Source organism: Carex rostrata, chromosome 8 (genome assembly GCF_964058835.1).
Source record: "Carex rostrata chromosome 8, lpCarRost1.2, whole genome shotgun sequence".
NCBI classification, from domain to species: domain Eukaryota; kingdom Viridiplantae; phylum Streptophyta; class Magnoliopsida; order Poales; family Cyperaceae; genus Carex; species Carex rostrata.
This window is the reverse complement of record NC_135925.1, coordinates 2,754,317-2,826,405: the sequence shown is the minus strand read 5'-3', so window position 1 is coordinate 2,826,405 and position 72,089 is coordinate 2,754,317. Positions and strand designations below refer to the sequence as shown.

Genomic DNA, 72,089 nt, shown 5'->3' with positions numbered 1-72,089 from the left:
TGCACTTCGGATTTCAAGAATGCTTGTGGAAGTACCCCTTATTTTCACTGTCAGTGTTTAGATGAACTGAACTCTATTATACGTGTTTCTCATATTTGCATCCTTTGGGAGGTAGAAGCAAATTTTAAGCCTTTCGTAGTTCAATATGACATTTTTTCATTATATATTTGTGAGATGAGGGGGGTTTCAGTGCTAATAGATGCTGGTGCTACAAGTTGCCACAACTTCTCATCTGTGTGCACATTTCAAAAATCCAAAACTGCAAACAATTAATCTGAACTGGTGAACATGTTCATCTCAGGAGGATGCATCCATGTAAAATTAGCATTATCTGAGTTCATATTATACAAGAGCAAGAGACTAGAGGCCGAAAGATAAATGCACTAAAATTTGTTGGTTACAATTAATTTGATCCTCTCATTTTATGAAATGTTGATTTTGTGTGAATTGAACTCAAAATTACTACATTTTATGAGGATTTGTTGCTCGTAATGAAGAAGAACTCACAATCATCTGGGTTTTAGTTTCTGATATATTAAGCAAAAAGACCTGTGGCACTAGAAGTCTACACTGCTGAGATTGTCTAGTCTTACGAGCAATTATGCCATAGTAAATTCTACTTGTGGTTTTTCACTATAGACATTTTTCATTGAACATTCTGAATCTTTGATACTTGAAGAGTGACTTTATCTACTGTGATTTTTCTGTGAATATGGAGAGAGATGATGTGGATGAAAATCATTCAAATTTCTATTTGCATCATTTTAGTCCTTATTCACACGTTGATGGGCTATATTTATACAAATTTTACCATGCCATATTTGTTAATATACAGATTAGTATAAAAAGCTTTGTCTACAATTGTCCACGAAGACAATTATGTTCAAATTGATTTAAATCACTGGATTCGCTTTAGACAGATACATATCTGTATTATGAATAGAGATATCTATTTGGTTAAATAAACAAGTAAGTTACTTAATTCACTCTTGCTGATATAATATATTGTTATGGAAAAGGTAATTACTGTAGAGGAGCAAAAATAAGAAACCACCAGTTTCCAATAATACTAGCTTTGCTTATAAGATACCATTCGCAAAGCTTTGAAATGTTGATTCTAATTTAAGTCTAACAGTTGCATTTGTATGTTGAGAAAATATATGAGCTGTTATGTATTTAAAAGTAAGAACAACAGTTTGAATATATATGGAGTAGAACTAATGTGCTTTTTTATATAGTTTAAATGCTTTTGTCTTACTGCTCCTATCTTTGACCTATTTTGTTGTATATGTTTTCAATATTTGATATTGTTGAAGTGAGGGAGACATGAAAAGATCACTGTCCAAGTCAATATCCTACAATTTTTTTTACCTACCTCTGACGAACTGAAAACTACAGGCAAGTCCTTTGTTAAAAACACCTAAGGCTATCCTATTTAATCAAAGATTATTCTTTTTCAGATGATGAAGACAATAAGAAACCATGGCAGTGGTCAGATGAGTATGACGTGCAGACTGTATATGTGGACCTCGACCGCTACAAAAACTCCAAAGCAAAGGCAGAGGAAGAAGATGAAGGTGAAGAGGATGTAATCTATGAGAAGATAGGCGAAGGAGAAGAGGGGGAGGATGGAGAGGAAGAATATTACCTTGTTGAGGAGGAGGAGATTATAGAGGAGGGGATTGAGGATGCACACAGCGAAGGTATGACAAATATCGACGACGAAGACTTGAGAGAGGAGCATCTCCAGGCGATCAAGGTGCACAGGAAGAGGAAAGACTATGAAGTGTTTGTTGGAGGTCTTGATTGGTAATATTCTATTTATTGTTATTACAATTTTGTATGAATGACACTCAGTACTATTTTGTATGTAATCCTTGTTGAGTTTTTCCAATTTTAGCAAACGATGCCACCTTTTAGACTATTGTGAGGAAATGAATTTTATTCCTCGGATAAAGCTTATCTTTTCCAAAAGCCCTGATTGAAGCAAGTCTAGCCAGGTGTAGTTAATAGATGGGCCCATATTAAATGTCAGGGAACACTTTGCTGTTTGTTAATAGTTTGCCTTAACCTTGGTTTTTAGGTGGTGTGTGGTTGGGGGGGGGGGGGGGGGGGCTTACTGTTATTTAGCCTAAGAATTGCCGACCCAAAATGGGTAAAATGTTCATAATTTGTTCATTGTTATTGACTTACTATAGTTTGCATAAAATTCTTCCAATATGCGACCATAGAATCCTTTTGCCATATTTCCTAATAATAGTATTTTTCTACTGGTGCTTACTTCTCATTTTAAGGTTGTGTTTTGTTTTCTTTGATCTGGTGGGAGTGAGGCTTTTGTTTGTTTGATGGTGTGTTTTGTAACAAAAACTTGTGTATGGCGTTTGTGTGTTTGTAATGGAACCGGTGGTACCTTGAGATTCAAAACATAAAAAGATTAATTTTCTAGTGAATTGGCATGTTGTATGATGAGGTTTTTCACTATGAGTTTGGCTTAGTTGAAACTTATTTGAGTGGTTAAGAGGGGCAATTCAGGCCACTTACACTTAAAAGAAAAAAAAAATTTATAAATAATAAGTGTTGGCTAGAACAGTCCAGCTTGCAACTGTTAGAAGATCTTCTTGAGATGATCGGAGAAATCACCAAGAGTTCAAATAATACTAAATTAGGGTTTTCCAACATCACAGGTATGCTACTCAGGAAGATTTAAAGGAAGTGTTCTCTAAAGTAGGGGAGGTAAGAGAGATTCGTTTGACAACCAATGCCATGACTAAGAGGAACGAGGGATTTGCATTTGTACGGTATGGTACAGTTGAGGAAGCTAGACGGGCTTTGGATTTAAAGGGCTCAGTGGTTTGTTGTCCTTCTAAAGTTTATTTAAACAGATGTGGTCTTGGCCTATTCTCATGAACTAATTTGTAATGGTAGGTTTTGGCATTTTTGTTATTAGGTGAGGGGAAAAAGGTGCCGTGTTTTTCCCAGCGAGGAAAATGACACCCTCTTTGTGAGTAACATCTGTCGAACATGGACAAAGGAACAAGTAAGATTCTTTTTGGTTTCTAGTTACGTTGTTTGCTCATTATTTGCTTGTTAAATGCTTGCCTTTTCAGTTTGTTACGAGCAGTAAGATCATGGGTAGTGTTCGGCAACCATGGCTTAGAGCTCCTTAGTGCTCTAAGGAATCTTAAGCTCACCGAACGGGTGCTCCTTTACCAAGCTTAATTCCACCTCCTTAGTGCTCCTTTTGTCCACCTTTCTTAAGCTTGCCCAAGTTTTTAAGCCATAGTTTCACATGGCTTAAGCATTTTGCCAAGCGTAAAGGTTTCTTAAGAAGTTACTTTTCAACTTTATTGCCGAATGGGTGCTCCTTAGTGCAGCTTAAAATTTAAGCTTCATATAGTTGCCGAACACTACCATGGTGCTTTTAGATGTTTAGTGAACACAAATTCATTAATTTTTGCACTTATTTACCGTCCTTGTCCATTACTCCATCTTGCATCCCTTTCAAGGCAGTCTGTAATATAGTTTTATCAGTGAAATTTTAAGTTGAAATATCTTATTGGAGAAGACAAGCATGACACTCAAACAAAAATCCAAAGAAAAAATATTGAAATGAAAGATCTACAGAGGAACACCCAAATAAGAAACAAAAGAGAAAAAAGTGCAATGGTCCCAAACTAAAGTGCATTGCACTGTTTTTTTTTTTTTTTTTTACCTTTTTGAAAGTTGGTGATCTCCAACTAATATTTTGCAAAAAGAAGAAAAGGTTGAAGTTACAGTACAGTACAAAATAAAATGGCTTCTTAATGCTTATAGGCGTCAGCAATTCTCCTCCTGTCGCTATTTTCATCGTTGCTTAAAAGTAGGAGTGCATTGCACTATTACAGTCATTTCCTTTCCTTGTTGTGGAAACGTATTTCATGTCAAAATTTTGCAGTTTGAAGAGAAATTGAAGGAATATGGGGTAGATCATTATAAGGAGCTTACTCTAGTAGAGGACAGGAGGAATGAAGGGTTGAACCGCGGGTTTGCTTTCTTGGAGTTTTTCTCCCGTCTAGATGCGAAACTTGCATGTAGGCGGCTGAAGAATCATGAGGCTGCTTTTGGCCTTGATAGGAAAGCCAATGTGACTTTTGCTGTTTCATATCTTGAACCTGATGGAAAAACAATGTCCGAGGTTGGTCTTTGTTTGATCTTGTGTTAATTCAGGAATTTTATAGTTCATCACTTTTAGTCCAGGTGAGTAGCTAGTAGTGCATACCATCTGGGTAGGTTACAATGTTTACATTTGTTTTGATCAGTTTGTACAGAAAAAAAAACCGTTCATATAGTTCTTGATAGGAAATTCAAAAGAAGATAAGGTTTACAAAGTCTAAAGGGTATCAATGTGGTTCTGGTACACTCTTACTACCCTTATGTATACTGGATAGATGTTACGCGTTGTACAGTGCACTGCTTTCTGACCAGCTATTCATAGAAATATATATCTGGTTTCTTCGCTTCGTATGCACTGGGGTTCTAATTCAGTTCTGCATATCTTTCGTCTTTTGGGTATGCTAACCTACCTACCATTAGAGATCTTGAGTGCTGAGAATTCCAAAGGAGATTAGAAAACAGGTCATGAAAAGTATCAGTGTGGAATTCTTTCATTCTGAATTACCCTTGTTGTGAACTGAAAAGACAACACGTGTTGCATACTGGGTGACTTGCTTATGAACTATTCCTAGAGTTAATATATTTCCTGTTCTTCGCTTTGGATTATCTGGTGTTCTCTAATTGCTCCCGTGTATCTTTCTTCTTTGGATATGTTAATCTAAAGTATGAGATCATGACCACTACCAGATTGTACCAATTGGTAATCGCAATTACATAAACAGTTCGCAGTGGATCTTTGACGCCATTGAAATAACAAGAGCTAATCCAGACTCCCAAGTGGCTTGTGGTTGAGCATTTCTCATCTAATATATATACATTACATTAGTCTGTTTCCTTTTTTCCTGTGGAAATTTCAGATTAGAACCGTCTTTATTAATGGGATGCCACCTGAATATGACGAGCATCAAGTTACCAGGTTGCTTGAGAGATTTGGTTGTATCAAGAACGTCCAGCTTGCTCGAAACCTACGTTCTGCTAAGCGACTTGATTTTGCATTTGTTATTTATGAACATCATAGAGATGCTGTTGCCTGTGTAAAAGGTAGTTTTTGTATGATTCAATTATTTGTCATATATCTTTATGATGCTCGTGGGTCAGATCCCTATGAACAATATAAAAACTTAATTCATATAAGTAAAAGTTTAGATAGTGTGCTCAGGTTCACTATCCTATCGTGTTGTTTCTTGAACCCTGTTATTTAAATCATACTTGGAAAACTGGATGAAGTAGCATTCCTTTTTGTTTCTAATTATATTTGGACACTTGTATACATATATATTTTTTATTTATTTAGTATTTGAATTCACATTTTTTATGGAAGTTAGAGATATAAGTATGCAGTTGTCTGTTACTGGTTTCATTTAAAGCTGTCAGTGTTGACATGATAGTCTAGTAATAGGTGGCAATGCGTGTGGTCTGATCTGGTTGTTGTTTTCTTATTGTGGCCTGAATAATAGAAAACAATGTACGCCATGCGATGTTGTTCGTAAATTGGGGTTGGGCTGTGGTTGGTTATTTGTATAACATGCCTATCCTGGAAGTGGGTTGGATCAGGTGGACCTATTGGGTTAGAATTGCAAAATGGTCAAACCTGTATTTTTGGACCTTCTGGTTTTAGGCTTTCATCCTTTCTTGGGTGATTGGGTTGAGTCTGACTCTTCCTGATCTACTTGCATGAATTATGAGCAGACCCACATAATTTACCGTCCAAGTTTGTCTCAGCCAGGTTGGTTGTCAAAAATTGCCGTTCCTAATATTACAGATTAGTTGAAACCTAAATAAGTGCTACAACATTAATATTTGGTTATCTATTTTTCCATGGACAATTCAGGAGTAATAAATATAGAAACCTAATATTGCCTTCTTTGGCTGCAAATATTTCAGCCATCAACAACAGTTACATAGGTGAAGGTGAGAGCAAGCGAAAAGTTGGTGCTACTCTCTACTGGCCACGTAGATGGAGGCAGAGGCTGAGACAAAAGCGGGGCATGCGTCAAAACCACCATTTAAGCCCAGGCCTGCAGCGACCTCATGGTAGGCATCTGTCTGAATCTCTCTCTCCTAATCGATCTCGGTCCCCACGGTTGTCTAGGTCTCCTGTAGGCAGGTCCCGTGGGCGTGTTTCGATGCGTGATGATATTAGCCGTTCAGATCATGAATCGAGGAGTCGTACAGGCTTGAGGGATAGGCTGGCTCTGGTGCCTGTGCCGAGGAGATCAAGAGTCTCTTCCCCTTCACCTGAGAGGCCATATGAGAGAAGGCTATCAGGTATGTATTGTGCCAAAAAAATTCAGTTTTCTTTCAAATATCTTTTATCATCTAAATAGATAACTATCAGATAGGTGTGTTTAATCATAGGTGTGATGTAATTAGCATTTCTAATTTGACAATTCTGAATAGGCCTGTTGAGTTAAGTAGAATGGTGGAATTGAGTTGTAGCTGCTGAATGGGGTTAGAAACATATGGAATCGTGGAATTGAGCTGTAATTCTGCAGACAGAGCTCTCATTGAGCCTCAATTAATAACCGTTAATTATGTAATGAGTTCTTATTATAATTCATGCATAATATAAACAGTATTTTTAGACAATGATTAAAGTGCAAGTATTTATTTTTAGAAAATATAAGAATCTACAAATACTAAAAATAGGAACGTGCAATTTCTGATAATTAAATAATGCAAGTTTACTGAGAAATTAGCGCTTGCAAGAGAGAAAAATGGTAGGGCGCAAAGCAGAGAAAACTAACTTTACAGGGTGCAAATGCAATTTTTTGCCTTAGTTCCTGACCTCATCCAGCACATACCGACTCCCAATGAATTTTGCTAAATAACATCCTAATATCCGAGCGTGGAACAATTGGAACAGCTGGGAGCCTAATGTGAAGTTGTGCAAACTGATCTTATGTGGTTGATAACTTGATATGCATTTCTATGTGTGCCAGCCTGCCAGTTAATTGTGTCTTCAAAATAGAAATTTAATTGATATGACATGCCAGCTTTTGTATCTGATGCATTTATTTGCATATTGCAGGCCATCTGCATCAGATGCATTTACTTGGACTGCATAAATAAGTATCATATAATTTTATTTTATGAGGGGGGACTAATGGTATAAACTTCTTATAAAAAATAGAAATTTGAAAGGATAAAAATGGGAAGTTTTTAAATTATAGGGGGTGCTTAGCACCCCTTGGTCTCTACCTCCATCCGCCTCTGCTCCCTCCCTCTATATAACTCATTGCTGCTGCCTGAACAGGCCATGATCACGATTACAACTACCCAAGGAGCAACTCTAGAAGGCAGGAAGGAAGAAAACCAGACTATGGCTCTCGTGTCATAGTAGAGAAGCGTGCATCCTACAGAGATGACTACTACTATTCCTCATCAGAGCGTGTCTATTCAAGCAAGCGTGCACAGGCAAGCGCAAATGATTACAAGGAAGATCTTCGCAGCTCTCTCTCCTACCGAGAGGGCCATGTTCGCGAGTACGACAGGGGTAGCAGCAGATCTTCAAAGCGCCCATATCTAGAGATTGTGAGTATTTTGTTTTCTTGCAATTGCTATTTGGAAGAACATATGTTCTTATGATAACTTGAATATGGATTACAGATATGCCAAGAATCTACTGTTGATAATTAGAAAATTAATAATCCCTTATTTTTCTAAGAATCTGCTGTTAATAATTAGAAAATTAATGGAGTCCCTTTCTGGCAGTAGTATGAAAAAGAGTGTTAATTATGCTCAATAAATATTTAGCTTGCTAACATTGCACTAATGGAAAACTCTATGAAATTATCTAAATTCTAGGATGATGACGGGTATGATGAAAGGTCAAAACCGCGGTATGTTTATGGTTCCAGTAGTAGTAACTGCACCTGTTCTCGGTGTCTTGATATGTGCAGCAGCAGGTACATTTTTGAACTTTATGCATAGAAGTACAATTTTGATGAGTTGGATTGCCTTATCTAGTACCCAATTGCTATATTGGAAAGAATGTTTTGTCCGGATTTGTGACGCTAAAACTTTAACTTTGGTGGTTTCCAGCTAGGATTTTGTATGACCAGAGATTGTATTTGCATTTAGGTTTTTCTATTCTGTATTTTTTTTATTCAAACTGCCAGTATAATACTCATTTCACATAGCTGCTTTCAATAAAGGATAAATGCATCATTGCTATTTATTGTGAATTAGTTTATTTTTATTTAATTATGTATTTATCTCTACTAGGCTTGCTAGACCACATGTAGATTACTGTAATGGTAACTGTGGTGGTCGGTGCATGTATCCCCGGGAAGAGATGTATGACCGCCGTGGCACCAGCTATGCGCATGGACGAGGTACATATTCCTCTTCTCATGATGTTAAAAGGGGTGCTTATTGAAGATGATTGTAATAATTAAGCGTTACTGGAAATGCACGAGGCAGACTTATTTGTTCTCAGGGGCATTTGTCTCTCAAGCTGTTTGTTTCAAGCTTGTAAATATGAATGATAAGCAGACGGACTTCGTCTTTGTTGTTGTAACGCTTCTCTGTGTTCATTTTCCCGACTTGGTTCTTCATTTTGTATTATTTTTTTCGAATTTGGAGGAAGCATGTACTCCTTTTGAAGGATTAATAACTTTTACAGCCTTAGAAGTCTGGCACTAATTTCTAGAATTTTTAAATATATCCATTGGGGGTTTTTTGGTGATTAGTTTTGTTCAATAGGAATGATCAAAACAAATTTGAATTTTGACCATTCCAGACTTGATTCCTTCAAAATGCTCCCGTCTTTGTTTCCCTCGAGCACTGGAGCTGTTTTGATCTGTGTGGTTTTGAGTTTCAGGACACAAGTTGGAATCTGGGAATTGAGCTGCGTTACATTCATTACATTTCGCTTGCCAATTTAGAAAAATATAATAAATCTCTATCATCGTTTGTGGAAAATATTGAAATGTAACAAAGACGGTACGAATTACAATGACCAGAGAAACTGCGAAAATAAGATCGGAATGAGTCATGTCGGGTGTTGGGAATTTAAATGAGATTTGCATCTCCGTAAGCAGATTCTATAATCCAAATAAGCACCGGGATGATTTTTTTTGGGCTCGGCAGGAAGGAAACAACCCAGCCCAAAACGTTATAAAAAGGGGCGCGTTTAGCGTGGTTTCAGATTTAAGTTCTCTGCCCCCCTTGAACCTTTTATTCAGCTTTTATTTCGAATCACTTAAAGGAGTTGCAACAATTTTATAAGATAAAATATAATCTTAATCTTTACACTTATGCATATTTTATGTATCTCGTAACTCGTAAGTGTAACCTAACACATCATAGGTTTGTTTTGTTCAGCATTAAGAAAATGACCTGTATATTTTATTTTTTTAATATATTCTGATGATTGAAAAACAGTAATTTATTTTAATTAGTTTCTTATAATTAGCAAGCTCTTTTTTATATTATTTGGTTTATTTGCCGGTTGATAAATGGAGTAGGCATTGGTGTGGGATAGTAAAAAAGGATCTGCACCCACACCAAGCAAATGAAGAACTTTTTCATAGATCTTAATTATTTAATATTTTAATGATATTAAAAGTTCTATTTATAAAATATTCTTCATTCATGTCGTACTCGAGCAAGACAAAGTCTCCCGTCCAGATAGGATGAGCACCTAAGTCCTCAGAATGCCTGCATTGTAGTATCAATGGAGTAGGCATAAAATTAAAATAGAGAAAAATCTCTATCCCAAATTTATAGAACACAGAGAAAAAAAAAGCTTCTTTTTGAACCCATTCAATTGGAATTGGTGCCCTTTCTTTCACGACAATAGTTGGGAAGAGACATTTCTTTCGAAATGGATCAAAATATACATACAGTATCGTTACCGCAGTAGAGTTTCACCACCAAATTCGGAATGGATTGGTGTGGTTTAGTTTATTTTAATTAGTTTTTTTTAATATATTCTGATGATTGAAAAACAGTAATTTCTTTTAATTAGTTTCTTATAATTAGCAAACTCTTTTTTATATTATTTGGTATATTTGCCGGTTGATTTATAGGTAAATTTTATTAGTTTCATTTGCGTTATGTTATATATCGGGGGTGAAACCTGATACAGCCCAAAATAAGTTTAGTACAACATTAGATCTCCATTTTCATGTCTGTGTCAGGGGTGGACCTACATGGTTCTGGGGGGCAGCCGTTTGGATTTTGAGTTTTAGTGGTGATCTATCGGTTCTTATTGATTTTGTTTCCCTTGAAATCTCCCTCTCCTTGGATGTTTGATTTGTAATTCAGATTAAATTTAGTGTTAAAATCAAAATAATTTTTTTGAATTATGATTGGTAATTAATTAGAATTGTAAGTTAGAGCATCAGAAATTACAAGTCAGAGCATTGGAAAGTCAACACATTATTTTTTTATCGAGTACCCAATTAATTAATGAGTTTAAATTTGATTAACTATTTAAATTCGATTCGATATTTTTTTGTCTTTTCTGACGAAAATTCTAGATCCGTCCCTGTGTCGTGTAACTGATGAACAAGACTGTGACGATAGGAAAGCTGTGATTTACCGTCGACTTTAATATTCTGAAAGTAATTTTATGAGTTGGTATCAATCCGGTGTACAAACATCCGGTTTAAAATATTTTAGTATTTTTCAATCATCAAATCTTATTAAAAAATCTAAATTATAATACTGAGATTATTTTGATTGTCCACTCATTTTCTTAACTGTTGGATAAATGAAATTAACTAAGGAAGAAGAGAAATTTGAACTGGTTTCTATTCATTTGTTTCTGTTTCTAATTTTTTATAATTACAAAGATGATTGCTTTATGCTGCTTGTATTTACACAGAATGGTTGAAAATTTAATTTGCGTTGCTTCTGAATAAAATACAAATGAAGCCAGTAGCCTATGACGTGTCCAGACAGCCGAAATTTTTATTTATACAATATTTAAAAAAAAACACACCTCAAATTCATGGGATTCCAAAAACTAATGAGGGCCTCTAAATAGAAATGATTTGAATGTCCGTCAAAAGCCTAAATATATTTAATAGCACATTGTATTTTTGAAGTTTGAGGGGGCCTCGAAATCAATCCGCGACCTCTCAAGAATGAAATCATCAAACCATTATGTGGTATGGGTATATCTGAAAATCTCCACAAATTATGGTTTTAAAATTTTTTTTTTAATATGGTCTAAAACTCTAAATAAAAATTTCGGTCCAGACATATGTTCTGCTGGTGAAGACTGAAGAGACGGTAAAATAGCAGATGATGATGCTCTCCATTTTGTGTCACAATGGATATGTCCCTTTATATTCTATCAATAAGAGTGAGGCTATGTAACCATGCATAGCGCTAATTGATCGGAACTACATATTAATATTTTTATTTTCAAAATTCTAACCGTTTCACACAGTCTCAATATGAATATGTATTTTTAAACTAAATTTTACATTTATTTGTAAAATTATTGTACTTCAAAAAAAATTTAGATGGGTAGTTTATGATCTAGAATTTTCGGATCAAGTGATTTTCTATCGATCTAAAAAATTATTTTTTCTTAAAAAATATAAAATTTAGTTTACAAATACATATTCATATTAATATCATATTGAACGGTTTGGATCAATTGTTAGAACTTTCAAACCGAAAATTTGAATCTATAGCCTGAGCCAATATGCTATATGCGTATGCATAGTACCATGGCCTCACTCCTATCAATAAAACATAATTCTGACATGTAATGCATATTACATTTAATAAAGCAAATAGGCAAATTATTTATGTTAGGTAACACTTCCGAGATACATAAAAGATGCAAAAGAGTAAAGATTAAGATTATACTGTACATTATAAAATTGTTGTAACTCTTTTCAGTAATTTCAAATTTTATCATATATAGCTTGATAGTGTTTACGTGAAGAAATGAAAGCAGAATAAAGCTTCCAGATTATTCACACCAGTGTTATAAAATGCAGTTTTTATGAGGTATGCGGAAGGCCACCGCATACTGCATATACGGTATACGGCTGCATATGCAGATTTTTATGCGGATTTTAAAATAAGAATTCATATATATTTGGAAACATAATCTCATAACAGGAATAAGAATACACATATTTGTAGAACTATTTTATATTAATTATTCTCTAATATAAAAACAACATACATATATAAGAATACACAACAGCAAGATAATAAAAACATATATATTTTAAAACAGGAGGGTTCAAATGCCTCCATTTTTTGTGCCTCCGTCATGCCTCCATTTTTAAAAACTTTAATAATTCAAAATTTAAAACTTAAAAGTCAAAATAAAACCGTTGGATATGATCTACGTAATTTTATCTATGCACGTGTAAAAAATTATGACATTTCAATTTTATTTTTATTGTCATCAAGAGCTTGTAAAAAACACACTAATTTGGAAGATTTCTAGACGTTGATTTTTGAACTTAATGATTTACATAAAAATAAAATTGAAATGTGATATTTTTTTATGAGCACATAGATAAAATAACATAGATCACATCTAACGGTTTTATTTTGACTTTTAAGTTTTAAATTTTGAGTTATTAAAGTTTTAAAAGATGGAGGCATAGTGGAGGCACAAAAAATGGAGGCATTTGAACCCTCCTCATTTTAAAATTCACTGATTCAAAAATCTCACAACAAGAATTTATGCAGTATATACGGTTCATATGCGGATCATATGTAGTATGCGGTTAAAAATATGCTGCCGCATATGCGGAACTGCATATTAGACCACATATTAATTTTCTATGCAGTTCCGGCCGCATTTTGTTACGCTGATTCACACAAGATAAACACGTAACAGTTTGTTCAAATTTTATATTCCTATCTATACTAAATATATGCGATAACTCACATTAATTAATATGGGGAAGTTTCATATATATATATCTCGAAAATTTTGAAATTACGTACATTTTTCTTCTAAAATTCATAATATTATATTTGTCCTTCTAAATTTCAAAAACTAATAGATTTATCCAACGTATTGCCTTTTCTAATAAAACTCACTATAAATTTATAAAATTCTCATTTTCATTTATTAAAAGTATAAAATTATGTCGTTCGTGTAAAAAGAAATGTGTAGTCTTCTAAGTGATCAGTTTTCGAGGACGAATGGTTTATTTCTCTGGTTGTGATATATACACAATGGTATTTTGGCATGGAAACAAATATGCTGGAATCCACTGGGATTTTAGGGACCCTGAAATTCTCAATTCAACCATCTATATATTTCGTGATTTGTGCATAAAAATCTGTCTACTTTGAGATTCGTGTATAGAAAAACTTAGATGGTTGGATTTGAAATTTCAGGGTCTCTGAAATCCTCAAGGATTTTAGCAGATTTCATTCCTTTTGGCATACCATTATACTCTCACTGTGGACCATGTACTATTACAATCGGCCAATTAGATCACTAAACACTTCTTTAATTCTTTTAAATATATTACATATTTTTTATTTTTCTTAATAAATGGTAAAATGAATATTTTATAAGTGTGTGAGTTTTTAAATTTAGAAAGATAAATATGATATTATATATGAATTTTAGAGGGATAAATATGTAATTTCAAAATATTTGAGAAATAAACATGAAATATTCCCAATTAATATTGTTTAAATTACACATGAACATCTTCAAACAACAAAGGTCGTTGATTTTTACCTTACAAAATTTGAGAGAAAATGTCAGGCGCTTTTTTAGTGTATGAAACCTTAATTTCATGTAATGATCATTTTTTAAATTGTATTGATGGATTTAAATTTATGCAGAATCGTATTGCATATATAAACTCTAAATTGTCATGATCCTCTAGTGAACTATAATATGAAATTATAGATTACCTTGATCCGTAGCTATAGTCTTCTAGAGATGCATAATCACCGTTGATCACCGGAAGCCTTTAGATTTCTAAGCAATCCCTCTCAAGTCCGATGGAGAGAGCGAGAGAGGCGACAGCGACAACACTCTGATCTTCACAAAGAGAGATATCCGAATCACAAGTTCTTTATTAAAAGTCCCCTTCTCAGTTACAAGATATCAATTTCTATTCTCTTTTATTTTCAGTAGAGAGAGAATCAGAGAAACTGAGATATCAAAAATTGGTACAGAGCACCTTTTAATTAATGATGATGTATATTGCCATATCTTTTACAGAGGATACAGACCCTATATATACATCATTGTCCATTTTGAATAGGCGCCTTTAGGCTTTAGTTTTAATTAATTAATTAATTAATTAATCAATCTTATTTTTTTTATTGGATCTGTAGCCTATTTTCTTAATGGATTCCTAGCGAGTTTGAATTCAGAACTTGCATTATTGGATATTTTCTTATTTACAGAACATTACCATATTTGATTGTGTTATCCAGAGACCAATAACATAATTGTATTATTTCCACTTTATATAATTTAGACCATCACTAAATCATAAAGGTGCTGTTCAGCTCGGAGGATTAAGGGGTTGAGGATTAACACCTTAAGGTGTTCGGCAATTGAAAGATTAACAAAGAAAAAGCATTATGAACAAAGAAAATATATTTTATTATGTAACAAGGGTAAAAGACCAATATATCCTTATTTAATTGTTATGTAATAAAAATATAAAATTGATGACGTTTATATATTTCATTCATAGGTTTAAAGTCAAATTAATTTAAAAAGGAAAAGAAAAATGAATTTAAACAAAAATGAAATCCGGTGAAAAAAAAAATCAAAATATTATCAACATTTTCTTCCTTGTATTCAGATATCAACCAAAAAGTAAAAAAAGAATAGACAGAGTTCAAAAGTGTAAATCGTGGTTCATCATAGAATCCTTCCTGGCTTCATACTCTCCATTGATGTCTTTCTTCTCTCACCCTCCCCGCTACCACCACCAATCCTTGCCCCTTGATGGCCCCTCGCAGCACCTTTTCTCTTTCTCTTCCCTTCCGTCACTATATCCAACCTTTTCAGGCGAACTCATCTTTGTCCCCTCGCACCCTCTCGGCTGCTGAACGACTTAGAAAGGGTATCTGCTGGACACTACGAGCGACGTTCAGTGGCAGTGATAAAGGATGGGGCGGAGATGGAGGTGGTGTATTCCACACACAAAAGATAGGGCAATCCGGATCTCTAACGACTTCTCGTGGTGTGGAGAGGGCAACACTTTCATCGGCTAACGTCGATTTCGATTCGATCTCGCCAAAAGGGAGGAAGATGCTTTTATTTTTGTTTTAGGTTTATGTGTCTGCATATGGGGAGATGAAATAAAAAAACTATAAAGAAAATAATCTTTCTTAAGGAGCAGTATGGAAAGAAGGGTGAAATAGTCCAAAAAGTGACTAAAAATGCTCTTAAGGAGATGCTAAAGAGGCTGATATCTTAAGGAAGTGGGAGGGAGGATTAAGAATGAACACTAAGGAGCATGTCTAAATCTCACCTAAAGAATCACCGTTCGGACGGATTTAGACAGATTAAGAGCTTAAGGATCCTTAAAGACCCTTAAGGAACCTAAGCTGAATAGCCCCAAAGTTATTAATATGTATTCTACACATTAAATACCTCACTTCTCATGACACATATTGAACCCGATAAATAATACTTAATTTGATCACTTCATAACGGGTCTAATTTTGACAATCTATTATTTAATATATATTTATATTATATATAAGTCCACATATGTTGTAATTAATTGAAATTAATTCCAACATGTATTTCATGCAAAAACGTCAGATGCGACATTTAATTCAATACAAAAGGTGTATGACGCTAAATACAACAATATCAAATTAAAATTGTACATAAATATTTAACACTAAGTTTCAGCAATGAAATGGGCATATCTTGCCTCTTTTTTTTAAAAAAAAAATTTGTACATAAACCTGTAATAAAAAATAATATAAAGAGAAGTGCTAATTGTGCTTGCGTTTTTTTTTTTAATGTACAAAGAAAAATAGAAAAATGCCAACACAATTTAACATTTGTGTTAAGACTCAAGATTTCACTGAATGCATGTTAATTTTTTCTTTTTATAAATAAAAAAAATAAAAAATTGGCTATAAAAGGAATACAGGTGTAGGCATGATAATAGCAGTCAATTGCAACTAATCGTCATTTCCCACAAATGACGCACTAAATTTCTATGGTAAAATGACTCATATGCCCATTTTGGCGCCAAAAGCTTAATAGTCGGCGATCACTGTTCTTCCATTTCGGAACCTCTCCAGTTCTCCTCCAGCATTTTGCCAAATCGCAAACTTAGTTCGGTTATCTCAGGAAATATGTAAACACAATCTATTTTAGTTGCATGAGATGGGAACTTAATGCAAAACGATGGAACACAAATTAAATGTGCGCGCGCGCGCGCGTGTTTTTTTTTTTTTTTTTTTGCCAACCATGGCTAAGAAAAAAATAAAGCCCATGGATAGGGGACGTCTCCATTGATTTATAACAGGAGAAGTATAATCCCCCCTTAGTGTCCGGATCCCTACAGTAACTCCAAATTTGAGTTAGATCCGGACAGTCCGATCAAAATTCGGAATATAATTTTCTTGAATATTTTGCAGATTCTGATCGGACGGTCCGGATACAAAGTCAAATTTGGAGTTACTGTAGGGATCCGAATCGCAGAAGAGAATACAGAGGGACGCGATCTTTTTTAGCTTTCCCAAATCGCAAACCGGTACAATAAACCGCCTTTCCAATAAACCAAACTCTCTAGTATTGCGAAATTGCTCTCTTCCTTTTCTTGATCGCTAGAGAGATAAAACGATGAATCGAAATATCGCCTAGCGAGATGATCAAGGACGAGGAGGTTTTGGGGCCAGCTATGAAGCAAGTGGCACAGGAACAGGCTGCAGCAGTGATTGCCACAGAAGATCTCGTTGTAAATTTGGAGAATATTGGTAGCGACGATGGGCGAATTGGGGTGGTAGAACGCGAGACCCAGCCATCTAACAAAATAATTGCACTTCGTATGATCCTTTTTTGACATTATCTTCATGTGATTCTTTTTAAATATTGATTTTTGTAGTTTACAGGGCCTGAATAGGTTGCAGCGTTGTAATTTCTTCTCCTCTATTTTAGCATCTATTTATTCCATGTTTGGCTGCAGAAACGAGCTTTATTCTATGATATAAAACCGATTTAAGTAGGTAATTTTTCCATATTTTTGTTTCACCAAGATCAATTGGGCCTGTTTGCGGCGTGATGCGACTCCATTGTGATTCATTAGTATGAATGCATTTGAGTAATCACAGAAAAAGTTTTATCGTTTGGTTTGAGTTTCAGACTTTTTTTTGGAACAAACGAATTTCCTTTTGTCTTTCTTCTGATTTTTGTTTCCGTACGTCGTAGCTTCATATGATTTTTTTTTTAGGAAGGTGCAATCTGAACATTTTTGTTGCATCTTGATCTTTGATATTAGTGTTTAATTTTTGTTTAGCAAAAGTGGGGTATCGCGGATACCCACCGATTTTCATTAGAAACCAGAAGAGTTTAAGTAGAATATGGTACCCAACAGCTGGTACATAATATAAAAAGAAACATATTATTACTAATTCAGATATTTGTCTCCAAGGGATCCTGTCCCACACATACTTTGAGATGCCACATCTTGTGCCATACACCTATTCCCTTAAAATCATTGGGCAAAACTAGAGTGCGTTTAAAGTAGTTGGAATCACCTTTACACCAGAAAGTTGTAAGAGCAAGTATCTTAGCAGCTAAGTGTTGTATTGGCCTTTTATTTTTCTAACCAAATTACCCACAATACAGCTCCCCTTATCATTTCTAGTAACAGTTTGTCTTTGAAAGGTATAGATGCATCTAATATCCATAAATCATAAATAGATTGACAATTGAAATGATGTACTGTTTCAACATCCCCACAAAAAGTCAAGCACATGAGCCTTACCAACCTCTTTTTGTTAGATTCTTTTTTTTTTTTTTTTTTTTTTTTGTAACTACCCATATAATTTTTTTTTATTTTCAAAGACAATTTAGATTTCCATGTTATATCAAACTCAAGATTGGGGATACCCCCCATATTCTAACCAGCTATAGTAAGATTTTAAAGCACCATCATTAGACCATCTACATTTTATTTGACCTGCACCATCATCAGTCAAAAGAAAATAATTAATTTGTAATCTTAGATTATTCCATTCTATCAAGTAAATACCTACTAGTTGTCTAGTTGTAGCTATATGAATTCCATCATCTCTAAAAATTGTAGCAACTAATGATATAGTATCGTCTTTCTTTTCAGATATTAATGGCAGAGTATCATCTTTTTTTTTTCAGATGATGAAGATTTGAGAAATATATGCTCATGGTTAGGTGAATATGACACGAAAACCCTTTGGATAGAATCTGGAGATGATTGCTTTGCTGAATCTATGGATCAGATGGAAATTCCTTTTTTATGTTGTGCAAAGGACATAAGCCATATTAAAGATAATAAAACAGACTCTCTGAACAACACCTCAGTCCAAATTAAACCAGAAAATGGTAGGTATCGAGAGCCTCATTTGGCAGAGAAGGTGATGGAACATCACGGAGAGATTGTTGAGAGCAGTCAACTTGAAACTGTTGGGGAGGATGGAGGCGAAGCAACTGGAGATATCCCGAACCTTGCATTGGGAAGAGTAAATGACACTGAATCTATATCTGATGAGAAGGAAGGGAAAGCAAAACTATTAGAAGAAGGAAAAGAAGACCTTGAAGAAGTAGGAGATGATGAAGAAGAGTATTATCTAATAGAAGAGATCATAGAAGAAGGTGAAGAGGAGGAAGCTGACATTGGAGAGAGTGAGTGTGTACCAACTGGAGAGGATCTGAAAGAAGATGAGGAGCACCGTCAAGTGGTAAAGAAGCAATGCAAAAGGAAGGAGTATGAGGTTTTTGTTGGGGGTTTGCATCGGTGTGCTAGTAAAGATGACATTCATGAGGTTTTCTCTCAAGTTGGTGAGGTCAAATCGATACGCATGGCCATGGATCGATGTTCGAATAAAAATAGAGGGTATGCTTTTGTGCGGTACAGGACAGTGGAACAGGCTAGGCGTGCCCTGACAGAGTTGAAGAATCCTCGGGTTTGTTCTATATGTACATTGATCTACGTTTAACATTTATGTTGTACCATCTAGTGGCATACTGTCCTGTACTGATGTACTGGTATTTGACCATATGTCTTTTATGTATCATTGATAAACCTTCTTAACACATCTTGATGCAAAGCAAATAGGAAATTTGAATCGAGAACCAGCTATGTACCTACTTTTATTGTTTTAACTGAGTAATTTGATGTAGGTTGTGCATCCTGATCGAAGTAAAATCCTTCTATGTTTGTTGTTTCGGTGTTTCTAATATGAAGCCTCTCAATCAGGTACACGGTAAAAGATGCGATGTTACAGCTAGCAGGGAAAATGACACTCTTTTTGTTGGTAACATCTGCAAGACATGGTCCCAAGAACTTGTAATTTACTCGTCTATGATATATCCCTTCTTTCTTTCTCTCTTTGAAGAATTCGGTATCAGATTGTGCTGTGGTTTAGTCTGGCAATGACTAGCTCTGTTCACTGAAGAAATATTGATTGTTCTGAAAATATTTCCCTCTTGTTTAAGACGCACGACATATTTGACAGCTAAATTATTGCTTGAAAAAAAAATTCATTCAGTACCGTGAAAAAACATACCCAGAAAAAAGTATATTTCTTTGCTGATACACACCGGTATAGTTCGATACCTGTATTTAGTTATGAAATTCTTCAGCTGGGATTATAACCTTCTTTGTGTTAAGTGTATGAGTGCTAACTTTTATTTCTCGGTCAATTACAGTTTAAAGACAAGCTAAAGAGTTATGGTGTCGTAAACTACAAGGAGGTAGTGCTGATACAGGATAATAGATACCGAGGGGGAAACAAAGGATTTGCTTTCTTAGAGTTTTGGTCTCTTGCCCAAGCAACTTGGGCATATGTTCGCCTACATAAGAGCAATGTGGTTTTTGGCACTGACCATGCTGCAAAAGTTTCTTTTGCAGTGTTTGATAAGTCCGAGCGGGAAATCACCTTTCAGGTACACTTTCCCCAAAAAAGAGAGGATAAACAGAAAATAAGATAAAAGAATAAAATAAGTGGTTTATGAAGCTGGGTGCTTTTGCTTTTGTACATCTACCTTCTTACATATAACATACTCAGTACTAGTTCAGCTAGAGCAGAATTAGCTGTGCTGGAATTGTGTATTGAAATGAGGTCTGGAGTGTGTCTGTTACTCTGTTCAGAGCATTTTATTTCTTGAACTTCGTTTAAAGTACATTAAAAATGAAGAATACTTAATGTTAGTGGAAAATATGCTGTGAAGAAGCAAACAACATGATTTTTTATGCCTACACATCAGATCAGATTCCAATCTGAACTTCGGATATGTTTTTGGCAGTTGGATTAATCTTACTGTTTCTCTCTTGAAACTTGCCTAACCTTTTACTGGCCTAACAATGACCGATTCATATATTTTATTTTTGTAATTAGGCAAAAACAGTATTTCTAAATGGAGTGCCACCTACATGGGATGAAGATCAGATTAGGTCATGCCTTCAGAGATATGGGTTCATCGAGAGCGTGAAGCTTGCACGGGACATGAACACTGCTAAGAGACATGATTTTGCCTATGTCACTTTTGATACACACAATAGTGCATGTAGATGCATTCGAGGTATCAATGCTGGGGGTCTCAGAAAAGGTCATCATAAGGTAAAAACAAAGAAGGAAATCTGTGTTGATCAAAGACTCAAAGTTGATGTTGTGGTATGTGTGGATGCATGGACTTGGTCTGAATTTCATATTTGCCTTCTATCTTATATTTGTCCTTACATGAGTTGACCTGAACAAATAATACTTAATATCCAAAAACTAAGCATTATTTTATTTTATTAGTCTAGAGAAAGTTCAGATTTCTCTTGATTTAGAAACAATTAGGTATGAGCATCTTAGAATTACTATGAATATTGGTTTTGTATAATTCAATGTCTCAAGTAATTTTCAATACATACTAAAAATTGGCATCGCTGCCTAAAAATGGACACCATTGGAGAAGCTTTACCAAACTCAGGCACAACTGACCATTTTTTATTTTTCTTGATCATCTCCTTGACCTTCATATTGTCTGATTTTGAACTTGCTCTATCAGGTAAGGGTGGAAGCCCAATTTTGTCGGCCACGTAATCCTAGATCTAATTGGAATGTGAAGGGTAATCGTGACTTTTGCTCCAAAGCAAAGTCAACTCATGATTTGCACTTCTCTCCTTCACCGCAAAACCGAACACCTGCACGTATACCCAAGCGCATTGCAGAGATTAGGGTACTGCCAACAAGTGATTGTGGATTGAAGAGACCTTTCGGGTTAAGTGACAGGAACCAGGTCTCAGTTTCAAAGAAACCTAGGCGTATGGTTTCCATTCATCGGTCCCCCAGGAGAATGCTGCAAGGTTATCTTTTTCTATATCCGCTTGATATCTTTACATGTATTGGAATTTGGAGGAAAGAAAAAAAAAAGGAAGTTGAATTGTACAAGATGGCCAATTGTTTCACTTGAATAATCACCAAGTTAAATTGAAGCAGCAACATTAAATTGATACACTACCTTTCTTAAAATAAGGTTTGTGCTGTGTACCTATAGTGGTTGGTGCAGTGCTAATATGTGGTGATGAAATCATTACTCAATAATTTTATTGTGTCAACTATTCTAGGAGTTTCATTATATTTTTGTCTGGATTCTATTTGTTACTTATTTTCATTTCGTTGTTAAGTAGGAAACCCTGATGATCAAATTGCACTCAAATGTGTATTGAAGTACCTGCATGGTTCTCTGATATTCATACTTTTATTTTGAACAGACCAGGGCTGCTGTGTGAAGAGAAATGCAAGAGAACACATAGATGCTGAATACAACTCGCATGTCATAGTAGAGCGGCGTCATTCTTTATGCAGAAATAAGTACTGTTATACTTGTGAGCATGTCTACTCTGACCGGCATTCACATTCTTATAACGAGTATTTCAGAAGTGACCCCCATGATTTAAAACATGATATAGACGATTGTTACTGTGAATTCCCCAAGAGAATGGTAAGGTTGCAGTTTGCTGCTGCATTTTTTATTTTCAGTATCTGGTCATTTCTGAGTTGATTGTCGGTAAATAAAAGGAAATGCTAATTAGATTTTTAGCACTTGATTGTATTTTGTTGAAGAACTGAAAGAAATGAGGGTCGTATGGGTGGGTTGGGTTTGGTGTAACCAACCTGCTTGCTGTACTGTTCTGCTGTTGCTTCTCTTCATTGCTTACTAAACTTTGAGGTTTTTCCAATGGTGTAATTTGGTTTAGCATCTTAATTTCAATAGAAGGTTAAAAGTCAAGCACAAATGAGTTGGTTTTGGACCCAATATAGTGGTGGGTCAAAGGAGCCCACAGGTGGATCAAGCCACTAAACTTGACCAGTTCTGTGTTAGACTGGTTGGATAAGTCAAAGTTTGCCCCTCTACTCATTTGAAATTGATCCTCATTTGAAAAATAATAAAATAACAAGTTTGAAGAAACCATAAAAAAAGGGAATAAATTTAAGATCAATCAATTTTCTAACAGAAGTCCGTCAAGAGCTGTTATGGCAAAACCAAAGATATCTTTGTTTTTTTTGCTAATATCTCTCTCTCATTGTCATTTTAGGATTGTAGTCCTGATATAAATGAAGATTTGAGCATCCGCCAGTCGAAATTATGGTTTGATTATGCTGCAAGTAGCAGCAGGTGTGCTCCCTGTGACACGTCTTCAAGTCGAAACAGGTAAGCATAACTTGCAAAGTAAGTTATTTCATGCATAGCCCTGCAACTCTATCTTTGCTTTGTATACCACCTTGCAGAGATGGTCTTTCTTTATTCACATTTGAAACACTTATATGCAAGTGTCCAAACAATGGCAGTCTTAGGAGCGAATTGCATAGAAAGGCTATTTTTTGAGGTCATTAATTCTTCCTCTACATTTCACTCTATTAGGCTGGAGCTATCCAATGTGACATCTGGAACTGGCAGTAGCATTTATTTTAGGGACAAGATGTATAGAGGCAGTGATGATCTGAGCTACTATAGAGGTACTATCTTCTTGCGTAATTATGTTTTCTTTGATGGAATTTCAAACCTTGTACTCACTAGCTAACTACTTGTTTAGGGTCTGATGGCGCTGGTGATTTTCACGGTGCATACATTTCCAGTTCTAGCCGCAACAACAAATATTATTCTCAGAGATCAGATGTGAGCCCTGTTTCATTTTGTATTCACTCTGAACTTAAATTGTTTTTCTTCTTCTTAAATTACGCATTAATATTATTTTTCTTTCCTCTTTCCAGGGTGGTGCTAACTCCTATTTGTCCTTCCATGAGCATAGCAGCTGCTGTAACAGTACATCACGAGGGTAAGAAAGCCAAGAATTTCTGTAGAACCTAGTATAAATTAATGACTTGCAACAGTATCAAAGCATTGCAGTACCAATATTGTATATTTCCATGCATGAGGTTGTGTTATTCTCTAAGAATCATACCAGCACTCGTATAAGAATTGAAATGACAAAAAAAGGAGAGAAAAAAAATATAAAGTTAAACTTGTAAGATTGCTTATATAGCTATCATTTTAAATTTCGCAATCAAATTGGTGTATTATTGCATTTTGTTTTTCATTTCTTCTGTCATTTTGATGATTTCCTTTGTATTTATTCCGATACTCATCCAGATGCAGGGATTGTTTTAAGAGAGAGAGCTACAGAAACTTCTAGTATATATGCACTTTGGACTTAATAGAAGAAAGTTGTGGACCCAGCCATACAAGTTTGCTAATGAGCCTCCTTGTACATTGAGCACAAATTTTGTAAATGAGAAACAGCCTGAACATCAAACGGGTCGCTGGTTGACTAGTTAACGACCTTTGTCTCGTAGATGGATGGATAACTGCAGTTGGGGACTTAAAATTGTGAGCTTTGGTTTTTGGTGAATTGTTAAGGCCTTGTTTATTAATTATTATGGCTATATATTTAAGTCACTTCTGTAATGCACAAAAATCTTGAATTTGATTATCACTTAGAAAAAGAAAAGGGAAGGTTTGAAATGAATTTATTTGGCAATTGTGTATTGATAAGTTAAGGCGGATGTTTTGGTTGAAATAGTTGTGCAAGTCCTTGTTTAATTTTCAACCTTTCTTACAAGGACTAGAGTTACAGTCTTGTTAATAATAGGTAGGCAATCAAAGGTTTCGACTATATTAAATGTTGAGAAATCTACATTTCATTCTTTTGTTTTTTCGCCAAAGATGAATACAGTAACAAAGAAGAAATGTTGATGCGTAACATTCCGGAGTTTTTTAAACATACCCATTTTTTAAAATATTTTATTAAAAATAACTAGGATTTAGCTGGAATTTTAAAAATATCCAACTCGTGAAAAAAATTCACGGTCCGGATATATATATATATTTGAACTATAAATAGGGGTTGGAGAAAGAAATATCCACGGTTTGTTTTTTTTTTATTTTTTTGTAAACTCATTTTTTTTATAATATATGTATATATATATATATATATAGTCACTTTACTTCCGAACTCACCATAGTCCATTTATATATATATATATATATATATATATATAGAGGTTGGCTAAGATCAAAGTGGTAGTTCCTGAGCTTTGGTGCTACCAATTCGTTTTTTAATTTTCAAAGTTCAAAACGTCGATCCGAACCGTTCAAGTTGTTCTCCGTATTAAATTGTGTTTGGAGACCAAATTTTATATTTTTCTGAATTTTTTTACTATTTATTAAGCCACTTTGAAAACAGTTGATCCAACGGTGGCTTAACAAAACAGTAAAATCAGAAGCCACCGTTGGATCAGCTGTTTTCAAAGTGGCTTAATAAATAGTAAAAAAATTCAGAAAAATATAAAATTTGGTCTCCAAACACAATTTAATATGGAGAACAACTTGAACGGTTCGGATCGACGTTTTGAACTTTGAAAATTAAAAAACGAATTGGTAGCACCAAAGCTCAGGAACTACCACTTTGATCTTAGCCAACCTCTATATATATATATATAGGATTTGGCTAATATGTTATGGGTAGCTAAGAGGCCTCCCGTGCTACGGCTCAATATTTGACTTTTCAAAATCCTAACGGTCGATCCAAACCGTTCATCTTGTTCTCCATATTAATATGTGTTTGGAGACCAAATTTTACATTTTTTGGAAATTTTTACTATTTTTTTAGATTTATTGAATATCGCTGTTTTTTATGGTCCAGATTTGTCTGAAAAACAGCGATTTTCAATAAATCTAAAAAAATAGTAAAAAATTTCCAAAAAATGTAAAATTTGGTCTCCAAGCACATATTAATATGGAGAACAAAATAAACGGTTCGGATCGACCGTTAGAATTTTGAAAAGTTGAATATTGAGCCGTAGTACGGGAGGTCTCTTAGCTACCCATAGCACCGTAGCCAAGTCCTCTATATATATATATATAGAGGAGGGATCAAGTTACAACATTTTTTGAGTTACAACAAGTTACAACAAGCATTTTCTACATTTTAAAAGTCCAAATCGTCAATCCAAACCGTTAGATGTGATCTCTACAATAAAATGTGCTTGGAGACCAAATTTTACATTTTTTTGGAATTTTTTTACTATTTATTAAGATGGGTACAAAATTCAATGGTTTGAATTTGACTAGTTTTTGTACCCATCTTAATAAATAGTAAAAAAATTCCAAAAAATGTAAAATTTGGTCTCTATTTATTAAGCTGGTTTGAAAACCGCTGTTTTTAGCAAATTTCTGCAGCATTGAAAAACAACGGTTTTCAAACCAGCTTAATAAATAGTAAAAAAATTCCAAAAAATGTAAAATTTGGTCTCCAATTATATTTTAATATATATTGAACATTTAACAGTTTGTATTTGTTGTTTGAACATCACATAATAAAATATAGCCTCGTAAGCACCTCAGTCGAAGTGCTTCCGGTAGCAAATTAGCCAGACTCGATATATAGTTTATACTAACCAAATATTGAGAACATGGAACAACCCAAGAATAAAATTATTCATGGTTGACACTGAAGTTTATATGTATTTTAGAGTTATATAAGGATAAATACATGAGTTATTACAATTTTAGAGGATAAATGTGCAATTAATAATTTTACAAAGGGAAATACATAATATTGTAACCTTTGGGGTACACAAGATTAATTTATGTAATAATTAAAAGTCTTTCAACTTATTTTCTACGAAATAATGAATTTTGAACATATTTGCTCTTTTATAATATTTAGATGCATGGTTGAGATTAATATATTTTTTACCTTTTTTGGTCCAGCTTTTTTTTTATAATATTTAGATGCATGGTTTAGATGCATGGTTGAGATTAATATATTTTTTATAATATTTAGATGCATGGTTGAGATTAATGTATTTTAAAAGTCTTTCAACTCATTTATGATTTTTTTTTCTGTTACAATATGCTTCTGTTGCAATGTACAGACACAATACTAGTATATAATTATGTCTGCCTAATAACTCCTACAATGCTGCTAGCTTTATATGGATAAGTGGTACATCCGGCCATCTGATCAGGATTGGAGCCAATCCGGCCCACATCTATGATGCACAGGACCCTTTGATATTAGTGCAGGTCTTAATGGGACGACCCAAATCTATTAATGCACGTTCCGTTAATGCAGAGGATAGGAGTTTGATCACTACTGCCTCTCCGTCCTTTTGGAAAGTATTAATTAATTGTAACTATATATAGTTAATTATGAAAACATTAATTATTACCCACATGACCACATCTAAATTAATGCTACTATTCTCTAATCTTCAATAAGTTAATAATAGGGGAGTGTTATACTGAAGGCATTTTTTCTAATTTTGAGAGCTAAAAGAATCTTTTTTTTTTTCAAAATACCGATTGTATCCTTCCATTCTCTCTAATTCAATTCATAAGAACTAATTAAGGAAATAAAGAAAAGTTCCCTTTTCTTCCCAAGTGATTGGCGCATGGAACGGATTCCACTTCCTTCTTGATACATAATATTCTTATTATTTATGTTGCCAAGATATCTTATGAATCTTTAAGCGTGAAACTAAACCAAACCAAAGTTCACGTTATTATTAATCCACAATATTGCATACTACAAAACTACAAGTTAACATAAAGTAGTGTTGAACAGTCAAATTAAAATATGCTAAGATGAAAAGCAACCAATTTATGTGCTTTTTTTTCCTTTCTGGCAAATTGGACAGTAGGCATTCATTCAACAAGAATACAGATACAATACATCAAGTTTGAGGCCCTTTAATTCACAAATCACAAAAACCATAATATCATATGCATAGTATTGAACTATTGATAATGTTATTCTGCTGACTGCTTGCCTCTAGAAAACTCAGAAAAAATAAATAGGACCATATGAATAATATTGATAATGCCAGCTGATGGTGCCGCTGAAACACGAAGAAAAGTGCAAGTGTGGATGCTTTGAAAAACCCGTACCAATAATCTGATCCCGGACCTTTACAGCAATGTAGAAGTTTCTCCATTTAGTAGGAGGTGTTGCGCATTATACCAGCAGGTGTACCGCAAAGAACCCGTTCCTATCCCAAAGAACCAGTAGTTGAAATAGCCCTGTACCAGAATTGTATCAACCATACCAGAAAGTGTACCAGCCATATACCAAAAGTTGTACCAGCCATCCGTAAACTTTAAATAACACTCCCTCCAAGCAAAACCAAAAGACTAGACAGCTCCCCGGCAATTACAATGAAGATTGTTTTGGAGGAGAAGATATCACACATATCTATACGAGTGTAGTCGCATGGATAGCTATTTTTTCTGCTCATGTACAATTAGTTAGAGAATTGGCTAGTGTAACTAATAGTTAGTTAGCCTAAGTGGCTTGATGTAATAATCCTTTTTCTATATATAGTTAGCCTAAGTGGCTTGATGTAATAATCTATATTCATGTCCTATTTTATCATTTAATTTCCTATTTAATCAAATTAACCATACACAACTGGAGTAGGCGAAGGAGTTTAGACTTTAAATATAGATATGAAGAAAATGAAGTCTCTCTTTTCTTTTTTCTTCTCTTTTATTCAATTTTGCCCATTCAAAGGGAGATCTCCATTTAAAATGAAGAGGTATATTTGTCTAAATTACAAATTTAGTGAATTAAAGGGGATAAAAGAAAGGATATTAAATTTTTATGGGGATATTGGATATTAAGATGTTTTCATGAAAAAATTGGCTATTTCAAAAATTTACATGGGTACATTAGAAATTTTTTTCAAAGAAATATTTTAATTTTTCTTACAGTTGAAAAAAATTTGGCCTAAAAAAAATGTTAATATGAGTTATTTGTCGCGGTCTTTCTAATAAATTCAATTGTATAATATTTTATCTATTATTAAAGAAATATGAAAATATTTCTAATATGTTAATAAAAAATAAAAAAATCATAACATCTTCTATTTAATTAAAATAAAAAATCAGAAAATTCTATTTTTGATCAATTGTTTACCAGAAACAGGATTTTAATTTGTTGAATAATGTACCGTACATAGGACTTATTTTCGGTAAATTATTTACCGGAATTGGCAGATTTGAAATTTTATTCAAAACGTGTGTAGATTTGAATTTTTTATATTTTTGTATTAAATAAAAATTTCGAACCAAACTGCCTTTTTTTTTCTTGGGATAAGAATTTGAGGAATATCTAAAAATGGCCATTTTGTAATTTATTAATGGACTAGAATTTGTAGGGATATTTAAGTAATTTTATTTTTAGTAGATAAATATTTGTTCAAACTCACAATAATTTTTGAATTAACAGAGCAAAGCAAGCAATTACAATGAAGATTATTTTTCTACTTGTTCTCATTTTGATTTTTTCCAATACGTAATTAATTAATTTCATTTCATATATATGTTGTTAATTAATTATTACAGCTAACTAGCTAGAACTATATACTAATTATTCTTTTTTGTTTTCCAATGAAATAAATTTAATTAGGTCTCACACCAACAGTAAGTAAGTCTTGTGATGCGGTGGAAGCTTTCCTAGGGTTTCGTTGCACTCCCCAATTGTGCAAACGAAGATGTGTTAAATATTTATTTATTTATTTATCGTAGTTTTATAGGCAATGACATTTGTTGTCTTGACATTGACTGCTGCTTCTGAAATATTTTATATCTTCGTTTGCACAATTGGAGAGTGCAACGAAACCCTGGGAAAGCTTCCACCGCATCACAAGACTTACTTACTGTTGGTGTGAGACCTAATTAAATTTATTTCATTGGAAAACAAAAAAGAATAATTAGTATATAGTTCCAGCTAGTTAGCTGTAATAATTAATTAACAATATATATATGAAATGAAATTAATTAATTACGTATCGGAAAAAAATCAAAACGAGAACAAGTAGTAAAACAATCTTCATTGTAATTGCTTGCTTTGCTCTATTAATTCAAAAATTATTGTGAGTTTGAACAAATATTTATCTACTAAAAATAAAATTACTTAAATAACTCTGCAAATTCTAGTCCATTAATAAATTACAAAATGGTCGTTTTCAGATATTCCTCAAATTCTTATCCCAACAAAAAAGGCAGTTTGGTTCAAAATTTTTATTTAATATAAAAAATATAAAATTTTCAAATCTACACACGTTTTGAATAAAATTTCAAATCTACCAATTCCGATAAATAATTTACCGAAAATAAGCCCTATGTATGGTAAATTATTCAACAAATTAAAATCCTATTTCTGGTAAACAATTGATGAAAAATATAATTTTCTGATTTTTTATTTTAATTAAATAGAAGATGTTATGATTTTTTTATTAAAATATTAGAAATATTTTCATATTTCTCTAATAATAGATAAAATACTATACAATTGAATTTATTAGAAAGACCGCGACAAATAACCCATATCAACATTTTTTTCAGGCCGAATTTTTTTCAACTGTAAAAAAAATTAAAATATTTATTTGGAAAAATTTCTAATGTACCCATGTAAACTTTTGAAATAGCCAATTTTCCCATGAAAACATCTTAATATCCAATATCCCCATAAAAATTTAATATCCTTTCTTTTATCCCCTTTAATTCACTAAATTTATAATTTAGACAAATATACCTCTTCATTTTAAATGGAGACCTCCCTTTGAGTGAGCAAAATTGAATAAAAGAGAAGAAAAAAGAAAAGAGAGACTTCATCTTCTTCATCTCTATATTTAAAGTCTAAACTCCTCCTCCGTCTACTCCAGTTGTGTATGGTTAATTTGATTAAATAGGAAAAATAGGACATGAATATAGATTATTACATCAAGCCACTTAGGCGAACTATATATTGAGAAAGAATTATTACATCAAGCCACTTAGGCTAACTAACTATTAGGCTACCTAACTATTAGGCTACCTAACTATTAGTTACACTAGCCAATTCTCTAACTAATTGTACATGAGCAGAAAAAATAGCTATCCATGCGACTACACTCATATAGATATGTGTGATATCTTCTCCTTCAAAATAATCTTCATTGTAATTGCTTGCTTTGCTCTATTAATTCAAAATTGTTATGAGTTTGAACAAATATTTATAGTGTTATCTTGTTTTTTTTTTTTTAAATAAAGTTTTCCTGCTTTGTCACCTTTAATTTTTATATACCCGCGTCCATTGATATTTATAGAGACAATATCACTAATTAAGTTCTGTTTTGAATTGGAAAGATGATTGAATTAGAATACTATTCATTTGAATAGTATGAATTATATATTAATTCACTTGTTCAAATTATATATCAAATTAAGTTCAACTATATATACAGGGTTGCAAGGACACCAATTAATAGACAAAATTAAATCAAGTTATATATATATATATATATATATATATATATATATATATATATATATATATATATATATAGGCTGTGGCTAATTTGCTGCCGGCAGCATTTCTGCCGGCGGTGCTGCCACTGTTTTTTCTATTTTTTGTTGATCAAATGACAAATCTAAACCGTTAGATGTTTAATCTATGTTATAATCTACTTGGAGACCAAATTTTACATTTTTTGGAATTTTTTTACTATATATTAAGCTGGTTTGAAAACCGCTGATTTCAATGCTGCATAAATTTACTGAAATCAGCAGTTTTCAAACCAGCTTAATATATAGTAAAAAAATTCCAAAAAATGTAAAATTTGGTCTCCAAGTAGGTTATAATATAGATTAAACATCTAACGGTTTGGATTTGTTGTTTGGACATCACACGGCTAAATATAGCCCCGGCAGCACCTCTGCTGAAATGCTGCCAGCAGCAATTTAGACAGACCCTATATATATATATATATATATATATATATATCTTGTTCTCCATATTGAAATGTGCTTGGAGACCAAATTTTACATTTTTTGGAATTTTTTTACTATTTATTAAGCAATTTTGAAAGTCGCTGATCTGATGGTCCAGAAAATTTTACTGTTTTTACTGTTCACAGCAATTTTCAAAAATGCTTAATAAATAGTAAAAAAGTTCCAAAAAAATGTAAAATTTGGTCTCCAAGCACATTTCAATATGGATTAAACATCTAACGGTTCGGATCGGTCGTTTGGACTTTCAAAATAAAAATACGGCGTGAAGTAGAAACGCATTTTACTTCGCAACTCACCGTAGCCCACCTCATATATATATATATAGAGTTAGGCTGGGGTGCTATGGATAGCATAGTGGCCTCTATGCTACGGCTCAATATTCGAGTTTTCAAAATCCAAACGGTCGATCCGAACCGTTCATCTTATTCTCCATATTAATATCTGCTTGGAGACCAAATTTTATAATTTTCTGAATTTTTTTACTATTTATTAAGTATTTTACAAAATTGTTGATCCAACGGTGGCTGCACAAAACAGTAAAACCGTTGGATTAGCGATTTTCAAAGTGGCTTAATAAATAGTAAAAAAATTCAGAAAATTATAAAATATATATATATATATATGAGTTAGGCTGGGGTGCTATGGATAGCATAGTGGTCTCTATGCTACGGCTCAATATTCGAGTTTTCAAAATCCAAACGGTCGATCCGAACCGTTCATCTTATTCTCCATATTAATATCTGCTTGGAGACCAAATTTTATAATTTTCTGAATTTTTTTACTATTTATTAAGCCACTTTGAAAATCGCTAATCCAACGGTTTTACTGTTTTGTGCAGCCACCGTTGGATCAACAATTTTGTAAAATACTTAATAAATAGTAAAAAAATTCAGAAAAATGTAAAATTTGGTCTCCAAGCAGATATTAATATGGAGAATAAGATGAACGGTTCGGATCGACCGTTTGGATTTTGAAAACTTGAATATTGAGCCGTAGCATAGAGGCCTCTATGCTATCCATAGCACCCCAGCCTAACTCATATATATATATATAGGCTGTGGCTAATTTGCTGCCGGCAGCATTTCTGCCGGCGGTGCTGCCACTGTTTTTTCTATTTTTTGATCTTCAAACGACAAATCTAAACCGTTAGATGTTTAATCTATATTATAATATACTTGGAGACCGAATTTTACATTTTTTGGAATTTTTTTACTATATATTAAGCTGGTTTGAAAACCGCTGATTTCAATGCTGCAGAAATTTACTGAAATCAGCGGTTTTCAAACCAGCTTAATATATAGTAAAAAAATTTCAAAAAATGTAAAATTTGGTCTCCAAGTAGATTATAATATAGATTAAACATCTAACGGTTTGGATTTGTTGTTTGGACATCACACGGCTAAATATAGCCCCGGCAGCACCTCTGCCGAAATGCTGCCAGCAGCAATTTAGACAGACCCTATATATATATATATATATATATTTAAGAGATATTATATATTCATTTGATATTGGACATTGACATAGTGACATTTTTTTCTTATAATTAGAGGATTCATATATACACATGACAGAATCTTATTAATAAACTAACACTATAATTAATGCTCGTACATTGTGAGCTTGTATGATCTCTGATCAATTTTGTTTTATTACTATTACATCTTAATTTATTTTATTTATTGACACTTGCCGATTTCTTACAAGTGTGAATCAGTGGATAGAAGAGATGTTGAGAATTGGTCATTTGTGGATGAAAGAATGGGAATTCGCATTCTCTGAGATATTTCAAACTTTTTTTTTTGTTGGAAAATCTCAACCGTTCATACTTTGAGCACATCTGCCATATCCAAAAAAAAAAGAAAAGAAAAAAAAGAGGTCATATTGCAATTACTGTTACTGTACCATAAGATATAAAAATACTAAACCATACAATAAAATTGCTGAGGCTGAGCTACTGGATGTCGTGCTCAGGCAGCTCAGCTATTATTATAGCACCGTAATATAATATTTACTATTATGGTCTTGAAACTGCACATTATTGGTATCAACATCCCTGAAAGTGTGGAATTCACATCCTCTTCAATACCTAATAAGGGAATCTTTTACAATTACTAGGTGTGAACCGTTCTTTTTAACTTGGCACCAATCTCAAAGCCCAAAAATACTGCCCTCTATTGCATTCCGAATATCAAACCGGTTGAAATTTAATCTCAAACCGTAAAGTGAGGATAATCCTCTGCAATATCGGAGAGGATACGGATTCGAAAGTGTGACAGATATTAATAATTATACATTTTTTGGAATTTTTTTACCAAATTTTTTTTTAATAAAAACATCGGTTTTCAAACTAGCTTAATAAATAGTAAAAAAAATTCAAAAAAAATGTAAAATTTGGTCTCCAAGTAGATTTTAATGTAGATTGAACATTTAACGGTTTGGATTTGTTATTTGAACATCAAATACGCTAATATGACCCCGTAAGCACCTCGCCGAAGTGCTACAGCAGCAAATTAGACAGTCCCTACATATATTATATTATATATACATATATTATACATATATTATAAAAAAATGAGTTTATAAAAAAAAAACCAAACCGTGAATATTTCTTTCTCCAAACCCTATTTATAGTGCAAAAAAAAAAAAATGTCCAGACAGCGAATTTTTTCCACTGGTCCAAATTTAAATTCCAGACCGTGAATTTTTTCCATGGGTTGGGCATTTTTAAAATTCCAGCTGAACCTTGGTTATTTTTAATAAAATATTTAAAAAAATGAGTATTTTTAAAATAACTCGGCGTAACATTGCAGGAAGAACAGGAATAATGAAAAACGGGGTATATCATTATATTCTAGAAGCAATAAAGTTTAAAAATGAAATAAAGTTTAATATATTTTAATATAACGTCTTAAAAATACAAATTCTAATATAAGATAAAATCTAATCTATACTAAATCAATTGGAGAGCCACAAAGAGGTGGTGAAACAGGGGCGATTTAGAAACTCAGCTTTTGCTGATCTGGCACGTAGACTCTTGGAATCCATATCCTCGCCGCTACCGTAAAAAAGAATTTTTTACAATTACTAAAAGAACAGTCCAGATTTACTTCCAACTGGTGCCTATTCGGGATAATGCGGGGGCCAATATTATTTGTTTTTTGAGATTTGTACAAAGTAAAAAAAAAAATGTTCGGATCCACTAATTCTAAAAGATTCTCTTTTACGGTACCGAGGAGGATTCGAATTCTATAAGCAGCATCTTACTTCGACCACATACTACATAAAAGCAATTCTGCATATGAACAACCTATATATTTAGGCCAAAATAATAATCATGAAATACCGTAAGTGTAGTTATTTTCATTGCAATGTACCAATTCAGAGGAATCAGAAACTGAGATTGAAGAACTGAATAAGTATTATGTAATTTTATTTTATAAGAAAGACTAATAGTATTAATTTTATAAATAATAAAAATGGAAAATTTCAATTTAAAGGGGATGCTGAGATCCACCCCTGCATTTAAAGGTCTGTATGTTGATACTTGGAAGTATGGACCATGTCAATTTACGGCCGAATCATGTATATATATATATTTGGGAAAATTTCTGGTGTACCCATTCAAACTTTCAAAATAGCCAATTTACACATAAATATCTCATAATAACCAATATCTCCATATAAATTAAATTTTCTTTATTTTATCTTCTTTCTTTTATTTTATCTTTTATTTAATTATTTTGAAAATTACATTGACCAAATTACCCTTCTATTAAAATAAAGATCAATTAAATATTTAATCTTTTCATCAATCAAACTAGTTTACTCCATCCCATCTCTCTCACCTCGATCCCACTCTACTCCTCTCTTCTTCTCTGTTGGAGTGGTACCTCACCTGATAGCACCATAGTTCTCTAGATCTCCTTCTAATATTCTCATCCTTGGCAAGCGAGTTCACAAAGACCGATCTGTTTCCTTTCTTCTCTATTCTCTGCTCCCAATTGGCACACCTCGTCAGAGCTTCCTCATTTCTCTTTGCTATCACTTCTCTTGGAACTTTCTTAACAAATAAGTTCTGAATTGACAGTTCCAAATTCGTTTAAATCATGAGCCTTGTCTATAACAATCTTACCTGCATTACAAAAATCCATTATCACAATATTAATTGAAGTACGGCATTGATTAAAGAATCTAATTGAACCAACAACAACTGTTCATTTTACTGATTGAATGAAAAAGTTTATGGTTGTCTAATAGAATCAAGTGCAACAATGTAGTGATTCTTCTCATAATTAAATGAAATAACTCTTGCCAAGTTCTTTTAGACACCAAGGTAGATAGTTGTGGGAGAGAGAGATATCCTAGGCAGATGGCTTTATGAATCACCAAGAGAAATTGAAAAATGGGTGTAGATGTAGGATGTGTCAGCAATTATCCAATAAATCGGCTCCACATCTCATATTTCTATGGCCTGATGCTACTTAAGTTTGGTGTGAAAATGCGATCAAGATTGGATATAATATAGATTGATGGTACTGGCCTCGACAATATTGAGAATGTTTGGCTCAAATTTAGGCAAATAATGGCAAGTCTATGAGGGAAATGCCGTTACAGGGAATGGAGCTCCTTATTCCTATGTGCTTGCTGGCATATATGGAAGAGATGAACTAAAAGAATTTTCTCAGGACAGATAACCCAATCGCAAGTTTTAGCGGACAAGATTGTAGAGAAGGAAGTTTATGTCTCAAATACTGTAACACTGGCATGAGATGGTTGATGGGAGATAACTTTAGACCTGATCCTGATTAGAAATCTCAGAATTAGCCGATTCGGGTTAATTTGCCAGGTAGTGGATCTTACTGGTAAACTGATTCGGTACCGAACTGACACAATGTGAACTGAACGAACTGGTTGGTGTTTCAAAATTTCAGTTCGGATAGAGTATGGTAACTTGACGTTATAATTCTCAAGTAGGTTTGTGTATATGTGTGTCCCTTTGTGTTGGTTAAATTTCGACAGTCCAACTGAATTTGTTAGCAAGAATTATACAATTAAACTTTTTAATTTGAATTTGTTTGTGTTAAAATTTTCAGAGGAATTAACTATCTTTCATTACAACTAGAGGTATGTAAAAATTAGGGAAAATTTCCTTTGTGCCAATTGGGAACTGAGAAAGCTGAGGAAGCTCTGACGAGGTGTGCCAATTGGGAGCAAAAGAATAGAGAAGAAAGGAAACAGATCCGGTCTTTGTGAACTCGCTTGCCAGGGATGAGAATATTAGAAGGAGATCTAGAGAACTACGGTGCTATCAGGTGAGGTACCGCTCCAACAGAGAAGAAGAGAGAGATGGGATGCAGTAAACTGTAAACTAGTTTGATTGATGAAAAGATTAAATATTTAATTGATCTTTATTTTAATAGAAGGGTAAATTGGTCAATATAATTTTCAAAATAATTAAATAAAAGATAAAATAAAAGATATGGGATAAAAGAAAGAAAATTTAATTTATATGGGGATATTGGCTATTATGAGATATTTATGGGGAAATTGGCTATTTTAAAAGTTTGAATGAGTACACCAGAAATTTTCCCTATATATTTTTATTAGAAGGTAAATGCATCTCGAAGACGGGGACTCATAATAGTGATACCACTGACTAAACCCGTGAATAAATGAAGTGTTTACTTTTTTGAATCAATGTATAATTAGTACCAACTCTGCTGATTGAAGTGCCAATCCAGGATAAATGAAGTGTTTACTTGGATATATTTAAGTTCTAATTTAGTACCTAACATTATCTTTAAAATGTTACATATATGTAGATAGTTATGATCTTTAGTTATATAAAAGTGCATCAATTTTATCTAAATAGATTGTATGAGCTTCAAAGAACCTATAAAAGATTGGTTAGAACCTTTTTTTTTTCTTGAAAGAAAAGTGAAGGTCTAGCCTTCAAGTTTCATAAGATTGGTTAGAACTTAATTTGACATAAACTCTCATTGGGGGTCACCTCAGCCACCAATAATTGCATTAAAAGCCTCTCTCAATGAATAATTACAATTTTTATCTAACTTGCGTGGAAAATAAAGTCAAAATAATAAACACAAAATGAGTCATGTCACGTCGCAATATCATCCACCTCTGAGTTGAATACAAAACTTGGAAATGTAGTTGTGATCTCCCTGTTTCACGATTGATGCTGACTGCCATTAGTATATTCTAAATCCAAGATAAAAGAATATATATATATATATATTTTTTTTTTTAAGCTACAGCAATTCCTATGTAAGAGGAAAAGTATGACCCGATGATAGGCAGAGGAAAGATTATTAGGAAGAGTCATTATTTGGTTCAGATAATATAGCATAAAAATGTGCTTACTTGAGATAAGGAAGAGTCATTATTTTCATGAGAGAAGGTCTCTTCGAGACAAAATGATTCCATTCATCCTTGTCTATTTTCCCGTCTTCATTCCCATCTATATCTTGAAATGTCTTTTCCCAAATTTAGAAAGAAAAATGGAAGCAATTAGCACATGGCGTGGAAGAATTAATACTCAATAAACATATATTATATTTGTAACCGAGATCGGATGTTCAATGGGGTCATACCTTGTCCAGAATCGCCTCAATAGTTGCATCAGACAATCTAATTTCCGATTCCTTTTGCAGTGCATCTAACATTTCCTTCACCTAAGAAATAATACAATATTAATTATTTACAATCTGATATTTTAACAATAATCATGGGAAAAGAAAATTGCTTCTACCTCTGTTCGTTCAATGAAGCCAGTATCATCCAAATCATATAGCTTGAATTCAACTGTATTGCCAAACAACAGTTGTTAATTAATGTGAAAACATGATGATTATCCCGGATGAAATTCATACATGTATATACTTATGGCACTAGAAGCACTTTTGATTACAACATCAGGAATAAATAATCATTATTAAATTACTTCAATTACAATTAAAAAACATGCATAAGTTGGGTTCCATAAGATTGAAAATTGCAAAAGAGGAATAAAAAGAGTAATATTTTTTAGGTCGGAATAGTAACTGAAAAGAGAGAACTGGAAGACTTACAATTGACTTTTTCTTCAAGTGAAGTGTGCGGATGGAATACATTAAGAGATTTAACAAAGTCACTGAAATCAAGTGCACCTCTGTGCTTTAGATCAAACAATTGAAAAATCTGCAATTTTTGGAAAAACAAATCACCCTATATTTTTTATGGAATTGAAAGAATTTATGAGGTCCATAGTTTGTGCATCGGTACTTTGTTATGTTTGTCCAATTTTAATTTATATTTAACATTTGCTTGATTTCTGCATTTCTCTAGATACAAATTGATATTAACAATTTTTTTCAGTTGATCCATCATGCCTGGCTATTACAGGTATGGTAATATAAAGTGCATAATGTGACTGACACGATTTCGCCATCAGGAATTCTATTCCATGATCCAAAGATTTTATCTATTAGAAAATCATATACCTTGACTTCAAAATATTGCCCACCCATAAGAAACAAGGAAAAATAATAATAAAAGGAAAGTTTAGATTCAGGGATTCTACCCGGTTGGCAAAAAGATTTTCCTTTTTACTGTTCTTGAACAATGCAAGTTGAAACTCTTCCTGCATAGAAAGAAGAAACAATCAATTTTAACATAATATTTACCAGAACTGCTGAGATATTCTTGAACTGACTCTGTCATCAATTGCTTGTATTAAAATTGAAGGTCTACTAGATTTATTACTGGAGAGTAATATCATAATTAAAAAAGGAAAAAACTCAGTCCATCATCATATGAATAGAGACAGAGGCACAATTGCACAAAGTATAATATTGAATCACTATGCATTTAACTTTGATTGTTACCTTGCTTATGAGACCATCATCAGCCACGGAGCCACTAATATCTTTAAACATTTCAAATAGTGCCTCGACTTCACTGACAGTGACTACAGAATTCACAAAAAAGCAGAATGTCTCAAGTCCTGTTTTTTCAAATCATAAATTACAATTTAATACCAATAGATAGTCAATATTTGACCAACTTTGGTTTTTCCAGTAACATCAACAGCGAGAACCATTTTCTAAGAAATGACATTAATCCAATATGAAATCATTAATCAACTACATGCACGAAAATTGTAAAAATACAAAGAAAAAAAGGAGGAGAGACAGATCAACAGAGATGAAAACTTACAAGATGTTTGCGAAGCAAGCTCTTTGGGACCATCGTACCCTGGAAAACGCTGCTTAAATCTTGAGGGATAGCAGCCCATTGAATCAATCAAAACCCTAGCTCCTCAAATTCAAACCACCAAACCAATCCTCTTTTCACGATCCAAAGATCTGAACAATCACGAATTCACAATGTTTCTTAAAATGTACTATAAGATAGAACTATAATAAGCAAAACAGTCATCACGGATCCAGGAGAGAAATTCTGAAAAACCCTAACCTTAGAAAAGAGGAGAGGGATATGGAGGCGACCTCGATACAACAGGTGGAAAAGGAGGAAACACGAGAGGGGAGGTGATATGATAATGAGGAAAGTTGAGTTGGGGGGAAAGAAATGACTTAGGGGGTGGGACCCGTAGATCGGACCGTTGGTATTAGATCTATTTGTTTCAACGGCAGAGATAGTCTCGGATTAATGGGAATGACTGTGGTGGTCGGTGGGGTTGCATAGGCCGTTATATTTTGGTAATGGGTTCCATAGACTTGGAGCACGTATAAAGCCGCATGATCTGATGGAAGTTATTAACCTGTTGAGAAAGTGGGTCCTGTTTTATGATTCTTATTATTCGTGAACGAAAATGATCCGGGTGCATCGGTTCCTTACTATGGTAATCGCATGGAAATTAACACGTGGCGGGAAACTAGTGAGATACGCGTATCGTTTGGCGCGGCGCCTGGTGTACAGGTTGAAGTTTGACTGTAATCAATTCGTTGACTGAAAATTTGAAAGCATTATTTACTGGGATAAATAAAAAGTAAAATGAAATTGGGCTGGAGGATGTGTAGCCAAGCTGCATTTTGCACAGTTCAAACATAAAATCTCAAATGTCAAACAAATATTATTAATAAAGTGTTTTTTGACGTTATCAAATGTTCAAGAAAAAAAAAAACTTCTTTAAACTTTGAAGGATTGCTCATCATTATCTTGAAATTTTAATAGGTTTTGGAGATAACTTTCACTTTTTGCAGTATGAATTAATGTGGATTGTTAATCTCAGATTGAATTGACGTCATTTTAAGGGAAAAACCAATATTTATTAACGTCATTACTTTTTTTAATGGCTATGAGAACATCTACATTCCTGAAACTCTTTGAGTTTCTAATCTGATGTGGCAGTTTCTAAACCAGTTTCAGGGATGCAGATGAGTTTCTTATTTAGCAACTTTGCTCCAAAGTTTCTTAATAAGAAACCGTTTATAAACTCTGACGTGGCCAAATAATTTGCTGAAATTCTTTTCTCTTGTAATTTATTTGCTGATGTGGCAATTAAGAAACTCTAATTTTGAGTTTCAGGGATGTGAGGGTTTATAAACTTTCAGAGAAAAAGTTTCTAAAAATTAGTTAACAGTTATTTAGAAATTCTAAGAGTTTCAGAGATGTAGATGCTCTGAGATCCCCTTGCAAATAAGCTCAGTATTACATCCGAATTTGTCAATTTCTTGGATTTTTAACCTTATTCGTACGTAATGCCACCCTTGAAAGCAAAATTTCAGAAGAAAGACCTTGGTAGCCCCTTGTCAAGCAATTTGATATTACAAATAATGGTAAAGTTTGTTGTTGCAAAAAGTTGGTTAATTAACTCTGATTGATCCATCGTAAGTCGTGGAGATTTGGTTTTATTCTAATTGGTATCGCTGTTAACCTCTCCCTACATAAAACCCGAATTCGTATCACCTCACCTAAGGTAACATAATATTTATGTTTGGATCTCGACCATCCAATCAGAATCTACAAGATTATTAAAGTTGTCCCGTGTGTTCCATCTCAAATCGAATTGATCTGGATTTTGATTAGATAGTCATGATTCAAACAGAAATACTATGTGGATTCCATAAAACCCAACGGAGTGCACTAGTCCAATTGTATAAAAGGACATTAAAATAAATCAATGACAGAGCGACATGAGTTTAAGATGAACCATTTGCTTACTCCTTGAGTCCTTGTTTAAATTTTTTTCAAAATACTTTTTTTTTTTATCTTTTAAGAAGAAAATAAAAATATGCTTATTTTTAAAATAATTAAAGAATTATATCTTACTCTGAAAATTTTGACATATTATATTCTATATTCTGGCTTCTCTCCCGAAACAAATTGAGCTGGAAGACAAAATGAAAAAGAATAAATGCCAACAACAGAGATGAAATTTCTAGACTATAATTAGCATCTCTCAATTTTAATAGTATTCTATTTATATTTTTTTTTATTAAAGATTTTGGTACATCTCATTATTTTTTAGATGTTATTTTTGAGAATTCAACTTGTATCTCTCCCATAAAGAAGAGAGACATAAACTCATACCACTGTACTAAATATGTAGTTTTAAAATTGAAAACCAACATCTAAGCAATTTTAATCAACATATAAGCTATCAAACTTTCACAAATGCCAAAACATCAATGAGGTAACCACAGAAAAACTACCCAACGAGTGCAGAACTCATATTCACATAAGATTAAAATTATATATATATATATATATATATATATATATATATATATATATATAGAGAGAGAGAGAGAGAGAGAGAGAGAGAGAGAGTTAGGCTGGGTGCTATGGATAGCATAGTGGCCTCTATGCTACGGCTCAATATTCGAGTTTTCAAAATTCAAACGGTCGATCCGAACCGTTCATCTTATTCTCCATATTAATATTTGCTTGGAGACCAAATTTTACATTTTTCTGAATTTTTTTACTATTTATTAAGTATTTTACAAAATTGTTGATCCAACGGTGGCTGCACAAAACAGTAAAACCGTTGGATTAGCGATTTTCAAAGTGGCTTAATAAATAGTAAAAAAATTCAGAAAATTATAAAATTTGGTCTCCAAGCAAATATTAATATGGAGAATAAGATGAACGGTTCGGATCGACCGTTTGGATTTTGAAAACTCGAATATTGAGCCGTAGCATAGAGGCCACTATGCTATCCATAGCACCCCAGCCTAACTCTATATATATATATTCACATAAGATGAAAACTTTTTTAATGATTAAAAATAACCATTGCCATATTTCACCTTCCTTAATCACGTTAATACTAAATAAAATAACTTAATTTATAACTAATTTGTTTAATTTGAAATAACTATTTGATATCCCTCCATTCGAAATGAAAACTCGAGGGAAAAAATGGCAAGAAAAATGATGCCTGAGCCTTTTCACCATCCCATCTGAACCAGTTCACCAAACCAATCCATCCATTTGCTTTGTTTTATTCTAAAACTTTTTTTGGATCGAATCTAATTAAAATCTAGTTAACATTAGTTTAATTATCACATAAGTATTTTATGGCGCAATTTTGTAATTTTAAGTTGCATTGTAATGAAACGGGCCCAAGTGCCTTATTAAAAAAATATATATATATGGTGCAATTAAGGCCCAAAAAACCCAGTTAAGCTGTCAGTTATGCGAGCCTAATAAAAGCCTATTATTTACCTCTTCTTCGGTAAGTTGAAACAGGGGTTTCTCTGTTTTGGGAAGACACAAAAGTGACTACTGGGGTCGAGAAGAAACGCAGGTTTTTTAAATTGATTTTTTATTCAACAGCAATGGATAGATGAAAAGAAGGCGAGTATCAAATGCCACGTTTTGATATGACAATCTAATTCAAATTATTTCAATTGTTCATAATACCCAATGAATCAAATTTCTTACCAAACAATCTCCTCGGCAAATAGTAAAAATCAACCATAATTACATGAACAATTCATATTATTAGTCTGCAAAAAAAAAGAATCCACAAAGCAAGACTACAAGCAATTATTCAGAAGAAACAAACTGGGAGTATCTATCATATTAAAATAAATTACCAAATGAAAAATTGAAATTGAGCAAAGGGAAAAAAAAAAAACTAGTCTGGAATTGTAGCCAGAGAAGGCACAAACCAAGAACCTCTGGTCTCCAAGCAATGGGGCAGAGCTACAGTATCGCCACTTGCTATGTCATACCTGCACAAAATTCCTCTCCAACCGTAAATACCATCTAGTCTATACTTCGTGAAATAGATGCAGTTCCCTCTCATCCTCCCCACACCATCTGTACTCGCACAAATTCCGTTGAACTTATCAAGAAACACTATCGAATCATCGATATTCCCCACCTTGACCCACCGGAAAGAGCCATCCTTATTGACCAGCTGATGGATATCAAAATTACAATTCTTGAAAGATTCAAACACATCATACGGTCGAAAAATTCTTAAAAGACCCATACGTGATTCTACCAGGTAATCAAACCCTTTTGAATTTTTCCAACTGTTGAGATGTGGAATTCTCTCCTCAGGAGCTGAAATTGTAAACAAGACATCAGAGGTGGCAGGGTCGATCACCATTGTGGGCCCCTCCGCTGAATCATTTACGTAGTATATTCCTTGATAGTAAACATTACCTCCACCATTTGCACCTACTTTGCACGACACAAAGCTCCATTCTTGGTCACCAACCTTGCAGCAACCTAACTTCAGAACCCTTTGATCAAGGTGTGAGATCACTACCATCTCTCGATTTTGAAGCAAATACGGTCGGAAAGATGACAACTTGAACGGCTCAATTGCCAAAGGTGGGAGGGATATGCTGTGCCACGTGAAGGGGTTAAAGAGAGATAAAGAAAAATCAACTTTGTCGAATGCAATGAGGTAACCTTGTGACAGCCCTGCGACCCACTTAGTACCCACTTGTGGGATGCGGATAGAGCGACTTTCGATTGAGAAGGGGGAGTAGAAATGGAGACGACGAGTGTCGTGGAAGACGTGTTGATCGAGGAGTAAAGGCAGCAAAGAAGAACCATCGGATTGGCGAGCGGCGGAGCGCCACCCCTTGCACACGCAGTGGAAGGAAACGAAATCGGTCGGAGAGGGGAGGTTCTTTAAGATTAGGAGGAGGAGATCGGGAGGGAAGGAGGCCCAATCGGGATTCGCCATGGTCAGGGAGAAACCGAGATGACGAGGGTTTGGATAGATTTATTAATTTATGACCAAATAAGGAAGGTATTTAGACGAAGGTTTAGCGATGAGAACTTGGAAATGGGAGGAGAATAAATCGCGAATCGCGATTGGGACTTTGGAGCCGAAATGATTTTGTATCACCTAAGGTAACATAATACTTCTGTTTGGATCTGGACCGTCCAATCATTATCCGCACAATTATTAAAGCGTTTTCGTGCGTTCTATCTAGGGGTGATTAATGAGCGAGCATGAGCGAGTTAGGGTATGCTCATGCTCGCTCATTAAGTAAATGAGCGAGTTTAAATGAGCGGATAAATGAGCGAGTTGTAAATGAGCGAGCTTTTAATGAGCGAGTTATGAGCGGCTCACGAGTTATGACTTATGACTCAAAACAAAATTATATAGTGTGCCCACGCATAACAAAATTTGTTAAAAGTTATCATAACAAAATCCAACAAATTGCCATAATTCATTTAAATGAGTTGTTATGACTATTACTTGTTTTGGGCTTTAGGCGGAGGTTTTGGTTCTGCCGATTTACAAAAAAAAATGAATATGAAACTATGAATATTAGTATATTACACAAGATTAAATGTTATATTGTGCTCACTATATTACACAGGATTAAATATGAAACTATGCTCACTATCTATCAATCTTAATGATGCAAGGTTGATGTTACACATAATTACATAGGATTAAATGTGACAGGGATTAGATGTGACAAATTCTTAATGAGCGAGTTATGAGCGAGTTGGGTCATGCTCATGCTCGCTCATTAAGTAAATGAGCGTGTTGTTAATGAGCGAGTTTAAATGAGCGAGTTTAGGCGAGCTTTTAATGAGCGAGTTATGAGCGGCTCACGAGTTATGAGCGATTTACTCACCCCTAGTTCTATCTCTGACCAGATTGGTTCAGATTCCGATCGGACGGCAATAATCTAAACATAAATATTTTGTTAGCTCAAAGGATATGGATTCAAGCGGAATAGTCTTGGATATTCTGTTGCAGTCTAGTGCGTATTGTGAGAGACTTAACTATTAAACTCGGTTCATTTGGATACTCAAACTATTTTTAGTTTAATCAAGATCCTCTACTATTTCATTAGGTTCAATTTGCCCTTTGTGTTGATGAGTTGTTAATTCTATTGTTAGATTTGCTGATGTGGCAATATTACCGATGACTAATTCAGTGGGCATCTGAACTTCTCTAATTACATAGAACACAAAGTCTTCCTTTTTATTTTTATTTTATTTATTAAAAATAAAATAAAATAATACATATTGGTATAACTCCTAAAATTGTGATGATCTACATAATTAGTATTTATTCGAATCAATTGATGTTATTTTGTATCTCTCATATATATTTTTTTTTGGCTCATTTAAATGCCCCCCTTTACCTTCAATTATAGGTTGAAGGATTTCATTTTTGAGGTCTTAGGCACGGAGATCGAGAGAGAGACAGAATAATTATTAGTAAGAGGAGAAACCAGACAGTTTGGCAAATAAATCAACTGTTATTTTAAGAGAATAACATGAGCTTGTTATTCTGTTCTCAACTGTTTAAAATTTTCATACAACGAAAAAAAAAAATTAAATTTCAACAAAGAATAAACAAACAACTCAACTTAACATATACTTTTCAGGTTAACCTATATCTCAGGGGTTTATTTTTTCCTCTTAACTTAAATATCTCGGGGCTTTCCAGATGATGAGTTCTATTGGACTTTTGATGTTCATGAGCTGAGTCCTAATCCAGTCCTACATGTGCTGAAATTTGTAGTGCAAATTTTGATAGTAGACCTGATAAAGATTGAGTTCAGATCTAGTGAAACTCAAAAGTTGGATTTTAGATCGGGACCGTCCGATTCGAATCTGTGATAATCCATCCGTAGTGGAGTGCATATATTCCGAGAAACGAATTCGAATCCCGAGCGACGGATTCGAATCGGATGATCTCGATCTAAAACCCAAAAGTTGGGTTGCTTTAGGGGATCCGGACCCACAAATATTGCAGTGCAAAAGTCTTTTCAGTAGAAAGAAAATTCTAAACCTTCATCCGTTTGCTTAATATACTAGTGGGCAAGTGATAACAATATGATTCGTCCACACTATTAGTCAATGCGAAAAAAAAGATTTGGTAGAACTGTGATAAACATAACAATGGAATTATTGTTTTATAAAAAAAGTTAACAAAACAGACCATAGTTCAAAATCCAATAAAACATGGCTTGTAAATTTTTAAATAGTTGAATAAATTGACCTCCAACTTTACTTTAAAAAAAGAAAGAAATAAAGCAACACAACTACCAAACTAGATTAGCATAACCTTCTATTAACAGATATTGGGCACTATCCAGGGGCCATCTAGCGATATCTCACAAAATGGGAATGCATATGTTGTGCCGTCGTTTATATCATACCTACAGAGAAATTTAGACAAACCATTTGCGAAGGGTTTGATGAAATAGATGTTATTTCCTTGCGTACCAGGAACGTCCTTGCTTACCAAAGAAAGTCCATGCACTGCATCAAGAAATAACACGCGGTCACCAATGCCGGCGACATTAACCCATCGGGGGCATCCTCCAGCGTAATCCAACCGATAAATTTCAAAGTAATCATTCCCCAAAATATTGTAGTCCTTCCTAACCCGAAAAATTCTTAGAAGCTCTTCGTTCGACACAACCAAATATTCGTAGTCCAATAGCTCCATCCAGGAACCTTTCGGATTGACAAACCGACGATCCGGGGTTGGAACAGAAAATAGAAATCCACCTGTCCTAGCATCAATTGCTATTGTTTTGCCCATCTTGGACTCATTGATGAAATACATGCCTTTGTAGTATGATATCCCTGCAATCTTAGTATGAACTTGGAGTTCCACTGTCACCCATTTGCTGTCTCCTGATCGACAAGATGATAGTAGAAGGATCCCTTGTGATGTGAACCATGAGATTGCCACAACCTTGCCAGCACAGATAAGTTCGTATGAATAAAGAGGGCTCCATTTAAGTTCTAGAGGTGGCAGAGGGAATTCCTTGTATGTGAATGGGTTAAGGAGTGATAGCGTGAAGTGCCTGGTGTCAAAGGCCAGCAAATAGCCATGTGAAGGCCCTGCAAGAAACTTGTCAGATGCTCCTGGTACATGTATAGTATGAAACTTTCCGGTGGCGAGCGAGTAGAATTCGAGATATGCGCCCAAAGTAATAACATGGTGATTGAACATCCATGGCACACGAGGAAAATCAGAGAGGGAAATCAAGGAACGCCACCGCTTGCATGTGGCTCGTATACGGATGAAATCAGATATGTCTACGAGCTTCCCTATTACGAGAAGGAACAAATCATGAGGAAGGTCGATCAAACTGGTTTTCGCCAAGGTGATGGTGCAATCAGAGTCGAGCTCATGCATAGATTTCTCCATTAATTATTTAATTGGGAAGAGACTGAATTAAGAAAATGATGAAAGATTATTATGAAATACAAAAAATTTGCAGGTATTAATTTGCAAGGCGCTTACTCTTGCATTATTTAGGCCTATTTTTTATCATTCTAATCTATTTTAAATTATTCTAATATTGTAAATTTATTTTGACAAACATATTATTTTGAGACATTTTAGTTACAAGTAAAAAAAGAATATTTCTCAAATAACAAATGTATAAGGAAAGAGAATACCAGGCATCGAGATTTTCTTAAATATAAGAAAACAATATAGAGTGTACAAATATATTTCATATCAGATTGTATCTTTGTGTTCGTTCAACAAAACATAATCTAGTACTAACTAAATTTTTGAAAGTTAGAAGTGATTTCTGTATGAGAAGAGTGCAAATGCTATTATTTTTTGTGGTTTCATTATACCTTTATTTGTAGAACTACAACAATTTAAAATTTAAAACTTAAATGTTAAAATAAAACCATTAAATATGATCAATATCATTTTCTTTCTGTGCCTGCAAAAGATAATAACATTTAGATTTTGTTTTGAATAGTATAAGACTTGCAAACATACGCCGATGTGAATTTATTTTGGACATTGAATTTTCAACTTACTGATTTATATAGATTAAACTTGAAAGGTGATATATTTTCTGTAAGTGTAGAGAAAATAATATAAATCACATCGAAATATTTTATTTTATTGTGTTATTAGAATATTAAAAATGTAGCATGATGATAGCAAAAAAAGAATGCATTTCAAGCCTCATATGTATATAAGTATAATGCACTTAATGTTCTAGCAGAAAATAATAAAATCCAATTTGTTTTTCTGATTTATTAAAATAAAAATAACAATAGATTTTTCTAACATTATTGTTCACACAAAAGCGTATGCATAAAATTTCAATATAACAAGCTATACCTTTTAAACCTTGGTTACACCTTTCGATTCAGATTGCAAGTGTACAATCCTATCGAGCAGTATATTCAGGTATTGATCCAAGGGACAGTTCAAGTATTAACCAGACTATACTTAAATTAATAAACGACTAGAAGTGAGAAAATTGGTTTTTGGTATTTAAGTTTCTAATCAGTTCAATGACAATAATTAAAAGTCAAAAGTAAATTAACTTGGTTTTAATCAATAATAAAAAGGCGTTTCCAGGGTTAAGACTTCATCTCAGTTCTGCTTCGAGACACCCCGTCTGTGTAGTTTCTTACACGGGCCGTGTCAAGTTACACGGGCCGGCTACTGTCGTACACGGTCCGTGTGGGCCTCGAGTTAATGCACTAGTTACTATTTCTTTGTGTTGTTCCTTTTTTGTAGGGTTCTTGACCAGACCTAATGTTCCTAAACCTCAACTCTCGTATGTTGGTTCATTAACTTGGTATGGAATTGTAATATTTGCCTTTGTCGAGTTCTAGATCTCAACTTTTCTATATTGGTCCGAATAACCTAGTTGCTACTTTGGTATTCTAAAGGTAACATCTTATCCGTCGATAAGATGAAATGTTCACCTTTTGGCTACTATTTGGTTTCACCTTTCGGATCACTAAACCTACCTCATGTACTTAGTTTGGTTGAAAGATTATAAGGGTTGAAATGCCTTGTAGATGTGATCATGCATCTAGTGGCAAACTAATAAAAATTAAACAATTTAATCTAAGCAATTAAAATCAAACACAATTAAGCAAATACAAATTTCTATTATACTAAATGCACCTCTAATTGCTCAAAAACTGAAATTAAATTACAATTGAAAGTAAATAGATGCGTTTAGAGAAATTTGACACGCGGGATGTTAACGGAGTTCGGCAAAACAAAGGCCTATGTCTCCGGGGCTTCGCAACCTCTTGTGGGTGCGCCTTTCGAAAGGATTACAACTTGTGAATCGTTGAGCCCTACACACCAAGCGGGAAATCAAATGACCAACTCAAAGAGATGAGAACAAGGTCTCGATTGTCTAGAAAGTCAAGAGAAACACTCAATAGATCACTCTAACCTAATCTAGATCAAGATTAGTGAAGTGGGTTTGAGGTTGTTTCAGGAATTTTGAAGTTTTAAGCTCTCACAATAATGAAGTAATTAAAGCGTTCAAAAAATCACGTTTTAGAAGTTTAGGGTCGGCTGAAATACTTTGGGAAGAAAGCCCAAAGCCCTATATATAGAAATAGCTCAAAATGCGATCTAGGGTTTCAATTTTCTGACAGCTCAGCTAATCGATCAAAACGTTATCAATGATTGTATAACGTTTCTATAACATTTTGCACTGTAAAATCTTGATCAAAAAATAGGAATTTCTGAAGCTCAGATTTAATTAAAACATTACAACGCTGATAAATAAATCATTGTAACTATTGACAAACGTTACATCGTTTGTAACTATTGACAAACATTACATCGTTTGTAACTTGAATTTTGAATTTGATACAGCTGTACTTAACGTTCTGACATTCCTAAAACGTTATAACGTTTCGAGTTTATTTTGTACAGCTGTGCTTCAGCAGTTCTGACAATCCTAAAACGTTACAACGTTTATAAAAATGTTATAACGTTTTAAGTTGTTTCTGAGTTTGATCAATCTATTACATTAGCGTTTCTGACAGGCCTAAAACGTTACAACGTTTGATCCCTTTTTAAACAGTCTTAGACTTACTTTACCAAGCTTCTAATTTTACAATTTGTATTCTTGATAAATGTCTTCATGATTGCTTCAGTCCAAGTATTTCATAATGCAATTCCATTTGACTTGAACCTATATATCTTTCAAAAATAGAAGAAATCGTAAAATTCAATAATTGTATGTTTTTGCACATTAGTCAAATAGACGAAAGAGATTATTACTCGAATAACAATTTCAACACAAAAATCCAATAACTAATATGCAAAACAAAACATTCGATTACATCAAAATCCTAGAAACTAAAGAATCTACTCAAACATAGTTCTAAAGCAAATAAAACAAGTGAGATAATAAGAAATCATGATAAAACCCAAAGAAGAAGAAGATCCACAACAAAACTCACGTCTTTTGCTTCTCAACTTCGCCTCCAAGCAATAGCCGCCAATTCCAAAACCCTAGAAATGCTTCTCTGCTCTAGAATTGTCCAAGATGCCTCTCTGGTGCAAGAAATCCCGCTTATAAGCTTTTCTGGCCGACCTTCCTTCAATTACCCTTATTTCCAAATTCTGGATTTGTTTCCGGAAATGCTTGACATGACACACTACTCCAGTGTTTAGGGTTTAGAACTCCAGTGCTCCAAACACCTTCAATTGGAGTGTTGTATTAGGATTAAAAATGCTCTATTAGCTTGCCATATAGAGTTAACTTGTAAATGCCCTATTATCTTGTCATATAGAGACACAACTAGAGTGCTCTCAACGTCTTCAGTTGGAGTGTGGTATTTGGGTTGTACATGCCCTATTATCTTGTCGTATGGAGACACTACTGGAGTGCTCCAAACATCTTCAATTGGAGCGCTGTATTAGGATTGTAAATGCCCTATTATCTTGCCATCTGGAGACACTACTTGAGTGCTCGAAACACCTTCAATTGGAGTGTCGTATTAGGAGGGTAAATACACTATTATCTTCTCATCTGGAGACACTACTCGAGTGCTCCAATACCTTCAATTGGAGTGTTGTATCAAGGTTGCTAATGCCCAATTATCTTTCCATATAGACACACTACTAGAGTGCACCAAACACCTTCAATTGGAGTGTTGTATTCGGGTTATAAATGCCCTATTATCTTGCCATCTCGAGACACAACTTGAATGCTCCAAACACCTTCAATTGGAGTGTTATTTGTGGGTTGTAAATGCCCTATTGTCTTCCCATACAGAGACACTACTAAAGGGCTCCAAACACCTTCAATTGGAGTGTTGTATCAGGGTCGTTAATGCCCTCTTATCTTGCCAAATTAAGACACTACTCGACTGCTCCAAACATCTTCAATTGGAGTTTTCTATTAAGTTTGTAAATGCCCTATTATCTTGCCATATAGAGACACTACTCCAGTGCTCCAAACACCTTCAACTGGAGTGTTGTATTATTATGGTTGTAAATACCCAATTATCTTGCCATATAGACAAACTACTCCAGTGCTCCAAACACCTTCAATTGGGGTGTTGTATTAGAGTTGTAAATGCCCTATTAGCTTGCCACATAGAGTCACTACTAGAGCGCTCCAAAAAACTTCAGTTGGAGTATTGTATTAGGGTTGTAAATGCCCTATCATCTTGTCGTATGGAGACACTACTCGAGTGCTCCAAACACCTTCAATTAGAGTGTTGTATTAAGGTTGTAAATACCCTATTATCTTGTCATATAAAGAATCAACTAGAGTGCTCTCACTGTCTTCAGTTGGAGTGTGGTATTTGGGTTGTACATGCCCTATTATCTTGTCGTATGGAGACACTACTCGAGTGCTCCAAACATCTTCAATTGGAGCGTTGTATTAGGATTGTAAATGCCCTATTATCTTGCCATCTGGAGACACTACTTGAGTGCTCGAAACACCTTCAATTGGAGTGTCGTATTAGGATTGTAAATACACTATTATCTTCTCATTTGGAGACACTACTCGAGTACTCCAATACCTTCAATTGGAGTGTTGTATCAAGGTTGCTAATGCCCAATTATCTTCCCATATAGACACACTACTAGAGTGCACCAATTAGAGTATTGTTTTAGGGTTGTAAATGCCTAATTATCTTGCCATATAGAGGCGCTACAAGAGTGCTCCAAACACCTTCAATTCGAGTATTTTATTAGGGTTGGAAATGCCCTTTTATCTTGCCATACAGATACACTACTAGAGTGCTCCTAACACCTTCAATTGGAGAGTGGTATTGGGGTTGTAAATGCCTAATTATCTTGCCATATAGGGACACTACTAGAGTACTCCAAACACGTTCAATTGGAGTGTTTTATTAGGGTTGTAAATGCTCTATTATCTTGCCATCTGGAGACTCTACGAGAGTGCTCCAAGCACCTTTAATTGGAGTGCTGTATTAGGGTTATAAATGCCCTAGTCTTGCCATATAGAGACATTACTAGAGTGCCCTGAACACCTTCAACTGGAGTGTTGCATTAGGGTTGTAATTGCCTTATGATCTTGCCATATAGATACACTACTAGAGTGCTCCAATTACCTTCAATTGGAGAGTTGTATTAGGGTTGTAAATTCCTTATTATTTTTACAATATGGAGAAACTACTAAAGTGCTCCAAACAACTTCAATTAGTGTTGTATTATGATTATAAATGGCCAATTATCTTACCATACAGGTACACTACTAGAGTGATCGAAACACCTTCAATTGGAGTGTTGTATTAGGGTTGTAAATGACCTATTATCTTGCCATATAGGAACACTACTAGAGTGCTCCACACACGATCAAACGAGGGTTGTATTAGGGTTGTAACTGCCCCATTATCTTGCAATCTGGGGACACTACCAGAGTAGTCCAAACACCTTCAATTAGAGTGTTGTATTTATGAATGCCCATTTATATCACCATATAGAGACGCTATTAGAGTGCTCCAAGCACCTTCAATTGTAGTGTTGTATTAGGGTTGTAAATTCCCTATTATCTTGCAATATAAGAACACTACTACAGTATCCCTAACACCTTCAATTGGATAATTGTATTGGGGTTGTGAATGCCCAATTATCTTGCTATCTAGGGACACTACTAGAGTACTCCAAACACGTTCAATTGGAGTGTTTTATTAGGATTGTAAATGCTGTATTATCTTGCTATCTGGAGACTCTACGAGAGTGCTCCAAGCACCATTAATCGGAGTGCTGTATTAGGGTTATAAATGACCAATTATCTTACCATATAGAAATGTTATTAGAGTGCTCCAAACACCTTCAACTCAAGCATTGTATTAGGGTTGTAAATGCCCTTTTATCTTGCCTTATAGGGATACTTCTAGAGTGATCCAAACACCATCAATTTGAGGGTTGTATTATGTTTGTAAATGCGGCATTATCGTGCCATATGGAGACACTGCAAGAGTGCTCTAAATACCTTCAATTGGAGAGTTATATTAGGGTTGTAAATTCCTTATTATTTTACAATCTAGAGACACTACAAAAGTGCTCCAAACAACTTCAATTAGAGTGTTGCATTAGGATTGTAAATATCCAATTATCTTGCCACGCAGGGACACTTCTAAAGTGATCCAAACACCTTCAATTGGAGTGTTGTATTCGGGTTGTAAATGCCCTAATATCTTGCCATATAGGGACACTACCAGAGTGCTATAAACTCCTTCAATTGGAGGGTTGTATTAGGGTTTTAACAGCCCCATTATCTCGCAATGTGGAGACACTACTAGAGTACTCCAAACACCTTCAATTAGAGTGTTGTATTAGGGTTATAAATGACCAATTATCTTACCATATAGAAATGTTATTAGAGTGCTCCAAACACCTTCAATTCAAGCATTGTGTTAGGGTTGTAAATGCCCTTTTTATCTTGCCATATAGGGATACTTCTAGAGTGATCCAAACACCATCAAATTGAGGGTTGTATTATGTTTGTTAATGCCGTATTATCGTGCTATCTGGAGACACTACTAGAGTGCTCCAAACTCCTTCAATTGCAGGGTTATATTAGAGTTGTAAATGCCCTATTATCTTGCCATATAGAGACACTACTAGAGTACTCCAAACACCTTCAATTGGAGGGTGGTATTAGAGTTGTAAATGACCAATTATCTTACCATATAGAAATGTTATTAGAGTGCTCCAAACACCTTCAATTCAAACATTGTATTAGGGTTGTAAATGCCCTTTTATCTTGCCATATAGGGATACTTCTAGAGTGATCCAAACACCATCAATTTGAGGGTTGTATTATGTTTGTAAATGCCGTATTATCGTGCCATCTGGAGACACTACTAGAGTGCTCCAACCTCCTTCAATTGGAGGGTTGTATTAGAGTTATAAATGCCCTATTATCTTGCCATATGGAGACACTACTAGAGTGCTCCAAACACCTTCCATTAGAGTGTTGTATTAGGGTTATGAGTGCTCAATTATCATGCCATATAGAGACGTTGCTAGAGTGCTTCAAACACCTTCAATTGGAGTGTTGTATTCGGGTTGTAAATTCCCTATTATCTTGCAATATAGGGACACTACCAGAGTGCTATAGACTTCTTCAATTGGAGGGTTGTATTAGGGTTTTTACAGCCCCATTATCTCGCAATGTGGAGACACTACTAGAGTACTCCAAACACCTTCAATTAGAGTGTTGTATTAGGGTTACAAATGACCAATTATCTTATCATTTAGAAATGTTATTACAGTGCTCCAAACACCTTCAATTCAAGCATTGTGTTAGGGTTGTAAATGCCCTTTTATATTGCCATATAGATACACTACTAGTGTGCTCCTAACACCTTCAATTGGAGAGTTGTATTGGGGTAGTTAATGCCCAATTATCCTTTCCATAAAGGGACACTACTAGAGTACTCCAAACACGTTCAAATTGGAGTGTTTTATTAGGGTTGTAAATGCTCTATTATCATGCCATCTGGACACTCTACGAGAGTGCTCCAAGCACCTTTAATTGGAGTGCTGTATTAGGGTTATAAATGCCCTATTGTCTTGCCATAAAGAGACATTACAAGAGTGCCCTGAACACCTTCAATTGGAAGGTTGTATTAGAGTATGCCCTATTATCTTGCAATATAGGGACACTACTAGAGTTCTCCAAATACCATCAATTGGAGGGTTGTATTGTGTTTGTAAATGTCGCATTATCGTGCCATCTGGAGACATTACTAGAGTGCTCGATACTCCTTCAATTGGAGGGTGGTATTAGAGTTGAAAATGCCCTATTATCTAGCCATATAGAGACACTACTAGAGTACTCCAAACACCATCAATTAAAGTGTTGTATTAGGGTTATAAATCACCAATTATCTTACGATATAGAAATGTTATTAGAGTGCTCCAAACACTTTCAATGTAAGCATTGTATTAGGGTTGTAAATGCCCTTTTATCTTGCCATATAGGGATACTTCTAGAGTTATCCAAACACCATCAATTTGAGGGTTGTATTATGTTTGTAAATGCCGTATTATCGTGCCATCTGGAGACACTACTAGAGTGCTCCAACCTCCTTCAATTGGAGGGTTGTATTAGACTAGTAAATGCCCTATTATCTTGCCATATAGAGAAACTACTAGAGTGCTCCAAACACCATCCATTAGAGTGTTGTATTAGGGTTATGAATGCTCAATTATCATGCCATATAGAGACGCTGCTAGAGTGCTCCAAACACCTTCAATTGGTGTGTTGTATTCGGGTTGTAAATGCCCTACTGTCTTGCAATATAGGGACACTACCAGAGTGCTATAGACTCCTTCAATTGGAGGGTTATATTAAGGTTGTAACAGCCCCATTATCTCGCAATGTGGAGACACTAGTAGAGTATTCCAAACACCTTCAATTAGAGTGTTGTATTAGGGTTATAAATGACCAATTATCTTACCATATAGAAATGTTATTAGAGTGCTCCAAACACCTTCAATTCAAGCATTGTATTAGGGTTGTAAATGCCCTTTTATCTTGCCATATAGGGATACTTCTAGAGTGATCCAAACACCATCAATTTGAAGGTTGTATTATGTTTGTAAATGCCATATTATCGTGCCATCTGGAGACACTACTAGAGTGCTCCAACCTCCATCAATTGGAGGGTTGTATTAGACTTGTAAATGCCCTATTATCTTGCCATATAGAGACACTAATAGAGTGCTCCAAATACCTTCCATTAGAGTGTTGTATTAGGGTTATGAATGCTCAATTATCATGCCATATAGAGACGCTACTATAGTGCTCCAAACACCTTCAATTGGTGTGTTGTATTCGGGTTGTAAATGCCCTTTTATCTTGCAATATAGGGACACTACCAGAGTGCTATAGACTCCTTCAACTGGAGGGTTGTATTAAGGTTGTAACAGCCCCATTATCTCGCAATGTGGAGACACTACTAGAGTATTCCAAACACCTTCAATTAGAGTGTTGTATTAGGGTTATAAATGACCAATTATCTTACCATATAGAAATGTTATTAGAGTGCTCCAAACACCTTCAATTCAAGCATTGGATTAGGGTTGTAAATGTCATTTATATTGCCATATAGATACACTACTAGAGTGCTCCTAACACCTTCAATTGGATAGTTGTATTGGGGTTGTTAATGCCCAATTATCTTTCCATATAGGGACACTACTAGAGTGCTCCAAACTCCTTCAATTGGAGGGTTGTATTAGAGTTGTAGATGCCCTATTATCTTGCCATATAGAGACACTACAAGAGTGCTCTAAATACCTTCAATTGGAGTGTTGTATTAGGGTTCTAAATGACCTATTATCTTGCAATCTGGAGACACTACTAGAGTGCTCCAAACACCTTCCATTAGAGTGTTGTATTCGGGTTATAAATGCTCAATTATCATGCCATATCGAGACGCCGCTAGAGTGCTCCAAACACCTCCAATTAGAGTGTTGTATTTGGGTTGTAAATGCCTTATTGTCTTGAAATATAGGGACACTACCAGAGTGCTATAAACTCCTTCAATTGGAGGGTTGTATTAGGGTTGTAACAGCTCCATTATCTCGCAATGTGGAGACACTGCTAGAGTACTCCAAACACCTTCAATTAGAGTGTTGTATTAGGGTTATAAATGACAAATTATCTTCCCATATAGAAATGTTATTAGAGTGCTCCAAACACCTTCAATTCAAGCATTGTATTAGGGTTGTAAATGCCCTTTTATCTTGCCATGTAGGTATACTTCTAGAGTGATCCAAACACCATCAATTTGAGTGTTGTATTATGTTTGTAAATGCCGTATTATCGTGCCATCTGGAGACACTACTTGAGTGCTCCAAACTCCTTCAATTGCAGGGTTATATTAGAGTTGTAAATGCCCTATTATCTTGCCATATAGAGACAAGAGTGCTCTAGATACCTTCAATTGGAGTGTTTTATTAGGGTTGTAAATGACCTATTATCTTGCAATCTGGAGACACTACTAGAGTGCTCCAAACACCTTCCATTAGAGTGTTGTATTCGGGCTATAAATCCTCAATTATCTTGTCATATAGAGACGCTGCTAGAGTGATCCAAACACCTTCAATTGGAGTGTTGTATTTGGGTTGTAACTGCCCTATTATCTTGCAATATAGGGACACTACCAGAGTGCTATAAACTCCTTCAATCGGAGGGTTGTATTAGGGTTTTAACAGCCCCATTATCTCGCAATATGGAGACGCTACTAGAGTACTTCAAACACCTTCAATTAGAATGTTGTATTAGGGTTATAAATGACCAATTATCTTACCATTTAGAAATGTAATTAGAGTACTCCAAACACCTTCAATTCAAGCATTGTATTAGGGTTGTAAATGCCCTTTTATCTTGCCATATAGATATACTTCTAGAGTAGTTCTAACACCTTCAATTGGTGTGTTGTATTCGGGTTGTAAATGCCCTATTATCTTGCAATATAGGGACACTACCAGAGTGCTATAGACTCCTTCAATCGGAGAGTTGTATTAGGGTGCTCCAAGCACCTTCAATTGCCATCTGGAGACTCTACGAGAGTGCTCCAAGCACCTTTAATTGGAGTATTGTATTAGGGTTATAAATGCCCTATTGTCTTGCTATATAGAGACATTACTAGAGTGCCCTGAACACCTTCTATTGGAGTGTTGTATTAGGGTTGTAAATGACCTATTATCTTGCAATCTGGAGACACTACTAGAGTGCTCCAAACAACTTCCATTAGAGTGTTGTATTAGGGATATAAATGCTCAATTATCATGCCATATAGAGACGCCGCTAGAGTGCTCCAAACACCTTCAATTGGAGTGTTGTATTTGGGTTGTAAAAGCTCCATTATCTCGAAATGTGGAGACACTACTAGAGTACTCCAAACACCTTCAATTAGAGTGTTGTATTAGGGTTATAAATGACCAATTATCTTACCATATAGAAATGTTATTAGAGTACTCCAAACAGCTTCAATTGAAGCATTGTATTAGGGTTGTAAATGCCCTTTTATCTTGCCATATAGGGATACTTCTAGAGTGCTCCAAACACCATCAATTTGAGGGTTGTATTATGTTTGTAAATGTCATATTATCGTGCCATCTTGAGACATTACTAGAGTGCTCCAAACTCCTTCAATTGCAGGGTTATATTAGAGTTGTAAATGCCCTATTATCTTGCCATATAGAGACACTACAAGAGTGCTCTAAATACCTTCAAATGGAGTGTTGTATTAAGGTTGTAAATCACCTATTATCTTGCAATCTGGAGACACTACTAGAGTGCTCCAAACACCTTCCATTAGAGTGTTGTATTCGGGTTATAAATGCTCAATTATCATGCCATATAGAGACGCTGCTAGAATGCTCCAAACACGTTCAATTAAAGTGTTGTATTTGGGTTGTAAATGCCCTATTATCTTGCCATATAGGGACACTACCAGAGTGTTATAAACTCCTTCAATTGGAGGGTTGTATTAGGGTTTTAACAGCCCCATTATCTCGCAATGTGGAGACACTACTAGAGTACTCCAAACACCTTCAATTAGAGTGTTGTATTAGGGTTATAAATGACCAATTTTCTTACCATTTAGAAATGTTATTAGAGTGCTCCAAACACCTTCAATTCAAGCATTGTATTAGGGTTATAAATGCCCTTTTATCTTGCCATATAGATACACTACTAGAGTGCTCGTAACACCTTCAATTGGAGAGTTGTGTTGGGGTTGTGAATGCCCAATTATCTTGCCATCTGGACACTGTACGAGATTGCTCCAAGCAACTTTAATTGGGGTGCTGTATTTGGGTTATAAATGCCCTATTGTCTTGCCATATTGAGATTTTACTAGAGTGCCATGAACACCTTCAATTGGAGAGTTGTAAAATATTTGTAAATGCCGCATTATCGTGCCATCTATAGACACTACTAGAGTGCTCCAAACTCCTTCAATTGGAGGGTTGTATTAGAGTTATAAATGCCCTATTATCTTGCCATATAGTGACACTACTGGAGTACTCCAAACACGTTCAATTGGAATGTTTTATTAGGGTTGTAAATGCTCTATTATCTTACCATCTGGAGACTCTACGAGAGTGCTCCAAGCACATTTAATTCGAGTGTTGTATTAGGGTTATAAATGCCCTATTGTCTTTCCATATAGAGACATTACTAGAGTGCCTGAACTCCATCAATTGGAGTGTCGTATTAGGGTTGTAAATGCCCTATTCTCTGCCATTTATAGACACTACTCGAGTGCTCCAAACACCTTTAATTGGAGTGTTGTATTTGGGTTGTAAATGCCCTATTTTGTTGCCATCTGGAGACACTACTCGAGTGCTCCAAACACCTTCAATTGGACTGTTGTACTTGTAAATGCCCTATTATCTTCCCATATAAAGATACTACTATAGTGCTCCAAACACCTTCAATTGGAATGTTGTATAAGAGTTGTAAATGCCCTTTTGTCTTACCATATTGAGACACTACTAGAGTGCTCCAAACACCTTCAATTGGAGTATTGTTTTAGGGTTGAAATGTCCTATTATCTTCCTATATCGTGACACTACAAAGGCGCTCCATACACCTTTAAATAGAGTTTTGTATCAGGATTGTAAATGTCATTTTATCTTGCCATAAAGAAACACTACTAGAGTGCTCCAAACATCTTCAATTGGATTGTTGTATTAGGGTTATAAATAGCCTATTATCTTGCCATATCAAGACACTACTAGAGAGCTCCAAACAACTTCAATTGGAGTGTTGTATTAGGGTTGTAAATGTCCTATTATGAGGCCATCTAGAGACACAACTAGAGTGCTCCAAACACCTGCAATTGTTGTATTAGGGTTGTAAATACGCTATTATCCTGTAATCTAGAGACATTACAAGAGTGCCCCCAAACTCCATAAATTTTGGAGTGTTGTATTAGGATGATTGTAAATGCCCTATTACCTTGTCATATGGAGGCACTACTCGAGTGCTCTAAATACCTTTAGTAGGAGTGTGGTATTTGGGTTGTAAATGTCATAATATCTTGTCATACGGAGACACTACTCGAGTGCTCCAAACACCTTTAGTTGGAGTATTGTATTATGGTTGTAAATGTCCTATTATCTTGCCCTATAGAATCACCACTCGAGTGCTCCAAACACCTTCAATTGGAGTGTTGTATCAGGGTTGTAAATACCCTATTATATTGTCAAATGGAAACACTACTCGAGTGCTCCAAACACCTTCAATTGGAGTGTTGTATTAGGATTATAAATGCCCTATTATCTTGTCATCTGGAGACACTACTAGAGTGCTCCAAACACCTTCTTTTGGAGTGTTGTATTAGGGTTGTAAATGCCCTATTATCTTGCCATATAGCTACACTACTCCAGTGCTCCAAACACCTTGAATTGGAGTGTTGTATTAGGGTTGTAAATGCCCTATCATCTTGTCATATATAGTCATAACTAGAATGCTCAGGAGACCTTCAGTTGGAGTGTTGCTTTAGGGTTGTAAATGCCCTATTATCTTATCATACGCAGACACTACTCCAGTGGTCCAAACACCTTTAGCTGAAGTGTTGTATTAGGGCTGTAAATGTCCTATTATCTTATCATACGCAGACACTACTCGAGTGCTCCAAACACCTTTAGTTGGAGTGTTGTATTAGGGCTGTAAATACCCTATTATCTTGCATTCTGGAGACATTGCTAGAGTGCTCCAAATACCTTCCATTGGAGTGTTGCATTAGGGTTGTAAATGCCCGATTATCTGCCATATAGCGACACTACTCGAGTGCTCTAAACACCTCTAATTGGAGTGTTGTATCAGGGTTGTAAATGCCTATTATATTGTCAAATGGAGACACTGCTCTAGTGCTCCAAACACCTTCAATTGGAGTGTTGTATTAGGATTATAAATGCCCTATTATCTTGTCATCTGGAGACACTACTCGAGTGCTCCAAACACCTTCAATTGGAGTGTTGTATTAGGGTTGTAATTGCCCTATTATCTTGCCATATAGGGACACTACTCCAGTGCTCCAAACACCTTGAATTGGAGTGTTGTATTAGGGTTGTAAATGCCCTATCATCTTGCCATATATATTCACAACTAGAATGCTCAGGGGACCTTCAGTTGGAGTGTTGTATTAGGGTTGTAAATGTCATATTACCTTGTCATATGGAGACACTACTCGAGCGCTCTAAATACCTTCAGTTGGAGTGTGGTATTAGGGTTGTAAATGCTCTATTATCTTATCATACACAGAAAGTACTCGAGTGCTCCAAACACCATTAGTTGGAGTGTTGTATTAGGGTTGTAAATGCCCTATCATCTTGCCATATATAGTGACAACTAGAGTGCTCCGAACACCTTCAGTTGGAATGTTGTATTAGGGTTGTAAAAGACCTATTACCTTGTCAGATGGGGACACTACCCAAGCGCTGTAAATACCTTCAGTTGGAGTGTGGTATTAGGGTTGTAAATGCCCTATTATCTTGTCATATGTAAACACTACTCAAGTGCTCCAAACACCTTTAGTTGGAGTATTGTATTAGGGTTGTAAATGCCCTATTATCTTGCCATATATAGTCACAACTAGAGTGCTCCAAACACACCTTCAACTGGAGTATCATATTAGGACTGTAAATGCCCTATTATCTTGTCATACGTAGACACTACTCCAGTGCTCCAAACACCTTCAATTGGAGTGTTGTATTAGGATTATAAATGCCCTATTATCTTGTCTTCTGGAGACACTACTCAAGGGATCCAAACACCTTGAATTGGAGTGTTGTATTAGGGTAGTAAATGCCATATTATCTTGCCATCTGGAGACACTACTCGAGTGCTTCAAACACCTTCAATTGGAGTGTTGTATGAGGGTGGTGAACGACCTATTATCTTTCCATACAGAGGCATAACTAGAGTGCTCCAAACACCTTCAATTGGAGTGTTTTAGGTTGTAAATGCCCTATTATCTTGACATCTGGAGGCATTATTAGAGTGCTACAAACACCTTCAATTGGAGTGTTGTATTTGGGTTGTAAATGCCATATTATCATGCCATAAGAGACACTACTAGATTGTTCCAAACAACTACAATTGGAGTGTTGTATTTGGGTTCTAAATGCCCTATTATCTTGCCATCTGGAGACACTACTCGACTGCTCCAAACACCTTCAATTGGAGTGTCGTACGAGGGTTGTAAATACCCTATTATCTTCCCATACTCCAAACACCTTCAATTGGAGTGTTGTATAAGGGTTGTAAATGACATTTTATCTTACCATATTGAGACACTACGAGTGCTCCAAACACCTTCAATTGGAGTGTTGTTTTAGGGTTGTAAATGCTATATTATCTTCCCATATAGAGACACTACTAGAGCGCTGCAAACACCTTCAATTGGAGTGTTGTATCATGGTTGTAAATGCTCTTTTATCTTGTCATAAAGAAACACTACTAGAGTGCTTCAAACACCTTCAATTAGAGTATTGTATTAGGGTTGTAAATGCCCTACTATCTTGCTATCTAGAGACAACTAAAGTGCTCCAAACATCTTCAATTGGATAGTTGTATTAGGGTTGTAAATGCCCTATTATCTTGCCATATAGAGACACTACTAGATTGTTCCAAACAACTTCAATTGATGTGTTGTATTAGGGTTGTAAATCGAGTAAAGCTAATATACACTTAAGTATACCAAGTGTATTGTACACTTAACCTTAGGGCCATCAGATTTCTTTAAAAGTCGTGCTACCACGACTTTTAAAGAAATCTGACGGTCATAAAGTTAAGTGTACGGTACACTTAAGTGTATATTAGCTTTACTCTTGTAAATCCCCTATTATGTTGTTATCTCGAGACACAACTAGAGTGCTCCAAACATCTCCAATTAGAGTGTTGTATTAGGGTTGTAAATACGCTATTATCTTGTTATCTGAAGACAATACAAGAGTGCCACAAACACCTTCAATTGGAGTATCGTATTAGGGTTGTAAATTCCCTATTATCATGTCTTATAGAGACACTACTCCAGTGCTCCAAACACTTTCAATTGGAGTGTTGTATTAGGGTTGTAAATGTCCTACAATCTTGCCATATAGAGACACAAATGGATTGCTCCAAACACCTTCAATTGGAGTGTTGTGTTAGGGTTGTAAATGTCATTTTATCTTGCTAGATAGGGACACTACTCTAGTGCTCCAAACACCTTGAATTAGAGTGTTGTATTAGGGTTGTAAATGCCCATCATCTTGCCATATATTGTCACAACTAGAGTGCTCCAGAGACCTTCAATTGGAATGTTGTATTAGGGTTTTAAATGTTAGTTTGTAATAATCTAGAAGTCAATAATACGATAATTTATCATATAAATCTTTGTTCATGAATTGAGTGATTAAGAAACTGTCATTTTGTTGCCTTGAGTATTATTGCATTTATGAATTAGTCAATAACTGAAATTGTAAAACTTCATAATATAGATGATATACATTCTTAAAAGTCTCTAACCAAGGTAATTAGCAGGAACACTAATTAGCCGCTACAAGGTTAGTATGTGGATTAAAAGGTGGTCAAGTTTTACAGACCTGTCAAGGAATCATTTTAATCACATAGATACATGTTCTAGGAACATGATATTTGACGGACCCCGAATAAAACATTAAATAGAATTGTGTTCGTGTCATTAATGTTTTTCGTTCAGTATTAAGTTCTAAAGTATGAGGTATTCATCTTTCCTACTAAGATATGTGTATGTGTGATTGTTATCTAACGGTGTCTATAAAAAGTAGTTATAACGGTAGCTCTTCGGTATACATAGCTTAGCTGAGGAAGTGATGGTTTACCAAAAGTACTATTGTCTCTCGTATCTCTATACGAGTTATAGTATCACTGGGCCCCTTGATAGAGTAAGATTATCTGCATACGGTATGATTACAAGAGTAATCATATTTGATAATATGCTCAAGATCAAGAAAAGATTAAGTTTGCAAGGATGACACACACCTACCTTGAAACTGATCTAATAGCTATAAGACAAAGAATTAACACGAGTAAAATAGTTTACTGGATCGTGGTATTGTATAGTACAGCATCATCTATGTAATTGGATGGTCATAGTGCATTCTGTCAGGTGCCTCCTATGATTATAGAAGTTAGAACAGTTTTAATTCTATTTACTAACATAACACATATCCTATTGGGTCACACCGTATAGGAGCTAATCGGAGAATCTTGTTGATTAATTATAAATTGATTATGATTAATTATACGTGATATAATTAAATTATCAATGGCATATAAGATGACAAGCAAAAACAACGATTAATTTATAAACGTACACGGTACGTTGTATAAAACTTACCGAAACAACAACCGAGAGAAATATAATTGTACATGACAATTATATATATTTGATTTGGATTTTAATTATTAATTATGGATTTGAATTATGGGTTCAAAGCCCATTAACAATTAAAGTCTTAATTAATAATCAAAGCCCAAATGAATTAGATTGATTTTTGCTCTTAGAGCATCTACGTCTTTGAAACTCAACTGAGTTTCAAAATAACTGTTAACCACTTTTTAGAAATTAAGGTCTCTAAAGTTTCTAACTCTCACATTCCTGAAATTAATTTTACAGTTTCGATTAAGCCACGTCAGCAACAAATTAAAAATGAGAAATAATTTGAGCCAATTATTTGATCAGCATGGAGTTTATAAACAGTTTCTTAATAAGAAACTATACTGTATATTTTCTAAATAGAAAACTCTCTCATATTTTTGAAACTGGATTAAAAATTGCTACATCAAATTAGAAACTCTAATAGTTTCAGGGATGTAGATACTCTTAGTTGCTTGAGCGTCGGGTCAAGAAAAGACAAAAGTACAATAATAAGATATAAACTAAGAGTAGAATCAGAAGATATAAACTAAAAGGAGGATAAGAAGATATAAACTAAGAGGAATTTAATGTTTATGGTCAATATCAAATTGTTACTAATAAAGGTATATTTTAAATGACTTTTTAAACTTTTAAATAGCAAAATAATTGATGATTTTATTATTAATGTTTATTTTGATTTATATCTAGAGTTAACCAGATCAACTATCTAAATTTTAGCGACTTAGCTATCTAGCTAGATTCTTATTTGTTTCATTTTATTTAAAAGAAAATTAGGATATTGGAGGAAACCAAACATTTATGTTTGTTCTCCTCTCTTAAATGGAACAGTTATATTGCAGGTTTCCAGTCACATATGCTATCTTGCATATCTCAATTGCTAGAACTCATATCTTGACGTTAATGTATTCACCACATACTTTTTATAATTATTTGTCCATATTTTTTTTTCTTTTTTTTTTAATAAAACTGCATGATTTATTATTAGCGTGAAAGTGTGCCCACAAACTTTAATTTATAGTTATCAATTTTGACAGCCATTAAAATGGTGGATGGGTTCATAAACAAAATCGCTATATTCATACAAAAACTACCGTAAATCGTAATGAATTACTCAAAAAGGATTTACCAACACTATCATAGCAGCGTCAATATTTTTAGTAAATGTTATTAAGATGATTAGATACAACAGTCATCCCAGAAATTATAAGAAAATAAAAAACACCCCGGAGGCTACAAATGCCTAATCGCCTTTCTTTAATATGCAGATGTTTCTAGACTAATGCAAATCGCCTCTCTGTGAATATTCAAATGCTTGTGCCATGTGCATATAGAGTTGGAACTCTTGTTTGTTTTCCATGTCCCATGAAAAGATAAGCACCGGTTAAAACTCATCAGGAAAATTTATTTTCAGTACATCGTTTCTCTTAACAAACACTTGCTCTTTGAGACTTTGATCTTCTTTTCTTTTTTAGTTACGCTCCTAAACAGAGCACTTGCAGAATCAGCTTGAAGCAGTTCATATTTGTCCATGTAATCTATAGAACTGCTCGACCAAAATTAAACTCTCTAATATAGTAACAACTCCACATAGCCACTTCATGAGTACCCCCAAAAACAAGCCTAAGTAAATATAAATTGGTCATTGCCATTAACTAAAAATCTCAGTAATTTAAAACCACTGAATGCGACACAGACTATGAATCACATAATTAGACGGGCTTTCATATCAACAAGATCACATATCACAGATCACGATGCAAGACTGAATATCCAAACTTGAAACAGTAACCAAGTAACAAGTATAAATCTAATAATACAACCTAAGGCTCAAATCAAACTAGGAAATACGCCAAAGCATATCCTCAAAAAAGAAAACTTAAATTAGCTGGAGGTGAAAATTATGAACTAATCCGGAAGTAACTATCTTACTTGAAGTGACACAAACACAGATATACAGTAATGTCATATCCAATAAAGCACCAAACCATCAAAGTCCTGTGAACCTGAAACCTGTGTTAAGTGAAAAAAAAAGATGTGAATATCAATCTCTGATGATAGAAAACTCAATTTGCTAATTGATGGTACGAAAATTACAAACATGTTTCCTAAAGAACAGTAAACAATTAACCTAACAAACAACACAGATTACTTTAATTTGGAATAGATAACCAGGTAAAAGTGGCGGCTGCAAGACCGACATATGAACATAAATGTATCAAATAAAAAATCTACTTGGCACGCTAATGCTAAATTGATTTTGGTTTACAGTTAACTTCAAAACCAACATGTTGCTCAAAGAACAGATTATATAAGTGCAGGATATAATCCAACCCAAAATAACCATTCAAAGAACCGATGAGCGTCAAGAAATCAAATCTATGGATATGCACCATGATTTTATTAAAGCATAAAACAAAATAAATTATATGGACTTGTCATTTTTCTAATTTTAACAATGAAAAAACATGGACATTTCAGTCTAATGCAATACAGCAACAAAGTAAAAGGACCAGTGAGATTTTATTTATTTCTAATTAGCTAGAAGAATATAAACATGGGTCATAAAGGAAACTTCATGATGTTACCCCTTAATCTCAAAAGTACAAAAAACATATAACAAACTCAAACATATAAAGCAGGTAATCAACTGTCAGTCTGCTGCAATCATGAATCTCCTTTAGTTAATATACTTTAATTCAATTATATCCCCCAAAACAACACAGAAGTATTAAATCGATGCAAGCAGTCCCTCCAAGGCTCCAACCACCAAACCAGATGATATAATGATAAACTCTGACAAATCATTACTGACACTAGAAAAATACACATTCTCCAAACAAAGCAACACTAACAGAAATTTCTCAACCTAACCTATCTCTAATGTAACATACATAGAAGAACCTAACTAAACATACCCACAAAAACATGAGAAAGAAAGAAGGAAAGAAGAATGGACCTTCTCTGGTACATACAATTCAGCTCAATCCTCAGCCGACGCCTTGGATCTCTTCTTCCCAGTATACCCCTTAACAAACACATCAACCATTTTTCTTTGTGCCTCAAGCATCATCTCAGTCCTTTTGAGCTCCATCTCCATGCGTGCTTTCTCCATTTCCCTAGCCATCTCCATCTTCATCCTTTCAACCCGCAAAAACCCCTCCCCAAATGACCTTATCGCCACTGCCATCTCAGCAAACGCATCCCCACCTTCTTCCTCTCCCCCGTCCTCTTCCTCCTCTTCCATTTCCTCTCTTTCATACCGCCTCTTTTTCTCCATCCTCATCCTCATATCCTCCATCCTTGACCTCTTTTTCAGGAACATGTCAGGATTAGGGTTGGAGCTCGTATTAGAATTGAAACCTTTGGATCGTGAGGCCTTGGGGATGGTGAACCGCAACCCACCGGTGCCCCCGTTCGACATTAAACCATGGATGCTTCGGGTATTGCGCTGATCTAATTCGTCCTCTTCCTCAGAGGAGGTGGAGGAAGGGGGAGTGGGGATTTTAGGTGTGGGAGTGGGGTTGGGACCAGAGATCTCCATGGCGTCGAGTAATGGGAAGTATGGCCACGACACAGGCCGGTTGTTGGTGATGGCCCGTTGCCGCTCAGCCCGAAATCGTTTGCGGAGCTTCTCAACCTTGTGCCGGCACTGCACAGGGGTTTTCGAAGGAGTCGCATCAGGGCATCTGATAGCAACAGTATCGGCCACGTCCTGCCAATCAGCAGCTCTAAGGTTGCCACGGCGGAGGCTGAGCCACTTGTCACGGTACGCCTCAATCAGAGCGAGGGTTTCTTCGTGGGTCCAGCAGGGAGGGGGGAGGCGGCGTGAGGAAGTGGAGGTAGGAGGGGCAGGGAGAGAAAGAGGGGCTGGAGATTGATCACCGGAGGCGACGGGGGTGGAAGCGGCGGCGGGAGAGGGGGGAAGAGAAGGGGAAGCCATGAGAAATTAGGGTTAGGGTTGAGAAGGAAAAGGTGGAGAAAGGAGGGAGGGCATTGGGTGGAGGAGGTGGGGTGGGGGGGAGGGATAATAAATATTTTTGTTGGGTTGTGAGGCGAGGGGGTGGGATTGGGTGGTTAGGATCGGGGCACCGCCTAGGGGTAGGCGGACAGGGTGCGCGGCGCACGCGTGAGAAAGGGGATGTGATGTGGGCCGGGGCGCGGTGGGGTGGGGTGGGGGGGTGAGTTGACCGCGAAAGAGCGAGCGGCTCGACTGGGCTGGGTTGGTCATTGCCTTGTTCGTGTCGTGGTATTAGGAGGTTTAGGTGGCGGTGTCACGGTATCTGTCTTTCGTTTTAGTTTTAGACTTTTAGGAGGAGAAAATGCGTTAATTATATTGATTACATATCTTTTCAGTATCCCCCTTCAGGTAATTTTATTTATGAAGATACCCTTAATTCCACTTTGATATATTTGTTTTGAAATTTATTTTATTATTTTTTTATTTGTTCTAGCAGATTACTATCATTATAGATCCTTATGCTATCGTGATAATTAATAAAATATAAATAGTTTAATAGTAATTTGAATGTAATTTGCTTTATTTAGAATAACAACTCATGTTCATCGTTTTTGTTTACTTTTTGCTTTCAGTATGAAGATAATATAAAGAAATTCAAGATTAGCACAATATATATATATATATGTATCGTATGTAGTAGGGATGCACAAAAAATTCGAGATTTGTAATTCGATTCTAGTTTGGTTCGAAAAAGTTCAAAAAAAATTTGATTCGAAATTAATTCAAACCAATTCGATTCGAAATTAAATCAATTTCGAATTCGAACCCAGGCTGATTCGAATCGAAAGGTTCGCGATTCTTTTTTGGGTTAGATTCGTCTACACAGCGTACTTGAGTTCTTCATATAAGGGGGTTAAGAGTCATGAGAGATCTCTACTCTTGGACAGGGTCAATGAGTCATCATGAAGATTGACTCGTGGCCTACTCTTTGGGCACAGGGCAGTTGTTCCAAAAAAATAAAAAAAAAATTAAATTTAATCGAATTGTTTTTAATTTCGAACTAATTTCGATTCGAATCGAACCAGTTCGAATTATATCGAACTGAATTCGAATTGGTCTTTTAGGTTCGAAATCATTTCAATTTTGAATTGGGTTCGGTTCGAAATAATTTCGAATTCGAACCTGGGCAGGTTCGGTTTGGTTTGGTTCGTTTGCAGGCCTAATCGTATGTAATAAAAATGTGCATTATGCTTGTTATTTCACAATATGTATATTAGAGCATTTCTTAAGAAGTACACAATGTAAGTTATTCAAATGTCTGTCGGATTTCTTCTTAAATTCAGTAAAATATGGTGTTATATATGGAATTTCTACAAAGTTTTTGACTTTTCACCCCGAAAATTTAGGATGCGTAAAGTTTGATTACCTAATAAACAGATAGTTCGGACTTCGGAGTCTCGGAGACCTGAGGTGTTTTTTTCGGACGAGCATGCCCTCTGATTTAGACTGCAAATTCAGGTACAACCAGATTTTTTATGATCAAAACTATGTGTTATTTGTGTTGTAGGTCCGAAACTTGGGTCCAAACTCCAAAGTCCAAAGTCTAAACTGCAGTGTTCGTCTAACAAGTAACAAGCAAAATACGAGAAACAACAAAACACTGCACGGTAATCAACAGCAAGAGTTAGTCTAGTCAATGATAGACAGACTGGTGCAACGTGGAAAATACAGAGGACCGAGGATTGAAATAAAGCTGCCAATGGTATTTTTTATCCGTTTATCGGATAAAGAAAATACGAATATTGTTGACTTATCGGATATCAATAAGAATAATAATTTTTTTTGTTATCTTATCCGTTTTTTATAAGATAATTTTTAAAAATAAAGTTATATATATAGAGGGAGAGATGGACTAGGTACATTGCAATGTACAGTTATTTTTTTTACATTGAACTATAACACATGATTCTAAGTTAAAATAGCCAATTCAAAATGTTAATCTTGTTGTCCATATTAATATGTGTTTGGAAACCAAATTTTATATTTTTTGAAAATTTTTTACTATTTTTTTAGATTTATTGAAAATTACTATTTTCAGACAAATTTGAACCATAAAAAACAGCGATTTTCAATAAATCTAAAAAAATAGTAAAAAAATTCAAAAAATGTAAAATTTGGTCTCCAAACACATTTTAATATGGATATCAAATTGAACGATTTGGATCGGTTGTTTTGATAACAAAACCAACGATTTATAGTCCAATGTACAAGAGAACTTATACATTGCAATGCACCATAACCCAACTCTCTCTCTCTCTCTCTCTCTCTCTCTCTCTATATATATATATATATATATATATATATATATATAGGACTTGG

At 34.7% G+C, this 72,089-nt stretch overlaps 6 protein-coding genes across 8 annotated transcripts in view; 2 read left to right on the top strand and 4 right to left on the bottom strand.

The window, feature by feature from the left end:
- The window catches only part of LOC144558363 (uncharacterized), a 9,396-nt gene extending 580 nt beyond the window's left edge, over positions 1–8,816 (top strand). Inside the window, exons 2-10 of the mRNA XM_078307197.1 lie at positions 1,461–1,809; positions 2,685–2,850; positions 2,948–3,037; positions 3,935–4,174; positions 5,010–5,193; positions 6,037–6,420; positions 7,409–7,686; positions 7,960–8,060; positions 8,380–8,816. Coding sequence (XP_078163323.1) covers positions 1,461–1,809; positions 2,685–2,850; positions 2,948–3,037; positions 3,935–4,174; positions 5,010–5,193; positions 6,037–6,420; positions 7,409–7,686; positions 7,960–8,060; positions 8,380–8,533 — 1,946 coding nt within the window. The 3' untranslated portion in view covers positions 8,534–8,816. The remainder of the gene's footprint in view (positions 1–1,460; positions 1,810–2,684; positions 2,851–2,947; positions 3,038–3,934; positions 4,175–5,009; positions 5,194–6,036; positions 6,421–7,408; positions 7,687–7,959; positions 8,061–8,379) is intronic.
- An 8,058-nt stretch (positions 8,817–16,874) lies between these two features.
- On the top strand, positions 16,875–24,293 carry LOC144558092 (uncharacterized). 2 transcript variants are annotated; one of them, XM_078306803.1, is made up of 12 exons: positions 16,875–17,139; positions 18,470–19,257; positions 19,551–19,640; positions 20,003–20,239; positions 20,692–20,967; positions 21,350–21,647; positions 22,056–22,285; positions 22,881–22,996; positions 23,207–23,301; positions 23,379–23,461; positions 23,557–23,621; positions 23,936–24,293. In XM_078306803.1, the coding sequence occupies exons 1-12, from the start codon at positions 16,962–16,964 to the stop codon at positions 23,976–23,978; spliced, it is 2,499 nt and encodes an 832-aa protein (XP_078162929.1). In that variant the 5' UTR covers positions 16,875–16,961; the 3' UTR covers positions 23,979–24,293. The 2 variants fall into 2 exon arrangements, with proteins under 2 accessions (XP_078162929.1, XP_078162930.1); XM_078306804.1 differs by having other exon boundaries at positions 16,877–17,139; positions 20,692–20,913.
- Positions 24,294–37,623: 13,330 nt separating this feature from the next.
- Positions 37,624–40,232, bottom strand: LOC144558362 (calcineurin B-like protein 1). Its single transcript, XM_078307196.1, has 9 exons — positions 40,097–40,232; positions 39,839–39,987; positions 39,508–39,590; positions 39,204–39,263; positions 38,713–38,821; positions 38,394–38,446; positions 38,236–38,316; positions 38,006–38,118; positions 37,624–37,806 (listed from the first exon to the last, which is right to left on the bottom strand). The coding sequence occupies exons 2-9, from the start codon at positions 39,915–39,917 to the stop codon at positions 37,743–37,745; spliced, it is 642 nt and encodes a 213-aa protein (XP_078163322.1). The 5' UTR covers positions 39,918–39,987; positions 40,097–40,232; the 3' UTR covers positions 37,624–37,742.
- A 3,495-nt stretch (positions 40,233–43,727) lies between these two features.
- On the bottom strand, positions 43,728–44,795 carry LOC144557994 (F-box protein SKIP23-like). The gene has a single exon (XM_078306681.1). It carries the CDS (start codon positions 44,793–44,795, stop codon positions 43,728–43,730), a length of 1,068 nt encoding a protein of 355 aa, XP_078162807.1.
- Positions 44,796–47,156: 2,361 nt separating this feature from the next.
- LOC144557993 (uncharacterized) lies at positions 47,157–48,248 on the bottom strand. The gene has a single exon (XM_078306680.1). It carries the CDS (start codon positions 48,246–48,248, stop codon positions 47,157–47,159), a length of 1,092 nt encoding a protein of 363 aa, XP_078162806.1.
- Positions 48,249–67,507: 19,259 nt separating this feature from the next.
- Positions 67,508–70,041, bottom strand: LOC144558361 (uncharacterized). Of its 2 annotated transcripts, none has more exons than XM_078307194.1 (2): positions 68,709–70,041; positions 67,508–67,762 (listed from the first exon to the last, which is right to left on the bottom strand). In XM_078307194.1, exon 1 carries the CDS (start codon positions 69,690–69,692, stop codon positions 68,733–68,735), a length of 960 nt encoding a protein of 319 aa, XP_078163320.1. In that variant the 5' UTR covers positions 69,693–70,041; the 3' UTR covers positions 67,508–67,762; positions 68,709–68,732. The 2 variants fall into 2 exon arrangements, with proteins under 2 accessions (XP_078163320.1, XP_078163321.1); XM_078307195.1 differs by having other exon boundaries at positions 68,725–69,907.
- Positions 70,042–72,089: the final 2,048 nt, after the last annotated feature.

Bases quoted from the DNA above. Each gene is read 5' to 3' on its own strand.
- LOC144558092 (XM_078306803.1), top strand. From the start codon at position 16,962: ATGATCAAGGACGAGGAGGTTTTGGGGCCAGCTATGAAGCAAGTGGCA. The intron at 22,997-23,206 runs GTAAGCATAACT...TCACTCTATTAG, and splicing joins ACGTCTTCAAGTCGAAACAG to GCTGGAGCTATCCAATGTGA. The intron at 23,302-23,378 runs GTACTATCTTCT...CTACTTGTTTAG, and splicing joins TGATCTGAGCTACTATAGAG to GGTCTGATGGCGCTGGTGAT.
- LOC144558362 (XM_078307196.1), bottom strand. From the start codon at position 39,917: ATGGGCTGCTATCCCTCAAGATTTAAGCAGCGTTTTCCAGGGTACGAT. The intron at 38,822-39,203 runs GTAGAATCCCTG...CAAAAATTGCAG, and splicing joins AAAATCTTTTTGCCAACCGG to ATTTTTCAATTGTTTGATCT. The intron at 38,447-38,712 runs GTAAGTCTTCCA...TTGGCAATACAG, and splicing joins ACTTGAAGAAAAAGTCAATT to TTGAATTCAAGCTATATGAT.
- LOC144557994 (XM_078306681.1), bottom strand. From the start codon at position 44,795: ATGGCGAATCCCGATTGGGCCTCCTTCCCTCCCGATCTCCTCCTCCTA.
- LOC144557993 (XM_078306680.1), bottom strand. From the start codon at position 48,248: ATGGAGAAATCTATGCATGAGCTCGACTCTGATTGCACCATCACCTTG.
- LOC144558361 (XM_078307194.1), bottom strand. From the start codon at position 69,692: ATGGCTTCCCCTTCTCTTCCCCCCTCTCCCGCCGCCGCTTCCACCCCC.